Raw genomic sequence first — 60,948 nt, forward strand, 5'->3', positions numbered from 1 at the left:
GATGGCTGTGAAGCGTAGCGGAGTTCACACAGGCCGTGCTTAGAATATGGTGTGGCTGATATTATTACGAGAGATCTGAGATTACTCCCTTAGGCTCCCCAATATTTTCCCTTAGGGAGTTTCTGTCACATTGAGATTTCAGGGCCAGTGCTAGAGACTTTAATTTTCCTCCTAACGAAACATTTGAGGTTGCTGTAACTGACGGTTGCTGAGGTGAGCGCTGGCTTTTTTTTCTCTCTCTGACTCCAGGTGTTTGTTTCAGCTGCGAGCTGGAGAAGAGGTGTTCAATACCTCATTAGCGCCTCCCAACTGCTGGTTGCGGGCACTAATCACTTCAGCTTGCTCCCTCTGGAGTGACTGAGCTGCCTTTGAAAAGCAAGTCATGTGACGGGCCAGAGACTTGCCCCAGCTGGTCCCAATTCTCTCCCTTGGTTGCTCCCTTTACTCAGAAAGTGAAACAATTCACTGGTTAGAGTTTGGCGATACATATGCACACTGGGAAAAAAAATAGGTCAAACCCTTAATCCTCCTGTCGCACCTGAAAGAAAACCCGTAAGCAGCTTTTCCCAGCGTCTTCCTCCTCTTCTTCTTCCTCATCCCGCACCTGCAGACCTGCCCTCCCGCCCTTGCCACCCACAGTCTGGTACAGGAATCAGGGAGAAGGCAAGGACCCAAATCTGAAGCAGATGTGTGGGACGATGAGCGAGGTTGGGGTGGAGACAATAGGAAGGATATGGACCCTGCTAGAACTGCCTGTTGCTCTGACCTACTGCCAAGGCTGAGAAAAATAGAGTGACTGTTCCTGGTTAAATACCCAGCTTTCACTCGTGCCAAACTTTCCTGGGCCTCAACCCTCAGAGTCTCTGGCTCTGCTTCCAAACTTCTCCATATCCTTGTGCCAACCACTATCTTGGCCCCTTTTTCCCACCACACCAAGCCTGTAAGCCTGACCCCCAAAAGTCAGGACTGGGGTTTTGCTTTTCTTATCCCCCCGTACTAATTCACAATGGCATTTTTGGAGCCAAAATTCAAGATATGGTCTGACAAAAGAGTTTTGTGCTGCTTCCGAGTGTGAGAGGCTGGAAGACATAACTTCGATGCCAAAACAATAGCATTTTCAAGGTGTAGGAAAATTAGAAGCCAGAACTGTGGAAACTAGAACCACTGTGGAAGAGGCAGATGCATGGCTGTGGTACCCACACCACCTCCGGACACTTCCAGAGCTGCACAAGTGAGCCTGCCAGGATCTGACAACACGTCTGTCTCCCCTGACTGGGACTGCAAATGTCAGATCTACAGGAAAACACCCAAGTTTAATTCCGTCGCTTTGACTTTTGGAGGAGATAACAGGCTGGCACCATCATGAACAAGGTGTCAGAGGAGAACTCCCTCTGGGAAAGGAAGCCTGACGGTTTTCCTAAAGGTAGTGGCCTGACCCAGGGCCCATCCAGCTGTGATCCAGCTCAGAAGCTTGGGGAATCAACATTAAGATTCGCCCAAACCCCAGAGGAACAAGCATGAGCTGTAACACATGACAAAAAGATGACCAAGGACTCCAATTTCCTGGGTTTGATTAACATCAAGGGAAACTGGAGTGAAGCTGTGTTTCCATCCACAGTGGTCACAGCCAACCAACTTCATGGCCGTCCATGTAGTGGATTTGCCTCTTCATGAATCTGGGTTCACTGGAAATGGCATTACTTTGTCTTTCCTCTGTCACCCCTGGTCATTCTGACCATAGTGCAAACCCTCTGACTGCTGTTACTATTGGAAATATCTTCCTCTCCCCATCCACTCAAGATTTTAATTTCATTCACTGAGCTGCAGGCCGCTGGCCAGTCCCCACTGCCAAAATCAACACCTCATGGCTGCTTTGTCTGGGAGAGTGGGTAACAGGGAGAGTGGGTCCTGAGATCGTGGAGTTCCCTTTCCCAGCCTTTCCCAGGACCTACTCAGTGATGGCATATTTATGCACAATGTGGGGCTGCTCCTTGGGTCTCTTGGTTTGGAATCCATCCTTGCAAGGGTTCTTGCTTCTCTGAAAATCAACCGGGAGAGTAATTTCCTTTGCTTTGTACATGTGTAAGGAGCTAGACAAATTTCACTTGCAGCTGTTACTCTATACTATGGAAAGTCTCCAAATGCATAAACAGAAATGTTCCCCCCCCAAATTAAACAGGAATGAGAGAAACGATGGGGGTGGCTGGTGATGGGGTTGGGTGCTCAAGCCTTGGGGAAAGAAAACTCCAAGAAAATGGATTGTTTATGTGTCTGCCTCCCCTGACAAGACTGGAAGCTGCTCAGAGGCAGGGATCACATTCTATCTAGCTCCCTGGTCGCTGCAGGACCCGATACACAAGTAATGTCTGCTGAAATGCAGAGATGCAAAGAACTAAAGGGAAAAGGGAGGCCACAAACCCAGTGATGGAATAGAAACATCAGATTTTTTGTTGTTGGTGGTGGTGGGGGCGGGGGAGATACATTATAAGAAATGAAATGACAACTTGGAGTAGGATTAGACCTACGAGCACAAAATGATGACACACACATAATTTCCTCTTACACAATAACACAACATTTTGTTTTCAACAAACTTAAAAGCCGTCAAATGCTCTCCAGCTGGCTTGCCAATACTCTGATATCCCTGACTCTGCTAACGGGCAAGCAGAGGAATGTCTTGGCAATTCCTTCGAGTGGGAGTTCTGAGGAGAGAGGGAACATTGTTGGTCTGTAGAAAGAGGATGGGAAGATTCAGAAAGATTCCTTCATGTACAAATCCATAATGCAGGTCAAGCGGGGGTTGTAGAAATGGTGACCTCATCCTAGAGAGGTACAGAACCCCCGACCCTGGAGAAGATGCCATGCTTATAGTTCTAAGAGAATCAGTCTTGTTTGAGGTGCATGTCTCCCTTTAACTATGGCAATCTTGAAAATGTTTGCTTCCTCACTGAGCTAGCCACCAGGACTTCGGCCTTTGCCAAACGGTGCTGTGTGTCATGAAAGGAGAGTTTAGAGACAAAAGATTTATGTAAATCATCCTTTTTTTGCAGACTTAGTTACCAGAGATACACATCAGGGTACTGCGTAGTATGTCTGATCTCATTCTAATTATTTCCCTTGCATGCAACCTATGAATTTTCCACCTCTGTGGGGATATTAATATTTCAGGGTCCCCCCCCAGTTATATCCTCAGCGTGTCTTGTATTCTTTATGCAGAACTCATTTAAACTTAGAAGTTACTCCACTCAAGTCATTAGTTGGTATTCTATGGAACTTTCTACATGCAAAAGATTTTAAAGCTATTAACAATAGCTGTATCTCTTAAAGTAGGGCCTTCGCATAATTCCTCAAGTGACTGACAGGTAAACAAAGGTAACACAGTATCACGCAACGTACGTGAGGCAGAGTCCGTGAGCACTGGCAGCCCAGTGCCTGGGCTATTTCTTAGTCTAAACTAATCTGCCTGAGACAAACCAGCCATGTGGAGAGTTTGGGTTTTGACATGAAACAGACCCAGGTTCAAATACAGCTCTGCTACTTACTGGATACGGAATCTTGGCAGTTATCCTCTCCTAGCCTCAATTGTGTCTTACGTAGAATGGAGAAAACAAAATGTACCTTGTCATTGTCGATATGTGACAATATATATTAAAGTTCCCGGCATAAGGAAAGAGCTCAAAAAATGGCAGCTATTATCATGATTCAGTGATCAGATGAGTTAAAGAAAGTCAGGGGTGTTAGGCTGCGTGTTGTTAGGTTGCCTACCACATGACATAGGCATGCGACGCAGTCCCCTCAGATGCTTCCTCTGGCCTTTGGAGAGTCATATGAAGGAGGTCTCTTTTGACCTGGGGTCTTCTTCACAGGTGTTTGGACTAGGTGTCTCGAATACCCATTCTCTCTGGCCTGCCCGGAAGTGGCATGGTGGAAGAAGAGCCACCAGCCCATACCAGTCCTTCATTCTAGCACACTCTACTGCTCCCGCTATGGAAATTACAAGGGCCCTAAGCCGTAGTCAATATGGTATCACACATACTACGTACTATTATATACATAAAAAACTTTTTTCCAAGAGCTCCCAGTTATTAGCCCATTTTCTTATTTAGTTAATAGCATCATTTTGCAGGTCAGGAAACTGGTATTGAAAGGATGTCTGGCTCATGGTTGAACCAGGGAAGTTAAAGTATGGATGTTCAAGATCTCAATTCATGGCTCTCCATCCTTCGAGGATCCCATCCTGCACACTTCTGCAAAAGTGTCCAAGGACATATTGAGAAAAGTCCAAATGACGGAAGATGCTTCTGCTGCAGGGGAGGCTGGAGGCCCAGAGCCCTGGAGTCAGAAACATGGACATACAAGGAGGTTCCTGTCATCAGGATGGGCCACCCAGTCAAGGACACAGCAAGGTTTATAGAAGAAATCAAAGAAACTTCTCTTCTCACCTAGCTCCTCTGGTCTGAGACGGACTTCTTCCTAGAGTCACCCCTAAGAGATGAAGTTCTAAGACCTCGCTCGATCAGCAAGTTGCCTCGTTTGCCAGGTGAACCTGGTCTAGGGCATTCCTGGCCATCAAAGACGACAAAGGTCACACTGGCCTGCTGATTGGGTACTCAGGGGAAGCAGCAACCACGTCCACAGACTTTATCTTGGATAATTTATCCACCATCTTCCTGAAGGAAAGCTACAAGGGGAATTAGAGAGGGAGTCCCACACTGCTCTTTCGAGGTGACTGAATACTATGATCTTGTGCTGGTGTCTGATCCCTGCGCATAAAAGTACCAACATTGTCACCGCCTTGTGTTTAAGAAGCTGCTGCTGCTGGTATGAACACACCAGGGCTCTGCTGCCAACTTTGTCACAGCCACCTCGGGTATCATGTCAACAACCTATAGCTATCAGTCCTCTGACTCTGAGTAATCAACTGTCTTCCAGGAAGTCACTTGTACAGACTACACCTGAGTTCACTGCCAAGAACTGGTCCCTGCTGTGGTGACCACAAAGTGTTCTTCCACAAGCAAAATGAAAGTGAACTGAATCGGGGGATGAGTTTTCATAGTAAGGCATATCCCAATTCTCGGCAGCACCATTCCCTCATCTACAAACCAAGATCATCACAATACCCCCTGCAAATTTCTAAATCCACTCCCTTTGCACTCCAAATGGGAAAACTAAGCTCTCCAATAACTTGGGGATGGCTTTCTGTTGGACGGTGCAGGTTCAATAGTCTGAGTCAGTCATTCTAGCCTGTTCGACGTTTGAAACAATTTAATGCTGGGTCATTTTCAGTACTACTCTACTTGATACTCAAGAATATGCCCCTGACCACCAGAATCATGATCGTGTTAAGCCAGCCCACCAAACCTGTTCAGGGTATGAAAGCAAAGGAGCATCCAATTTAGAATACCTGGGGGAAAATCTTTGCCGAGAGACCTTGTAGGCTTCAAATATGATTCATCAGATTCAGCATCAGGAATCTGAACTAGTCTCATGAGGCAACGCTGGTCTCAGAAGACTTTTTAAGCTAATTGTGAGATATAGTTCTTTCTATGAAGAATTTGACCTTGCTTAGTGTCTTATCAAGAGATCCCACGGGCTCATTCTTCCCCTTCCCCACTGTGAATTTTAGGCTTTTGAAAAGAGAGTTGGTAAGACAATTACCGTAGAAGTCAGGATAGTAGTTACTGTGAGAGGGATGGGATGAGACCTGCTCTGCAGTGCTGCAATGTTTTATTTCTTGACCTGAATGGCGGTCCATGTGCACTTTCTGTATACTTACTAAATTGTGCATGCTTATCTACATTTTGGGGGTATATATATCTCAAAATAAGCTATTCATTTTTTATATAAAAGTACTACTGGACACCTGGAGCTGGTCTAGTATGCTTGAGGGTCTAAGTGAAATCAAAGTAGAAGGAGCCTCTGGTTCAAGCCACTTGCTGGAGAACCTCTACTGTGTTCCCACGAGAAGTGTGGCTGAGAGCTCTACTTGCAGCAGCGCAGAGGTAACAGTGCACGGAGAGGCTCATGCTATTAGTAGCATTTACTGTGTTTACTGCAGAATAACCCTACCAGCCTTTTGAGTCTTAATAACTTCCTGATGGACTGAAATCACTCAATGTCGCATGTTCAGAGTCACAAGAGCAGCAAGTACAAAAGATGTATAGGGCTGTGACCCTAAAAACGTAAAGTCAGAGAGAGAATTTTGTTTTGTTGTTTTGACATCTCATATCACTCAGGAGCTTGATGAGGTGGGGTAGAATGAATGCACTTTAAAAGAGTAGTTTTCAAGCTAAGATTCCACTTCATTGGGTCCGGGGAGTGGTGGCAAAAATCTGTTTTAAAAGGAACTCCAAAGGGGATTTTGTTTTGATTTTCCTGATTGGTAACCATTGTACAAGACACCATGATAACTTCCCTTAGAAAGCCATGGTCCCTAATAGTTCTCCTTCTAGGTCCAAATCAGGCCTTCTTTTCTTTCTGTCAAACTTAACTGGTTAGAAGAGAACTGGTGCCATCTGCCACCCAAACACTTTTGAGGTGCAGTATTTTTGTTTGCCACACCCAGAGCACTTGTGTGTGTGGGGGGGAGGATGTTGGGAAATAAATCTGTGATTACTTGCAAATCAGAAGGCTATATACATCAAAGTGTTTACAGGGGTTACCTATGGATGGCAGGTGATTTATTTCCCTTGTATTTGATCTCCAAATTTTCTACACTGAGTTTCTTACATAGTGAAACAATCAATTAATGTTTAAAAGACTGTTGAGAACAGACATCCTCTGCTCTTGCCAGATGCACAGGCGCCTGTCCCACCCGTTGGCTGTCTATGCGAATGACCAGTGGTCCTGCTTGGACCAGGGACAGCACTCGGGGAAAGGTGAAAGGGCAAGAGGCCTGGGACAGGGCACTGGGTGTCCATTCTGCACTGAGCTGACTGCTTCTGAAGTAATTCCTCTGGAAATGTAAAAACGTTTCTACTCCTTAGTCCTTTTAAACATTTATTTATTTACTGTACAAAATATTTACACTATCACTGCAATTGTCTGGCCCTTTTGCCTGGCCTGACAAATCTGCAGCAGGGCTTGGTCTCTGCTGAAGTTCTAGAAACACCGATGCTCTCCTTGTTGTTTACTTCATGTCTGGTCTCCTTCGAAGACATGGAAAGGCCAGGTGGCTAGCTGACCCCCCAAGTACCTGGTCTACAAGGGGGTAATTAAAAGAACTGGCCAAAATAAGAAACATGAGTAGAAAATTGCCCAGGGAGTAACAGACACTCTTCCTTCTCTCCAACATATCGTATCTTTTTCCCACACTGGCTATGTAGTACCAAAGCAGGATTAGGAAGAAAGAAAAAGTAAAAGAAAGGCCTAAAAGAGCAAAGACATTTTTGAGTAGAGTTAGGGGGGAGAGAGTAAACTGGAAGAATAGAAAACCACAATAGTACCAAAGGGTTTTGTTCAACAAAGACCCTGGGGCGAAGGACCACCACGGGGACACAGCTGCCCCAGATGGGCTGCAGTGGTGCCCAGGATGCTTTGAAAAGTGCTATGACTAGAGCTTAAAATGACAGCTCTAGCCAAGAAAATCACAGCGAGCTCCAGCATCAGTCTCCAGAGGGCTGCTGGAGGGGAGGATGTAGAGTCCAGAAGAGGAATCCCTGCCAAAGACAGCAGAACCAGCCCACATGCCCGAGTTGGAAACTCCTCTCTGGGCCCGAGGGGCAGCATCGCGCTTCCCAGGGTGATGATGACGCCTGCCTGTACACAGCCCATGGGAAACCACTGGGGCAAGCAGCAGCACCTTGTCCTGGTCCCTGAGGAGAGCAGTGACCATGTGGTATGGAGGACCCTGTGGTGAGAGGCCCTGATGCTGGCTCCTGGACCCCATGAATGAGGAAGGTCAGCACCCGCGCCGAGGACAAATGACAACTGCAGAGCAGTGAGGTCACGCAGGAACAGCAGCAGCTCAGGAGGGCTGCTTCCTCACGGTCCGGGAACAGGAGGGCTCAGACATGCTTCCAGGAGGCCCCGGCAGCGCCACAAGTCCTGCCTCCTCGCTGGACTCCGTGTACTTGCTGGTTTTGGCAATAAAGATGGCTTGTAATATTCGCAGAGTTAAATGCCCCATTGGGAACGGTAGCTTGCAGCAAAGGCTTTTGAAAAACAGAAATTTGGGGGAAGTTGATGACATTTTGAGTCTTGAAAATGTTTTCATTCAAATTATAATGAAAAAGGATGTTGCCATCTTCCAGAGACAGCAGCAGGTTCTTGTCAATCATCACGTAACAGTGAACCTGACCTCTCTTCCTCCCTCCTTAGATCCCCTTGCTGGTAACCGATGGAGTGAAGGGAAGTAACTGGGACGGCTAGGTGTTTACTATCTGATGTACCCTCTCTATCTATGTTCCCAGGTCCTGACTCCAAAGACCTGTGAGAAGCACTTAAACGACTGGTCCCTTTTCCCTTGGCTGCCTCAGTGCTGCCAGAGAACAGCAAGCAGAGAGAGAAGCATGGGTCAGTGTCATGCTGTTCTCTGACTGTCCCAGTCCTTTGCTACAAAACTGTCTTCAGTAGAAAGCTAAAGAATCCCTAGCTCTTAGCAGACTGCGGCACTTGGAGGTAGGTGGCCAGGCCCACCCAGGCACACCTCAGTGCTAAGAACAAACTCGGGGACAAGCGTCAGTAGTCTTCCAGCCAGCCATGTGCCTGGATGCGCCCCAAACCTTACAGGAGAACCTGATGCAGCACTGCAGGCCACGGCCCAGCTATCTTTCACATTTTTAGGTCCGTCTGTTTTTCTCACTGGCTCAAACTCAAGAAAAAGCTTAGAGAGTGCTTCTTTAGGGATTAATGAGCGTTTCCAGAAATGCCTGCAGGGAAAGCTCCTTTTCCAGTCTGACACCACAAAAAAAGATCCTTTTGTGCTCTCAGTCCCCATTAGAGGTAGTCCCATGCCACGGCCTGTGCCTGCCATTGTGCAGAGGGACAAAACCAGACTGCGAATGTGGGCCACTTCCAATCGGTGCTTGTCCTGGCTCCTGAGGAGAAGAGGCAATGGCCCTGTCCACAAGGACGCGCATACCTCAGGCCAAGTCCTGAGGGCCACAGGGGGCACCCTGGAGGAGCCTAGCAGAGGAGGTTGAGCAAGGCGAGGACACCAGCTACCCAAGAGAGCTGAGCCCTTTGTGTCATCTCCTTCAGCCGCTGAGGCAGTGCCCGCTACCGAGATCTAAGAACCACGTGAAATGACTGCAGCAGTCCTCTTCTCGTGCCTGAATGAGCAGCTCAGACTACACACCGCGCCGAAGTGGCCTGTGGGGAAGATGCGCGGGGCGGGGCGAGGGAAGGACGAGGCTTGTAGGTGACCGAATACTCCCGACACGGGCGCATGCACAGCTTCTGGTTGTGGTGATGTGTGCGTTAGGGGCAGTGGCTAGGAAGTGGTTACGACGTCTGTTTTGTGCACCCAGATCCTCCAGAAGCACGGGAGCCGCGAGGACAGCAGGGGCGGTCAGAGCATGCCGAAGCCTTCGCAGCCCTCGCTGATGGCCACCTGCAGCATCCTGTGCACCTCTTCATACGAGTCATACGTCGGGAGGCACAGCTGGTTAAAACTGGAAGGGCAGGGGGACGCAGTTAGCTCAGACCGCCCGCGACACTGGCAAGGCTGGAAAGGGGATCCCCACGGCAGCACGCAGCGGGCAGTCGGGTACCTACCACGTGTGTGCGGTTGGCAGCGTGCTATGGGTCGGAGCGGCAATAATCTGGAACGAGGGACAGAGGGCGGCAAAACCTCCGGGCGGCAGTTGGGAGGAGCCCGTCGTGAACTGAAGGAGGCGGGCAAGCTCCTCCTGCGTCAGACTGGAAACCACGGTCCAAAACCACCGCATGACCTGGCAGGGAGGGCACAGGCTGGGGTCGCACCAGGGTGTCACCTCGGATTTGGCCCCGAGGGGAAGGAACCGGACAGCCTGCAGCGGGGGTGTGCCCCAGTTACCATTCTATGAGGACGCAGGTAGGAATGGGGAGTCGGCAAACTCTAGGAATACCCACTGTCACAGAGTCAGGACGGTAGTCACCGACTGCTTGGTTCTGCTTCTCTGAATTCCCCGTGCACGGCCTGTGGCCGTCAGCACGACAGCCAGCAGGGACCAGGGCTCCCTTTTGCCTAAACAACCACCTGGCTTTCCCACATGTATTACGTTTTCCCAGTGACACGTTTGCTTCTGTGACTCCTTGGCTTTCTTCTTCTGAAACTTTTTCTTTACAACATGGTACAAATCCAACTAAAAGACAGTTGGCCCACTTACCTTTTCTCTGAAATGCCATGAGCCACCAACGACCACTGCATGGGCTTTGAAGTCAGACACACTGATGTCCCCCGTCCCACACATCAGCAGCTGGAGAGACAGTCAGGTGTCACAAAGACAGTCAGAGGGACAAAGACCCAACATGAGGACAATTACCTCTGTTAACATGCAAAAATGTGGAATAAAGAGAATACCAGGAAAAAGACCAAAGGTGAGGTCAGAATGCCAGAATACCGCGTTAGGAAAATCAATTATAATAAGCTAATGGTTCCTAACCAGTGTGGTACAAATCACAGCTTTTAAAAAAACACATAGATGTCTGTGGCCTTACCTTAGACCTATCGAATCAGAATCTCTAGGAGTGAGTTAGGAGCTTGTGTATTTTGAAAAAGTTCCCCAAGTGTTTCTGATGCGCACATCTAATTAAGAACTGCTGCTGTAGATTATTTTGAATTGAAACAAAGGACAAAAAGGAAACCACGTTTACCGACAGTGTGCTCTGGACACAGCCTAGAAATACCAGGGAGCAAAGCAGGCCTTTCCCTTTAACGAAGACCACCAGCCCCATTTATAAATTTGTCAGCTGGCCTTTCCTTTCCCCCAGGATCCATCCTTTTGTGGACTGAACTTTTACTACCTTCCTTCCCTTCAGCCCTGACTACTTGATCAGATAAATTAGAAAGCATGCCAAAAAATGAGAACATTAATGGGATCAGAGCCCCAATAAACATTTTGTTCATGTCCTAATCTGGTTCAGAATCCTGCGTGCTGCTTAGTAGACTGTGAGTACTCATTCAATAATTATAAAGAATGATACAGCCTAATCAAGAGAGAAGAAAAGCCCAAATTAAGCCCGAGGAGTCTTGGCTCCTCCAAAAAGAACTTGCTAAGCTAATGAGTAACTAAGAGCAGGATGTAGAACAACTGTAAGAGACTGTCCTTCCTTCCATTTACAAATTGTTACAAGTGCTCTGCTTCATGATAAAACAAAACATACCAGTAGCTATTCCTCAGCCCCCCGAAATAACAGCACTAGGTGACAGGTCTATCAGAAGCTTCAGGCTGAGACGGAGAGTTTATTTTGTTTAGATTTCATATCCAAAGGTGCAAAATGTGATAAAAATTGCATAAAACTTTGATTCTTGTTTTTGAAGCCAATTCAGTTAGTAAGAATAAATATTGTGTAAGATCACCTGAAACTGCTTTTTTGTTTTTTCATTTTCAAAGAAGCACTTTCTCCTTACAGGAAACAGTTTGCAAAAACACACTCCTCATAAGCCTATGGGAAACTGAAACTAATAATTTGCATTTTATGTATCAGCTGTTAGCATTAGGTAAAAACAAACTGATTTTATTTTTTGCCCATACCTGATATGAACTTCAATTTTGCTCATTGCAGAATGGTATTTACCATCTTAGAGCCATTTTTTGGTTATTTCAGGATCTGAAATAACACTGTATTATTAGGTTGGTATAAAAGTAATTGCGGTTTTTGCAATTATTTTTGACCCCTTAAACCGTAATTACTTTTGCACCAACCTAATATATATCATTGTGGCCCCAAACTTTGAAATACGTCAACATCTGTTGATTTGTCTCCGTCCCTATAATGTAGCTCCACGAGAGCAGGGACTTTGTTTTATTCGCTGCTCTCTCCCCAGTGCTCCAGACAGACATGGCATGTAGGAGGCACTCAATAAACAGTCCCTGAACAAATAAATTCTATTATTGCCTTAGGTCACCTGTAAATGTCACAGATTTACAAAGACTGTACATGATACCAACATTCTTTAGTACTCAACCAGTATCACTAATAATTGGTAAATAAATGAATAGTAATTATTACTCTTCAAAACTAGTTATTTGCTGGTTTCTAATTTTCACATTCTAACTTTGTAAAAGCTGAAGAAAGGGTCAATGCACAGAAGAGTGACAAAAGTGAAATCAACTCTTGCCTAAAGGGCTCTCCTACCACATCTCATAACAGAAGGTGTAATAAGCTGGTTCCTGTGGGCCTACTAAAACACTGAGTCGAGAACGGGGGTTTGCAATTGTAAGCACTTACCTCAAGCTCATTTTCATCAAAAATAGCCAGAAGGTTCTCAGGGACCAACTCATTCAAGCCTGAAACAAAGTAGCCCAGTTAAAGCCACACCCACACCATGGATACAGGTAACTTCATCTGAAAGCCAAGAGTAGACAGAATCTCACCTTTGAGGAAATGTTCCACCTCCTCTTTCACTTGACTGGCCAGCCGATATTGAGCCAGCAAATTTAAATAGAAGATTTTATTCGCATTGGTGACTGGGGTTTGAGCTCCACCTGTCATGAGTTCTACAACCTGAAATAGGAGGCAAAAGACAGACAGAGAGAGGCTGGAGACGGGAGTGTATAAGATGATCTGCCCCACAAACACAGCATGATGGAACTCCATCACCATCACATTTCTGCTGTGCATTCAGCTTCTCAACACACTTGGTTTTTTATGTGTTGTTAAGTTCAGGGTTCCTACCACTATTGCTATATTCTACTAGCTACTATCTCTGAAGTGGGTATTTGAGTGAGTTTTCTCTGACTTGGTCAAATAATGGTGATGCAATAGGAAGATACTATGGTTCCTTGCTAGCAATTTTTTGATGTCTCTATGATCCAAAATTAAACCAGTACTTACCTCTTCTCTTAAGCCCCTGAGCCAATTGAGACTAAATAAAGCCAGATACGTAGTGAAGAAGTCTTTTTAGGTCTCAGACCATCTAAGATGAAAACAGCTGTTTCCTTCCATTCTTCCCTTACAGTCCCACAATGGTCACAAGTGATATGTGATTATCAGCACAAGGTACCAGTGGTCACACTTTTTCAGTCATTGATAGTTTGCTTTCTTTCAATTGTACGTTACTGCACCTTTAGCTTCATCGTTATCATTTGACATTGTTTAACCCCAAAATATAAACAGAATCACATTTGCATCAGAAATACTTTTGGCCAATAGTTTCGTAATGAAAAGTTTAAAAATATTTAGGTACAGTATTACAATAGGAGTCATGTACATCGCCACCACCGAAGCTGAGAGAGGCACTGCCATCCCTTCCAAAGCTCCTTGTGCAGTGACACTTCATTATCACTAAGTTCTTTTTCTACTGGAAGGGAAGAATGGGTGGGCTAGATGGGCTCATGCATCTTTTGTTCCACGCAAATGGGCTAAGATCATAAAGTGTGGGATGCAATGCCCTAAAGCTGTGCTGCCCAATATGGATGCCACTAGCCAGAGGTGGTTATTTACATTTAAACTAATGAAAATAAAATGAGCAATTCAGTTATTTGGTTACATTAGCCACGTTTTGGGTGCTCAAAAAACAGCACAAATAGAGAACATCTGGTCCTCTTTCTCACCTTATCCAGTTGACCTGATTTGTTATATTTCTCTTCAGCAAAGACCAGCTCCATTTCACTCATGTCATTGTTGAGGATGAAACAAACTTTGGATTTGTAGAATTCTGGGTCATCGGTTTCAAAGTACTGAGGAGACAGAGAGACACAGAACAGAACATGACTACTCTTAACCAGAAGTGAAATTTGTCACTGCTCGGAACCACTTATCCCTTCAACCTTAAGAATAACAAGCTCAGAGGCAGAGATTCCAGAGTTAATGGCCAGAGGCCCTAGCAGAAAATGCACACCTCTGACATTACCTTGTAATGCATGCGTAGTCCTATGATTTGGGCCAAGAAAGAACGGGTGAAGCGAGCGCGGACCAACTGCTTGTAGGCTCCTCCTAGTGAGGACTCATAGAGACACTTGCCCACCAGCCGCCCTGCAAACTCATAGATCTTCAAACGCAGATGAGGGGGACGATTAGGGTTGGGATGTACCTGTCAAAGAAAGAGATTAAAGGCTCTGTGCCATTTTTCTTCAAGCCTAGTTTTAGAAAGACCCTCCCTCCTAACTCCCTCTCAAAGGAGCAAGAATTTCAGTATTAGGATCAAAGAGCCCATCCAAATGATACTGGCTTTTTGGTAGCCACCACTGAGAAATTCAGAGTGACTGGAGGATAAGAGCAAAAATGGACTTACATTAAGTTGAAGATGAAACTTACATTAAATTTGTGGCTTAATCTGGCTGAGTATGAAGTTAACTTGATGTGGGGATGATGTGATGTCTTTTCCCTAAACTTCTTGCGTGTACCTCTCTAGTCCTGACACCTCTGCATAGTCAAAGATCTGGTACAGAATTCAATAGCGTCAAGTATGTTTTGAGAAAGTAGCTTAATTCTTAATAGTAGAATAGCCCCTGCATTAGAATGCTTTTTAGTCAAATATTCATCTGTCTGCATTTTCTCTTATCTTACAGATGAAATAATGAAGACAAAGAGGAGGGAGGCAATCTGATTAGTTTATATTGTAAGTATCAGAATTAAGAACAGGGCCCAGGTCGTCAGATTCCCAGGACAGGTTCATAGCCTCAAACCTTTGTTAGTCTATCCATAACATAATCCACGTTTTCCATCCACCCATGGCGAAGTCACAGACTCACTAATGCTTGGTTGTTGTCACTGAATCGGGTGAAGAGCTGATTGGTGGTATCAAACAGTGCTTTGCAGATTAGCTCAAACCATTCCCGACGAGGCCCTCCCCAGTCCAGAGCTGCAAAGTATAATAAAAATAAAAAGTGACTCTGGCCTACAACCTCTTATCATGCTTATTCATTTAGTCATCATTTTACACTCCACATTCTCTCCATTCTGCCACCTTAAGTGTTTCCCCATTCCAACTCACCTAAACTGTGGACTTTTTTTTGAAATCCCACCCTTTTCTGTAAGATTATTCTGATCACTAAGCTAATGGCCTCTAGTGTGAAAACACAGGCAATCAGAGATCTCAGGAAACGGACATTTCTCCTGGTTCTACAAAGGCTACTTGGCCCTCCTGGTTCACACTCTGACAGCTCTCTCCCCAAGTCCCTGTCTGTCTGTGCTCTATGAGCTCCACCACGCCATCCGGCCAGTAAACACCACTCTTTTCATCTTGACTCATGACTTTTTCCCTTGGAAAAAGAAACTGGTGTGTGTGTGTGTGTGTGCGTGTGTGTTAGGGGAGTTTTCTTTTTTGTGGAGAGGGGGTAAGGAGGAGGGTAGGAGTGAGGAGGAGAGTTTAAAAAGATGAATATGAAATTCCAAAACTGACCTTCTTCATCTTGGAAAACCACTTCAAAGTTCTTGCTCCAATCTGAGATGGAAAAATTCCGCGTGGCTTTCAGAGACTGAACAGCAGTGAAAGGGAGAAAAGGATCAGAACAGCGGCATAACTTGGGTGTGAAGGACAGAAGCATAAGAACATTTAACTAACGACTCACAGATAAACTTTAATAATACCATCTCATATTTAAAATGCATGTATTTCCAGAAAAAATTTAAGGTTTTAAAAAATAATCGAATTCATCTTCACACCACCACTTTGTTGGCAAGTTGAAGCTTTATCTTTTCTTTTTTTTAAAATTCTCATTTTATTAATGAGAAAACTCTTAAACAGAGAACTAAAAATAGCTCAAATTAGTAAGCTGTCAGCAAGAGAACCAAAGAGTCCTGGTTTAAAGTAAAATACAGTCTATCCACTAGATGTCTTTATCTGAAGGCTCGGTTCAGACAGGGAGCCATGCCACACAGAGAATGTGGCTGAGAAAAGAGGTTTCCAGTCTCACCTACCAGAGCCAAACATCACAAACACATTTTGGACAGGGACCAAGCCTTCTCATTCTTGGGGAATGTAAGAACTATGCCAGTGTCTGTGAAGTGGAGACAGACACACATCAGGTGTTCCTTTTCCATCAGACCAGAGTGACAGCAAAAATCATTGCCTTTAATCCAACAAGAGCTCTCTATTTCAGGGATTCAGTAACAAAACTTTCTTCTGTGACAACTACTTATACCTGCTGACATAGGAGTTCCATGAGATTATTCAGGAACTGGTTCAGTACAGATTCTAAAGCCAAGCAGCTAGTCAACCAGTCTCTGCCCTCAATAATATACCTCCAACAAGACTGGCCCAAATTTAGTATAATCAAACACACAGAGCAGTCTTTGATATGTTTAAAGAAGAGAAATATGGGTTTCATGAAAAAGATAACCTGCAGAGTATAGCCAAAGAGGTTTCTAAGGTGGAAAAGTTTGATAACTATTGACAGAGATGAAACTTTACGCACCGATTCCAACAAAGCATGTCTGCTGACCTTCAGGGTGACTTTGGAATGTGGTCTTTTCATATGTACCTGCCGAAGCTCTCGCTGGAAAAAGTTCACCTTGTCCTGAAAGGTCTCAGAGCCTCCTGAGGAGCAGCAAGATCCATCATGATTACAGCCTTAGTCATAGCAGACATCTGTGAAGGCCACCTCCACACCCTCAGGCACCCAGGTAGCTGGCGCCACGGCTTCCCCATGAGAAGTCACGTCCAACCTTACCTATGTTCTTATGGAGGGAGCGGATGAAAGTGGCTGCTAGGATGTTCCTCTCCTTACAGCTGAGCTCCACAGGAGGCTGAATGCCATCATCCACCACCAGTGTGAGGAGCTTATGAACAGGGTCAGGGCCCAGGTATGAAAACTAACAAAGGAAGACAAGGGAGTTAATCCATAAAACCCTCAAAGCCAGCAAAAGCCCTCCACATCCCTGCCCTGTACCAACTGACAAAAACAAGCTAAACTTGTTTGCTCCAAGAAAGTACCTCCCAAAAGTACATCTCCTTGTTTTTCACTGCAGTGCTCTACAATTCAAATTTTATTTTAAATTATTTGAGTCGCAGAGACCGCCTTTGGTAAGGATCATAGGCAATAAACACCACAGACCTTTCAACATAAAATGTAAGACAGGTGAAAGTAGTAAGGATACATAAAACAGCAACAATTACCCGAAGAGGCTGAGCAAACTGGATGGAGGAAAGTCATTTGCCTTTAGACTACAAAGCTCAGAAAAGTTAAAACTAAACATTTTTTTAATATATGAGAATACTGATTTAAAGGAGCTTTAGCACACGGGGAGACTAAGCTTGGGACAGAATTACAAACACCCTTGCTGTTAACTTAGTCTTAGGGGCAAAAGATAACTGCTAAATATTCTGACTTGCATCTAAATTCCTGATTCTGGAAGGACATGTCTTTCTAGAATGTCTCTATTCTTCATGCCTTTCATGAGGAGATAATGACAAAAAAGCTGAGACATTCTGGAGTTGCAGTCTGCTCAGCCATGAACCAGATGTCGGGTCCCACTTACTTTGGTTCCTGGGCACACGCGGAAGGTGTAAAGGCGCCAGGGAATGATTTTCAGGTAGAACTCCTTCACTGAGAATTGCTGGAGGACCAACATACAGAAAATGAAGTGAATGATAAATAAAGGGCTCTATCTGGGTATTGTAATTCAAATATCAGAGTCCCTAGGTACATTTCTCATGATAACCTTTTTACTCTGTGGACAAAAAGGATCATTTAAGTCAGTACTGAAATCAAATAAATAACATCACTCTATCTTAAAATGGGCAAATTAGTGCTTGCTTCGGCAGCACATATATTAAAGTGGGCAAATTAAAAATATTACTCTGACAGTAAATTTTCACCCAGAAACATTTCATAATCTTGACACTCCAGTTTTACTACCATTTCTAAATAGCTGAGATCTGGTTTTCTGAGTAGAGAGCAATTCACCTATCAACAAACAAAATCTCCTTCTTCTCAGCTGGGTGCTGCTCTGAGAGACTTCCTCCAAGTCAATGAACAGGGAACACCAGTGGCCATACCCACTGCTTTATCCCTATTTCAATGGTACCAATGGTTTGCTGGGGAAGAGGGGTGGGGTGGTGTCTCATACAAAAAAAAGCTCATAAAAATCCCTTATGTAAGAATGAAGAATGGTCTCTTTATGCCATTTACAAAAAGGGAAAAAACAACGTCATAATTTTTAATATTAAAAAAAAAATGTATCTGAATGTGTAGATCAGATTTTTTCTTGAATTTTAAAAACTCTTCATTAAATTTCACATACATACTAAAGAAAACAGTATGATGAACCCATCACCAGCTTCAACATTCATCAATTCATAACCAACTTTTGTTCATCTATAACCCAGCAGCTCCCTCATTACCATTCCCCCCAGGACAAATTAAGGCTAGATTTTAAAATGATAAATGGTACAGAGCAAAGTGTTCTGAAGAACAGAACCAGAACTCAGTTTGGGTTATGAGATTAAAGGGATGTTTCAAGGGTCTCAGTTTTCTGAGGTTTGAATGAATAAGTAAAATGCAAATGTTAAAAAGAAAATCCCTAAAACAAAGCGCCTCTTAGTTCAGGGGCCTTGAGAAGTTCACCTCCTTGTCTCTGCCAAAACTCCTCTATCCCAATCCTGAAGCCGGTGACATCCATTTACTGTGGTTTCACAAATCCAGAATGAAAGATCAAATTGTTTCGAAATAGCACAAGGAACCAACAGTAATTTTTACACTAGTGAGAAATTTGTAATGGTTAAAGTAGCTTTCTTTAAAACTCTAAAAGCCATGCCTTGAAAAATCTTCTCAGAAGCAATCAAAGGGCAGAATGCCACAGGTGCTCCAAAGCTCCAAGGCACACAGAATCTCTAGACAGAGATTTCATCTAGTCCAAACCAAACATTTGCAGCAGGAGAGATGGCACGGTCTGCCATTCAACTTTAAGTAGCCTCATTTAGTATCCCAGACACCCTACAAGATCTGGCCCTGATTCTCAGACTATTACTTTGTGGGTTTGTTACCAAATACCAATTACAGGCAGGGTCAGGCAGGGGGATTTTAAGGCAAGAATGGGAGTTCCAACCTTTGGTGACACATAGCAGTACACCTTCTTCGGTTTCTTCACCTTCTCAGGGGTTTGACACTCAGAGGGTGAATCTTCTTCTTCCTCCTCAACAGCCGTGGAAGGCCGGCGCTGGGAAGAGCTCATGTGCATGGGTGGAAGGTGCCACGGCGTGCTGGTACAGTTGGTAGCATTATAAAGATAAGCCTCAAAGTAAATGCTCACTCCTGAGGTGGACACATTGCGTTCGACAATATTCTTCTCATTCTCTGAAGTGGAACAAGGAATAAGGTTTAAAGTAGGAGTCGGGAGAAAAAAAAAATCACCTATCATTAGACCTTTAGTCCACAGAACTCTAAACTAAGTTTGGCTCAGACAGCAAATGTTTGTGAGGTTAGTCAGAAGAGGGCAGATATGCAAAGAACGGGGCTTAGGGATAGGACTAAATCACAGCTTTTCTTTCAACTCACCACTTAGGACAATAATGTCAAATTCGCCATTATTGATTGGCTGATTTTGGTATGAAATGCAGGCATGGAAGCAGCCGCGAGAATGCAGGGTGAGTCGCAAGAACACCTGGCAGGTCTGCCTGTTGGATGTCACTGACTTCTCAAATGAGACCCCTGTGCTCTCTTCTTCTTGGGGACCGAGCTGTAAGAGAAAAAAAAGCATCACTAAACATATATCATTTTCCCTATTTGCATAGCACTTTACTCTTTACAAAGAACTTTCCTATCTATAAGCCAATCTAAGTCTCATAATTACTAATGAGATAGGTATTGGGAGATGAAGAAAGGATAGCACAGAAGTCAGGGCGGAGATAAGAGATGGAAGTGAATTAGAAAGGACGAGAATGAGAGAAAGGAGTGCACAGAGAAAGACAGGAGGCTGCTTACCTCATGAATGGACAAACTGTAATTGTGCTCATCTCTCAAGGATGTGGAATTGTTTGTAGGATTGTCGTATTCATCTCGGGGCACTATTTGAAGGGTGTGTGGCTGCCCACAGGTCAACACGAGAGTAGAAAAATGGCACACAATTTTGGTCTTGGAAGGTACCACCATTCCTGCAATAAAGACAATGGAATCTAACATTTAGAGAGGTGCTTTCAGGGCACAAATATTGCTCAATCAGTGAGTCCTAGAGAGCTGGGTCCCAGCCCAACTCCTAGGGGTAAACAATACCATTAAGAGGCAGAGAGCAAGAAAGAAAACAAAGAGATTAAATCAAATAAACTTTGGGGACTCCGTTTTACAAATTCCTAACCACTGTAGGCACTAAACAAAATGAGAAAAGAACGTGGAGAAAACAGAACTGAGAGTTACAGACATAGTAGCTAGAGTCCCACTGGGAATTTACAAGTGAGACAGGTCTTAAAAATAAGTGCTGAACAATCGCAAAACAAACAAACAAACAAAAACCCTAAATACTTAGGTGTAAATCTAACACAACGTATTCAAGACTTACATAGGGAAAACCACAAGATGCTCATAAAAGAAATATAAAAGGTCTAAATAAATGGTGAAATGTACCATGTTTAGGAATTGGAACACTCAACTCAGTAACGATGTCAATTCTCCCCAAATGACATGACGGTTTAACACAATTCTTATCAATATGTCAGCACGATGTTTTGTAGCTTTAGACAATATTATTCTAAAACATATATGGAAAGACAAAGGACCTAGAATGGCTAAAATAACTCTGAAATAGAAAAGTGAGAAGAGTCAGTTTACCCAATTTCAAAACTTACTATATAGCTACATCACCAAGATTCTGTGGTATGGGTGGAGAGACAGACACATCGATCAATGGAACAGAAGAGAGAACCCAGAAACAGAGCCCTATAAATATGCCCAACTCTCCCTGACATAGGTGCAAAGCAATGTAATGGGAAAGATACTTTTTCAACAAATGGTGCTGGAGCAGCTAGATAGTTATATGCCAAAAAAAAAAAAAAAAAAAAAAGAAAAAAAGAGAGAACCTTGATACAAGTCTCACAAGTAAAAATGAACTAAAAACAATCACGACCTTAAATATAAAATGTAAAACTATGTAACTTTTAGGGGGAAAAAATAGGAGAAAATCTTCAAGATCTAGGACTAGTCAAAGGGTTTTCAGACACCAAAAGTATGATCCAAAAAAGAAAAAACTGATACAATGACTTCACCAAAATGAAAAATTTTTGCACTGTGAAGTCCCTGATAAGGAGATGAGAAAATCAGCTGAAGATTGAGAGAAAATATCTGCAAACCACATATTTAACAAAGGACTATAGTATGTAAAGAACTCTCAAAACTAAATAGTAAAAAACCAAAAAATCCAATTACAAAAGGGGCAAAAGACATTTCACCAAAGAGGATACAGAGATGGCAAACAGCACATGAAAAGATGTCCAACATCGTTAACCATTAGGGAAATACAAATTAAAACTACCACACACTTACCAGAATGGCTAAAACGAAAAATAGTGACAATATCAAATGTTGACGAGGATGTGAAGAAACTGGATTATTCATACACTGCTGGTGGGAATGTAAAATGCTACAGGCACTCTGGAAGAGAGTTTGGCAGTTTCTTAAAAATACTAAATATGCAACTACCATATGACCCAGCAATTGCATTCCAGGGCATTTATTTATACCAAAGAAATAAAAACTTATGTTCATATGAAAACCTGTATATGAATGTTCATAGGTTTAGTCATAATAGCACAAAACTGGAAAAAACCAAATGTCCTTCAACTGGTGAATGGTGAAGAAACTATGGTACATTCACACAATGGAATACTACTCAGCAATAAAAAGGAACCAACTATTGATAAACTCAAGAACCTGGATGAATCTCCAGGGAATTCTGCTGAGTGAAAAGAAGTTATGTAACCAAAAGGTTATATACTATATGATTCCCTTTATATAACATTCTTGAAATGACAACATTTATAAAAATGGAGAACAGATTAGTGACTGTGAGGGGTTAGGGGAGAGGTGGGTGTGAGAGGAGAAATGGGTGTGGCTATAGAAAGGCAACAGGAAGTATCCTGGCGGTGGGAAACGCTCAGCATCTCGACTGCGCCAGTGTGAGAAACCTGGCTGTGATACGGTACTACGGTTATGTAAAACGTTATCATTGAGGGAAACTGAGTCAAGGGTACACCAGATTTCTCTGTATTATTTCGTACAACTGCATAGGAAACTATAATTATCTCAAAATAAAGAGTTGTTGCAGAAGCAAGAATCACAGATTACACTTTTAGGCTTAGAAGTCAGTGAGCATCTATCATCTGGCAAGAAGGATGTGAAGGGGGAAAAAGCGGTAGTTATTTCCAGAAACTTGAGTAGACACTCTTCAGTGAGAAGTAAAACACATATCGGCAGCAAGGGTGGGATTAGGGTCAAAGTGTCTTTACTTGAAAAGGTTTCAAAAATCAGAAGAATTTACCTTTTGTCAACAGCAAAACGCAAAGATGAATGGGTGTGGCTGTGTCCCAATAAAACCATATTTACAGAAATAGGAGGTGCACCTGATTTAAACCTTGGGCCATAGTTTGCCAACCTCTGATCTACCAGGCTGATGACCCAGCAATTCCACTCCCAAAGAACTGAAAACATGTGTCCACAAAAAAACTTGTACACAAATGTTCACAGCAGCATTATACGTAGCAGTCAAAAGCAACAACTCCCAAATGTCCATCAACCGATGAACAGAAAAATAAAATGTGGTATATCCATACAGGGGAATATTATTTGGCAATTAAAAAGACATGAAGTACTGATTCATGCTACAGCAGGAATGAACCTTAAAAGTATTATGCTAAGTGAAACAAGCCAGTCATGAGCGGTCAAGTGTGTTCGGATTACACTGATTCGCAATGTAAGTAACAAAGCAGTAGCCAGAGTAGGCAAATCCACAGAGGCAACAGGTTAGTGGTGGCCTAGGGCTGTGGGGTGAGTGACTACGAATGGGTACACGGTGATGGGGTGATAAAAATGCTCTAAAATGAATGTGGTATAAGTTGTACAACTCTATGAATTTTAAAAACCATTATATATTTTAAATGGATCAATTATATGGCATATGAATTAAATCTGAATAAATATGTTGTTTAAAAAAGGGTACGATTGCAAAAAGAAAAAGGAAGGAAAGGAAAGAGGGAGAGAAAGGGAGAGAGAACGTACCTGGCTGAAAAATCTTGTAGTAGGGACTGTAGGCTACATTTAATCCCCCAAGCTTCACTGAGATCTCGTAACGCCCGGCCCTGCGCACAGTGAAAGCCACCTTGACCACGTTGGAACTGGGCTCCTGGAGCACTTCTTGGGTCACCGGAATTTCCACTGCTAGTTCAACATGAGAGATGTGAACTCTTAGTCCCACAGGCCGATGTGCAGGGAAAGGTTGCCCGTTCTTATAGAATAACTACAGTGGGGAGAAGAGAGGAACCCATTAGTGAGCAGGGGGAGAAAATCATTTCCCATCTAACTCAAAAAAGTGTGGAGCGAGAGGAGGTAGCTGGTAAAAGCCAGTAACTACTCGCTCCGACAGTCCTGCAGACACAGGGAGACACAAATTCTCTCAATACTTCAAGGAAAACCATTAAATCATGAACAAATTCTTAACCTGTTTTGAGGGCGGGGTAAGATACATCATTAAATCAATTTCAACTTGACATTTCTGAACGATAAACGCTGCCTCCTCTGTCTTATCAGCCCTTTTTATTATATTATCACTGCTAACCCCAATGGAAAGGTAAGTCAGTGGGTACCACTGGCACCGAGTGAACTAAAGCACCAGGCGAAGCTAGGAGGGCTCAGGCTATCAAGCCAAGCACAACGCTGCACAGGAGACGTCATCACGGGGCAGAACACTATTTCTCTAAAGGGCCAGAGAGTAAATATTTTTGGCTTTATGGGTCATACACAGCTATTCAGTTGTGGTTAACTACTCAAGTGTGAAAGCAGCTATCAGCAAAACGCAAAGATGAATGGGTGTGGCTATGTCCCAATAAAACCATATTTACAGAAATAGGAGGTGCACCTGATTTAACCCTTGGGCCATAGTTTGCCAACCTCTGATCTACGACACCTATTCTTTTCTGTAATATTTTTCTTATTTTGAAAAGGTAACATTAAGCTTTATATTTCTTTAAAGCTAAGCACCCATTAAACCAAAATGATAGAGAAACTTATGACTCTTCAGATATTAACAATCCCCAAGTTCCTGGGAGGGACTGAAAAACAAGGGAAAATGTTAACCTTCCAGGCCAGCACCACCAACGGACTGAACTGGGCTCGGGAAAGCAAGTGACTCAGAAACCCCAATGGGTATGGAGACAGAAACATGCCCTTACATGCACTCGGAAGGCCATGCTGTGGCCCACCTCATAGGGGTCCTTCCAATCCCAGGAGACTTTGCAAGACCGGGGATCCAGGTAATTTCCCCGCACGTAGTCATAAATAGTCCGGTCCCCTCGGCGCTCACGGTCCTCATTCTGGAGAAAGCTGACTACACGTGCGGCGAGCTCAAAGAGGAACTTAATCGTGAAGAAGAATGCAACCACAGACACTGTGATTCCGCCTATGCGAAAGAGAGAACACACAGACACCTGCCAGTTACACATTACAGCTTCTCCTTATGGAACAGGCTAGCCATCTCTCAAAAATTGAAGAAGTCAGGACGAGATAGCAAGACTGCCAAAGAAACACTGCACTGGGTGTACCTCTGTGGGGGAAGAGAGGAACTTCTCTACCACGGCTCAGATACAATAGTCCTTGGGCCAACTCCCACCCACTGCCTGCTTTTGTAAATACAGTTTGATTCATTTACATATTGTCTAGGGCTGCTTTTGAACTAAACAGCAATTGTGACAGAGACTGCAGAGGCTGGGAAGCTGAAAATATTTACTCGTTGGACCTTCATAGAAAAAGTTTGCCAAGCCTTGTTCTATACAATGGACCACATAATCATGCCCACCCCCTGCACGTGCTGCCCCCTTTCAGAAATAGTAAAAAGAATGTGCATTTTATTCCCGCCATTTGGAAGCCTTCCCCTCCCTTGTCCACTTGGCCAAAGCCCTTCCCAACAACCACCAGTTAGGGCTTCCCTCTTCTGGGTTCCCTCAATCTCCTGTACATTTACCTATTATAACTTTTCTCCCCCTTATCCACTTCCCCCTTCATGGTATGAACTTCTTGAAGGCAAATTTTTGCCTTTGACTCTGCAGGAAACAGTGTCTGGCACTGACTATAATTACTCAATAAATATTTCCCAAATGAATGAATTCCACTGCCAACTCTGTGAAGGTACTTTCTGGCATAACTGGAAATATGTCCAAGTCTATTTTCAAAGGGAAAAGGGATAGAAAAGGAAGCAAAAAGGATGTAAGTATCCCCAACAAAAAGATAATAAAGAGAACTCTTTCCAGAACATACCAATAACGTAAAACATCAGGTCCCTTCAATGCCGACAGACAGCCGAGGATCACAGCTGCAACTGCAGAAGAAAACTTGTTCAGTTTTTTTCTCCAACTCTTTCTTACAGCCACCTCAGCTTGACAGGTGCCCCATGACATACTTCAGAGAAACAGAGAGTGCATCATTCCCCCTAAAGACTACTAATCTACTGACCACCCTAGGAATACCACAAACAGCCACTTGCTTTATTGCTAATTACAAAATGTAATAACATGGCTTTCATCTTCTTAGATCCAGGGCCCCGAGACAGTTTCCCTCCCCCATGCAAAGCGGTGCTAATCAACACAAGCAAAGAGGACAATGGAGTCACTTTCCACTTATATTTGCCTTCTGGAAGTAATTCATCTAAGTAGAAATAGTTCTATAAAATGTGGATTTGTAAAAGCAAGTATTATCATCATTTTGGCATTATATAATTAAAACGAACCCTGGCTCATCCCAGTAACAAGCAGTAGGCATGTCAGAGCAGTCCTTTTTGCTGTTACCAATGAGACAAACTAATGGGCCCTGTGGAAGATGAGCTCAGCAGAAAGGCCCAGGAGAAAACAAAAGGAGGAGACTGTACTTCTCATCCTAAGTGATGCCTGCCAAAGTCAGAACAATTCATACAGGGGCCAGAGTTTGAGGGGAAACTTTCACTGTTTATTAAACCTGTTTCCAGAGTAAGACTTCAATTATTACTCATTTGAACCACCCAAGGTACTGTCAAAGAAAAATACAATGTACACTAACATTTGTATCTTATCACTGAGTTTTGACCTTAGTTTATGTTCTCCATTCTACAATGCACTGAGTTCATCCTTTCTTTTAGGGCTAATATATGTTAAAGTCATCGATGTTATCTCAAGCCAGCACCTTTTATCAGCTCTTCTAGCCCCTTGTGTGTTTCACTTTCCATTTCAGAGTGGTAAATAACATGAGGCAAAGAACCAGTCTTAAAAATTCTCTACAGCATCCAACATGATTGCATATAGTAATTGCAATAAGTATGAAGAAAATATCTGCTGAATGGATAAGGTCAAATGTCTATTTGATCCAGAATGTCTAAGAATCGGGAATTTTCCAGATGCGACCTTCCTTTGAGACATACTTTTTAAAGATTTAAACACTTCTTAATTAGCAGGATATTCACTTAAGCCGGGGGTCACAAGCTCTTCAGACCCAAAGGTGTCAATCTACTTCACTTCTACAAGTACGTGTTAAATACCAATGCCTAGAGCCGTAAGTGCTCACGGATGGCGTGGTATCCAGTTTTATGGTCCTATTCTCCTTATCTTGAGCTCTTATTTTTCTACAACAGTTTCCACAGCACCCTCCACTTTCTGCTGCTCACACTTCTCCTTCATAAAATTATTTTGGAACTCTTCCCCAGTCTAATTCAAAGCAAAAAGAAGCAGTATGTTAAGCCTCCATCATACTATTTCATGCAATTCAGCTACATGAGTAGTTTGTTTCTTTTCAAATTCATCTGTTTAGTGTCCTTGCCCTTAACACAATTCAGCAAACTGTGATACCCAAAGCTAGCGGAATAACAGTAGTATGTAGTAGTAAACTAGTACTTACAACCACCTTATTGATCCACTTACCATAAGCCAAACACTGCAATGTTTTACATATTAGCCTAAGTAATTGTCACCATAACAACTTGGTAAAATAAGCATTATTATCCTCATTTCACAGATTTTAAAAAAACAAAACTGGGTTTAGAAAAGTTAACTTGCTGAACATCTTGCAGCTGGTTAAGTGACAGAGCTGAGACTCAGATCCATGTCTAACTCTGAATCTCAGTGACATTAACCTCATAGAACACTGAATCGTGAAAAAGCCTGGAGTCACAGAGACAGTGAAGTATTTGGGAAAAGATTTAAGAAAACAGGTTAAAAAAAAAGGTATGAAAAACATTACCCAATCCTGCTGTAAGAATCTCACCATGAGGCTAAAATTAGAAAGATAAATGCTTATAGCTCTTCTAAAAAATCTTCTGAAATAAAAATAAAGCGTGACAGAAGAAAAAAGAATGCAGTACCAATTATCTAATGCAGAAGTATCACTTGCTTACTAAAGGATCCCAGGCAAGATGCTTAATACTACAGCACTTTGGCTCACATCACCTACAAAAGCAGGGGAGGGGGAAGTACTTGAAAATATCTCTCTCAAGGGAATGTTAGAAAGTTGATTAATATGCATATTCTAAAACGCTTTGCTTTTTTTGGAGTACAAAGACTTATAATTACAACATCAAATAAATTTTAGCCCTAACATTGAAGATCTGTTGTAAAAAAGTCATTTCCCAGAAATGGAGAATTTATTTCTTTTTACTCCAAGATGCCCTTCTGGGAGCAAGGTCAATTCTAACTGCAACCGTGCACTTCAACAGCTTTTCCTTGCTGAAAAGGCACAGGGACTGGCCACTGAGTTCATGTACTGCATCCCAGTAACAAGTGAACCTTAACTAGGCTACTGACTTACCTTTAAACGAGGGCCCATGTTCTGAGAACCGAGTGCAGCACGCCTTCCTATTCACCGAAGCAGGTAACGTGGCCCTCTCACCTTGTCTTCAACTTCCACATGCGAGAAAATAGCCGCAAGAACAACGGAAAGTGTCTGTCCATCAGACCTTCACTGAGGGTGTGTCACAGAAGCAGATGGTCAATGTTTCTGGAATGAACTGGGTGACTTCCAGGGCGGAGAAATATAACCCCAAAATACATCATCCCTGGACTTCTCTCTAGTGCAGGGCACAACCCACTGCCAAAGGAGGCATCTGTTGTGCTGCCTCAGGATCCTACCCTACAAAGAAACAAGGGTCAGTGGAACAGGTTTTTATTTCTGACAGAGCATCCCCAGAAAACAAAAAGAGGAGGTAGAACAGACAGTGGGAACACTGACACACTAAAAACGACCACAGCAGGTAAACGCTGACCAAATTTTCCCAATTAAAACTCCACAAGAAAAGGCAAGCGGCACTGCCACTGCCCTACCCGTGTCACTCCCAGAGGGAAGCTCCAGGACTTCAGTTGAAGCCGACGCTTCAGCAGATGCACAGTAGAGCACAGATTTAGGGGGAGCCTCATCACAACCACATGCCCCGTTTGTCTGACGGGGCTGGAGCAGGGGGTCTGGCAACAAGGTGAAGAGACATGAGAGAGAGGCTGGGTGGTGAGCAGGTTAGAGCGCCTGTCCGTGCATTTCCAAGGCACGGTTAAACAATGCCGAGCTTATCTTTCAACAGTAAAATTTGCTACTATGAGTGAGGGGGGGAAAAGTCTTTGAACTTTCAAGATAAAGTCCCTAAGTAATAAAATTCAATCAAGTCCGTCTGTAACTCAAAGATATTCATGAACTAATGTAGCAGAAAGGGGGTTATGGCAAGGCATACACAAACAGCCACCATAAAACAAATGAGAAGAGACTATTAATCACTAAATGAAGACACAGTCTCTTTCCACATGGCAGGGACTGTTCTCAGTGCTTCATACATATTAATTCACAACCCCAAAACATAGGTGCAATTATCCCTATTTTACAAATGAGGAAACTGAAGCACTTTCTCAAGGTAATTCCTCAAGATTACACACAATAGGTAGCAGACTTGAGTCAAACCCAGACAACCTGGACCCAGAATCCATGCTTTTAATGACTACTCTCTACCATGGGAAATCAAGAAAACACAAAATACTAATAAGAGCACAAGTACAGAATGAGTGAAGGCCAGCAGATCAAACAAGTTGGCAAACTTTTATAATTAAAAATAAATAAGTATATGTATTTATTTTAAAATATGGTGACAGACTTGCCAAATACATGAGCCAAAACCTGGGTCAACTAACAATTGGAACCAGCTTAAAGGATCTGCAAACAAGAGAAGAGTTACATAAACTATAAGAGATCTATTAGAATGCTATATAAGCATTTTAAAAATGACACTCTTAAAGAATAACAACACAAGGAATTGCTCACAAATAAAATGTTAAATGGAAAAGCAAGCAAAAAATTATTTACATTGCATGAGCCCAATTTTTAAAATATTACATTACATAAAGAAGACTGGAAGGAACAACACAAAAATGTTACCAGTGGTCATCTCCTGGTGTATGGAATTATAAATAATTTTTATTTTCTACCTGTACCTTTTAGTGTTTTCTAAGTTCTTAATGATTCAAGACCACATAAAAAGTTTCTATTTCTGAAGAATGATTTTTTTTTCCCTAAAAAAAAGGAAAGAACAGGCAAGTGTTCCTTTTCTCAAATAAGAAAACTGCATTAAAAACTTAGCTAAACATAATAAAATGTACTAAACTTTTACTTCTATTCATTCTGATCTTAGTGGGCCTCCAACCAACTCTGTGATCAGCTATTTAATTACTAAATCAATTAACTCCTGGTTCCATCATGTTTACTGTGCCCCGCCATGAACCACCATGCTTTAACCCCCTCACCCCCACCCCACCTCAATGCTTCAGTGTCTCTAATGAGCTTCAAGACTCAAGTCAAGCACCACCACCTTTCCTGGTCCAACTCCCAGGCCCCTCTGAAGGCTTCCCCCATGCCAGGCAGAACTAACCCCTTCCTCTGTTGTAATACTCCTATGCTGAAGATACCTCTATTCTAGCATTTATTAGTCTGCACTGTAATACAGTTGTCTCTCCCGATGGATTGCGGGCTTCCTGAGGACGCTGACTGGGTCTTCCTCATCTTTGCCTCCCAATGGCTAGTATGGCATTCAGAGTCTATCTCAGAGCCTGTACTTTCACAGGTTCCTGTACTTTCGCACATTCCTGTGCACGTGCAAGTTAGAGAAGCATGGCAGAGCAGTCCACCTGAGAAGGGACCCAATATTCTGCACCTCTAAGAGGCTCACAGGGAAGGCTGATGCTGCAGATCATGCTTTCAAGAGCAAGGGTCTACAGAGAGAGTCGGCAAACTACAACCTGCAGGCCAAATCCAGACAGCCACGTGTTTCGGTTAAAAAAAAAAAAAAAAAAAAAAAAAAAGCTTTGTAAAAAAAGAACGAACACAGCCAAGTTCATTTGTCTGTATGTTATCTGTGACTGCTTTTGTACTACATCGGCGGAGTGCAGTAGTTGTAGCAGAGATATATGGCCTACAAAGTTTTTCTATCTAACCCTTCACAAAAAGTTTACCCATCTGGTGTAGAGGTCTTAGTCTTAAAGCTATATAACTGCCTTGTATAAATGAAATCATTTTTATAAATCAAAAGAGTATACAATCATTTTCTTCCAGTTCTACCATTCCTTTTTTAGGAAAAGAACTATAAAACTTGCAACATTCAAATGTTTCTCCTGGCTAATTTCAACTGCTATTTAAAAGCTTTATGCCTCCCATACCCCAAGTAGGACTTTTATACAATCACTTCCCAAAGTACATGTTTCATAAGCCATGTTTGCATTTCATCAAGGCTGTAATTTCCTAAAACCAGTACCCCAGGAACTAAATACTATATCTGGGTTTCTAAAATTATTACAATACACATCACTGATTCAGTCTCTACTTTTAAAGTGCTATTCTAAAAAGCTATGAAAAAAATGACGTGAAAGTCCACTTATAATTTTTGTAAATAAAGCGGCAGTTACAGCACACACGAGTTCCAAATATCACCCACTGAGCTGCACAAAACAAGATAGGACAAAAGAAAGATGTTGGCTTGGTAAGATGTAGCCTCCAGCATTGTCTACACAGAAGCACCAGCCACGAGTCCAAGGAAATCAAAGGAAAAAAACAAATCATTCAATTAGCCATAGGCCCATCGGTTAGTGGTCTAACTAAGGAGGTTCCAAGAAATAAAGTGTACCATCAGATACTTTAGATTATTCGTTTACATTTTTCCTTTGCTTCATTTCATCCTTGGTTTATTCTCCCCACCCCCACAACCCACCATAAAAGATTGCCCTCCCTCATCAAGTTTATACTCTTGAGATATTTATACAGTTGTGTATTCCTGCTATCTTGGTTCAGCCAAGTTATACAGTTTTCATTTATATTCTTTCCTCATCAGTCAGCCCCTCCAGTCTCTTAATCATTCCTGTGGGTCTTCTGTGAACTCTCTCCAGCTAGTCCCCAGTGAGCTGGTAATGAGGTGCCTCCAACTGACTGCAGCCTTCCAGGAACAGCCGCGTTACTCAGAACAGGATGAGCTCACCCTCTTGGTTCCATGACATAATACTCTTGAGTAGACAATCCCCCAAATCACAGAAAGCTAGAATGCTGCCATATTAGACTATAACCCAATTCCACGCTTCCCAGATTTGGGCGTTGGGGCATGCCAGAATGTGCTAGAAGCCAGAGAATAAATGACACATGTTCCCGTAGCATCTAGTTAATAGAGAATCAGGTGGGTGAGGATAAAAAAATATTTTCATGTTGAAACAAATTCATAGATAATAAAATAGAATGCAAAATATGCATGCATTTCTAAAGATAAAACATGGATATGTTCAAAATATTCAACTATTTTGTACTGGAGGCAGAAAGGTTGCTTGGAGCTCTGCTCCCAGGCCCCAAGGGGTTCAACGCCCAGCCCCAAAGGGGTTCCATACCCACGATCCTCTACCACTAGAGGTACTTGGGCTGAAAAGTTTGAGAAGCACTATAACCCCCGCTCAACTTCTAGTCTATTACCCATTACCACCCATCCCATATACTCCCATTTTGAATAGAATTGTATTTTCTCTATGTTCCCTATCCCTAGAGATCTGTATTTTTCTCTCAGCCTAAAATTCACTGTAATTCACTCACTACCAACATCTTTAGGTTCTTCTGTATCGTTCGTTCTTCATTTCCTATTTCTTGAGCATATGCTGTATGCCAAAAGCTAAAGTCACAAGCATAAAGAAGCCTGGGGGGGAGATGGACAATACAATGTGGCAAGTACTGCAGAAGAGGACTAAACAATGTGTGGTGGGCAAAGGAAGGTGAGGGGTAACTTTGTCCGAGAGAGTGGGGAAGTCTTCCCAGGAGAGACAACAGAGATGTTATTTAAAAATGAGTAAGCATTTACAAGGCAGGGGGGAAAAGACTAGTATCCAAGCAGAAAGAACAGCATAAGCAAAAGTACTGAGTCAAGACAGGGAGTGACGGAAAGCTCAGCATTAAGAATGCACAGTGCTTAGGAAGATCGCCTGGAGCCAAGCCAGGGTGACTGATTCTTAGTACAGTGTAATGGTCAAGAGCATGAATCTTGCTACCGAGTGACAAGCTATTTCAGTTGCCTCAGATATAAAATGGAGATGCACTGAGAAGAGGAAGGAATTCAGCTGCTGTTGGGGAGCAAGACTCCCCAAGTCTCACAGGGAAAGGAGGGCTGGTTGAGACTGGAAACTAGACCCAGGTGTCTTGGCCCTACAGGAGTGCCTCGAGAGACAGGGCTCTTATGTGCAAACCTGGCTGCTGGGTTGCCAGGTGGTGACGGTGGTGTGTGCCCCGTGCTACTGCAGCCCATCCCGCAATAAAGGAGCAAGATGGCATTGAGTACCGGAGGGACTAACTGGTTTTCCAGAGAAATCCCATGTGGAAACAATGACAGCAACAATCCAAAATACTAAGTTTTCCGGTTTTTTCTTTTTTTTTAAGTATGATGATAAAAACAAGAATCCATCTTTATTAAGAACATATTATATGCCAGCACTGTATGAAGTGCTTCATATATTATCTCATTTAACTCTCACATCAACCATACAATCATATTATCTATATTTTATAAATTAGAAAACAGAGACACAGAGAGCTAAAATAACTTGCCTGTAGTTACCCAGTTGACAATTGAAGGAGCAGGTAATGTGATTCCAGAGCCTATACTCTTAACCAGGAATGAGGATGCTTCAGAAAAATCCCCAAAAAGGAAAAAAAACTTAAAAGGAAGAATGAGATAGAGAATGAGAGTTCAGAAATACTTAATTTGGAAATTTAATGGAATATGACTTCATTTTAGACTTTAAGCAATAACAACAACAAAACCAAGAAACGTTTTTTAACTACGGGAGGAAGAGGATCACACATCTTAAAAAAAATAACTCTGGGGACAATGTGAAAGAGACTCTGAAGAGGACAGGCTGATGGCTGAGAGACAAGAAAAGAGGTGAGTGACCTGTGAGATCGAAAAGATAAAGGAGAGCAAGAAGCCAAGGACAAGTTGGGATTTTCTACGCTTGGGAGCCTGGATGAATGGTGGTGGAGAATTAAGGAGACAGAGCAAATGTGGAGGGAAAGATGATGAGTACAGAAATAAACATGTTAAGTCTGAAGGGTCTATAGGATATCCAGGTGAATAATATATCCACAAAATAAAAGGAAATAGGCATAGGAAGCTACAGCAATACCAGCATCCTGAGGGCAGTTAAAAGACATGGAGAATGGAAAAGACTGCCATGGAAAGCAGGAAGACCAAGAAAAAGACTAATTATAGAACCCTACAGGGATCAATCTTAAATGTACCCTCCTCCCCACCCCAAAAAAGAGGAGCTAGCAAAGAAGAATGAAAAGAAACAATCCTAGAAGAGGACAACAATTGTAAAAGTGGTTTATTGAAGGCAAAAGGAAGTGATTATTTCTAGAAATTGGTGGTCAACCGTATTAGACCCAGTAAAAATTTAAGCCAGAGAGGAGATTCAAAATTAGCCCAAGTATTTTTTCCTTATTTAGAATTCCCATTTTCTGATTTAGTGACTTCAAATAAAAATTTTATCTCATTTCCATCTATTTTTATTCATAGTAGTATTAACCTAAATTTGACCCAACACTGATATATGTACTAAGCTCTTTGAAATTCAATTCAGTGATATTGATTATTATTTCAATATTACTTTAGTGCCTATAACAAATTCAGATCCAAACTAATCTGAATCCATTATCTAATCCTGCGTAAGTCACTGGCAAAAAAATTTCCTTGTCAAATTCAGTTTTGAGATACAATTTACACATAGTAAAAGTCACCAATTTAAAGTTAACAATTCAAGTTTTGACAACTGTATATGGTTACGATATAAAAAACACAATCATGATATACAAGTATCAGCAGTTCGTTCCTCTTTATCACTGTGTAGACTGTTATATAGACAAACAACAATGTGTTTATCCAGGCACCAGCTGAAGGACATTGGGGTTCCATCCAGTTTGGGGCTATTATGGATAAAGGTGCAATGAACACTCAAGTACACATCTTTGTGTGAACATATGTTTTCATTTCTCTTGGGTAAATAACTAAGGGTGGGATTGCTGGGTCATATGGTAAGCACATACGTATTTAACTTAAAAGAAACTGCCAAACTTTTTCAGAGTGACTATATCACCTTGCATTTCTACCAGCAATTGGGTGTGCCAAAAATGGTGTAAAGTGGTATCTCATTGTGGTTTTAATATGCATTTCCCTAAGGACTAACAATATTATCTTTCCATGTGGTTTTTGGCTATGTGTGAACCTTCTTTGATAGCCAAATCTTTTACCATTTAAAAAAATTGAGCTGTTTGTCTCCTTACTATTGAGTTGTAAGAGTTCTTCACATATTCTGAATACAAGTACTTTATTAGAAATATTTTTGACAAATATTTCCTGTGGCTTGGTTTTTCATTTTCTTAATAGTGTTGTTTAAAAAGAGTGAAAGTTTTTAATTTGATGAAATCCAACTTATCGATTTTTTTTCTTTTGTTTTTTTTGTGTCCTATTAAAAAAAAAAAATGTTGCCTAACTCAAGGTCACAAAGATTTTTTTGTTTTCTTCTAGAAGTTTTATCTAAAAGTTTCACAACAGAAAATCTCTTCTCAAAAATTTTGGTAAGAGTTTTAAAACTCCAGCATTCCATTTCTCATCATCACTCAGTTTTAGTATCCCTTTGTTTCTTTCCAATTGAACTTCCCACATTACCAAGGATTAGTTAAGTCTATTTCCGAATTTGGAAAGATTTTTATCTTTTAACAGATTTCCCCCTCTTCAACCTAATAAATGGCATTTCTAAATTTAGCCAAGGTTTTAGTCCCTCAGTTCTTCTCAAATTGACATAAAACCTCTGGACCTCTGATGCTGGTTCTTCAGACAACGAAATTCTAAAACCCAGAGTATGTACCTTCAAGTTAAGCCAGGGACAATAAACTACTTACCCTTCTGGTTTTAAAGAGAAGCTTTCATAAGATCATTCTCACCATATTGAGTCACTCTAACCTGGAAGGAGGCTGGAAAAAGTTATCACTCACTGGTTAAAAGAAAATTTAGGCTTATAAAGATTAAGTTCACCAAGATAACAGCACATTTTTAGACTCAAAATGTACATTTCAGACTCAAAATGAAATGAATAGTATATATGAAAGCATAGTTTAGATTCAGCTGCCCTGCTGGAATAGAGTTTGCCATTCTTAGCACAGTTCAGAGAAAGTAGAAAAAAGGATTCAAAGCTAATGTGAATAAAACAGGAAGAAGTGACAGTTTATTACTGCTCATTTTGTGACTTTGTGAGATGTCTGGAGAAAGACAAAATAGAAAACTGGTTCATGTACACCCCTGTCACAGTCTTTAGTCTAAATCAAGAAAATAGTAATTTCACTTTACAGCTCCTTCCTATTCTGATGTTTTTTCTATTTACCAAACTGACTCTACTGTGCCTGATCCACAGAATGAGGACAGACCCCTGTGTTCCCATACCATGGCAGCTTTTATGCTTAGGTGACCCTGGGCCACAATGAATCTTGGCTATAACAGGAAAACTTTAAAACGAATTCTCTGAATCTGACAAGCTGTCTCCCTCAATAAGTCTACGAAGTTGTTATTTCATTACCTGTGCATGAAGTGGCAGGCAAACAGCCAGATCTACAACCCATGGCGGGTGGGGAGTGGAATTAAAGTTGTCACACATATACTCAAAAGCTAACAAATTTCTAAACCTACAACCATCTATTCCTTTCAATTCTACTCTTATTTTTAAGGAAAATAAATTATTTCTATAATCAAAAGAAAGAGCAACCTTAAATGAGCATTTTATAGTTCTTTAAGGTGGCCGGTTAGCTCAGTTGGTTAGAGCATGGTGCTAGTAACACCAAGGTTGCTGGTTCGAAACCCACATGGGCGACTGGGAGCTGAGCCCTCCTTAAAAAAAAAAAAAAAAAAATGTCCAGGAAGACAAACTCAACCAGCCACAGAAATGGCAACCTAAGATGGCTCAATTTGAAGGAGAAATTCAACACTTGTGGTATTCAAAACAAAATTTCCGTTGACCTAATAATCAGTATTACCAAACAAAGGTTAATTTCTTCAAATGTGTATTAACAACCATATGCGAAACAATACGTTAGTCCTGAGGATTCCAAAATGAGTAAGATGGCCCACGACCCTTTAGAAACATGGTTTAGTAAAGATGACAGACATGGTTTAGTAAATAATTGGTGATAGTTTCATGCAGTAAAATCTATGAGGTGAGCACGTGACATTGGTGGAGCCCAGGAAGGGCCCCCGCACTCAGGATCAGCTCTTAGCTTCTCAGGAAATGTCACACTACCCTTATGGGAGGCAAAGCCAACTCTTTCACTGAGTTAAGAGTGCTTTGGGATGCAAAACACTACCGTATGCCATACTGTTTATTCTCACGGTCAATGACTTTCTCTCTTTAGCCCTGGTCAGATTATGTCTTGGAGAAGAAGGAAACCCAGACGAGGCTGGGGATTACTGGACCACATACATGACAGAGAAAAAGTTCATTGGAAATCCCAACCTATTTACCAAAATTATACATGGTCTAAATATAATGTGGTATCCTGGATTGAATCCTGGAACAGAAAAAGCATATTAGTAGGAAAACTTGTGAAATCCAAAAAGCCTGCAGTTCAATTAATAGTAGTTAATTTGTTAGATGTGAGAAATGTACCACCGTTATGTACAACATTAGCATTAGGGGAAAGCTGGGTGAAAGGTATACAGGAGCTCTGTACTATCTTTGCTACTTTTCTCTAAAATCTAAAATTTTTCCAAAATAAAATTTGTTTTTATTTATTTAAAAAATTACATAAGGTTCCCCACTTCCCATTCTCACTCCCCCTTAGGCTTCTGATCACGCCTTCCTAGTCATTGCCCAATTCAGGTAATGCTTGGTTGAAATGTTTTTTTTTTCCCAAATCCTTTTCAATTCCTTTCTATAAACCATTTATGCAGCCTTGCTGGGTTTCCTTCTTCACCAAGACATGAAAAAACGAGATCAAAGTTGGGAGATTTTAACTATTTCCTTTTACTAATAGATTCACCACATACAGGAGGGGGTATCTTTGGAGGTGGAACTTCCCTAAGTGGACAAGAGAGGGGTTAAAACAACCTGGGCTGGATCTCTGGATAGAAGCAAGGGGATACTACACAAAATGTATGTTATTAGATAATCTCTGGCCAAAAAGCATAATGAATAGAAAATACAATGAACAGATGTTGACTATTAGCATCTCAACACCAACAGGCAAACTGCATTGACATGAACGCTTTAGCTACAAGCTCTGAAAACATGGTGCAAATTCTTCAACTATTCAAGGTAACAAAAATTTATATTAAAATCATATGGTACTATTCAATCCAGGCTAAATAACAAAACATATATCCATCATGACTATTTGATTTCTAATAAGTAAAAGAACACTCATCTCCCTCTATTAAAGCATAACTTCTAGAACAGATCTTGAGTCCTACCAGGAAAACATGTGGTGATATAACACTGTATCAAGGTCTAAGGCATACACATGCGCACGCACACAGACAGCAATAAGGTTAAACAACCTCAAAAAATTGAAAACTACTATACAAAAGGTTATTAGTGAAGGCTAAACATGTATGAAACTTTCAAAGAATAAGAAACCAAAGAAAGAGAACTGAAATTTAAACCTAAGCTATTTAATGGCTAAAGTTATTTAAAAGTTAAAATGATATACTAGAATCCATTAAGGTCACACAATTTGATCTGTTATATGTTATGTTATAGTACTAAATAAATGTTATACAACAGTATTGTGACCTGGACCACTTCCAGAAAGATGAACGAGTAAGTCCTCTAAAATATTTTAATTTGCTTACCTCTGTCAACCACCTGTCATAATTTATCTGTTCACAAATCTTTCTCCACTACAGGCCTGAGCTCCAGAAGAGTAACTAGCACACTTCCCAGGGCAGAATGGGCCCTCAGTAAATGCCCTCTGAAGGAATGAATATTCAGCAGCCGTGTACCTCCAAGGCGTCCTTACAAACCTATTCAATATTAAAATCTTAGGAGCATACCATGCTACCACATTTAGGAGGCAGTCAGGTTCACTGAAAACTAACAGCAACTAACATTTGTTGGGGGAAAGACTCATGTCACATGAGACATAAAAATAAGTGTAGAAACTGTAACTTGATAATGAATAAAATATCTGTGAATTGATTTTTTCCCTTCATGGCCACAAAAATGAATCTACCTTTAACCTTCTAACATTGAAATACAAGATGTTCAAGGAATCTTTCACCAGCCATAATTTTATAAAGAAATTTATCAACTTAAATTAGTAAGTTAAACCAATTAGTGAACGGAATGAAGGTTAAGCCCAATTATGTGTTCAAACTGTGGGGCAAATGCCTTGAGCAATTTTTTCTCTGCAGACTGCAGAAAAATAAAAAACAACCCTCTCAACTGCTGAGAAGGGCTAAACTCATTTTTTTGCCCCTCACAGGTATATAATCAAAAACAGTTACTTTCTGCTCCCACCCAACACAAAGCAACACCATCTGCCCCTCCCATCACCATCAAAACATGCTATACACAGTATCTGAGTACTTTAATCTTAGACCACAAGAATCTCAGATTGCAACAAAGTTACACTGAAACAAAAACATATTTTTCTAAGTATGTTCTGTTCCCCTATAGTGTCCCTACACTAATTTAGCTCCCTATCAAGTATTAACAATCAAGGAAATCAGAAAATTCCCAGACTAGATACCACAAACTGCTTGGATTTTTTTTTTTAACTTGTTATTGTTCATGGATTCCAAAATTAAGAGTACAAATTACCAAGAGAGTGTTTTTCTAGTTTTTCAATGCCTAATTGTAAATGCAAATTACTATTTAATTATATGCAATTTCCCTTCTACACCTATATATATAATACTAATCAGTCTCCAAATGATTAATATAAATAAACTGATCATGTTTACTTAAAAAGCTTATTGCCTAATCACCAAAAGAAATTCTAATGTGTCAAAAAAGTGGCCACCGTCAGCTTTACCCATGAATGACAGCTTGGCAGACAAGCTTTTGGAAAAGATCAGGAACTTCTAGTGACCGTAGGAGGCACACACAGTATCTGTATATGCTTCAATAATACATCTATTTCAACATAAAAAATTCAGAGCCTACAAAGTCAGATATGTGATCTTCAAAGTATCTAAGTGAATGCATGCCTAAAAAGAAAGAAGAAGAAAACTGTCTATACTCGAATCAACACGAGAAATCACCCTGCGATTGAGCTTTTCAAGAACTGAAAACTTAATAACGTTCTTCAGGTAATCAACACATTCAAGTTCCAAAACAGAGCAACTATATTAAACTATAATCAACATGGAGCCGGCCCGGTGGCTCAGGCGGTTGGAGCTCCGTACACCTAACTCCGAAGGCTGCCGGTTCGATTCCCACATGGGCCAGTGGGCTCTCAACCACAATGTTGCTAGTTCAATTCCTTGAGTTCCACAAGGGATGGTGGGCAGTGCCCCCTGCAACTAAGATTGAACACAGCACCTTGAGCTGAGCTGTCGCTGAGCTCCCGGATGGCTCAGTTGGTTGGAGCGCGTCCTCTCAACCATAAGGTTGCTGGTTCGACTCCTGCAAGGGACGGTGGGCTGCGCCCCCAGCAACTAGAAACGGCAACTGGACCTGGAGCTGAGCTGCGCCCTCCACAACTAAGACTGAAAGGACAACAACTTGACTTGGAAAAAAGGCCTGGAAGTACACACTGTTCCCCAATAAAGTCCTGTTCTCCTTCCCTAATAAAAATCTTTAAAAAAAAAAAAAATATATATATATATATAATCAACATGAAATTCCAACACCACCACATCCTCTATGTTGGAAGATATACAATGATAATAATAGAAAACACTTTAATAGCATTTACTAGTAGTGGTAGTTCTAGGGATTTCACATTTTAACTCTTTTAGTCCTAACAACACTCCTGTAAGACAGGTACTATTATGATTATCTCCATTTCACAGATGAAGAAAACAGAGGCACAGATAGATTAACTCTCCCAACGCCATACAACTAGTAAGAGGGAGAGGGCATGGATTTCAGCCCCATCACACTTCAAAGTTCATGTCAACCAATTCACTGTTTCATAGTACGGGATGTGTAACGATTGGCTTTATTTTTAACCTAAAAACCTTTCTAGATCTTTGTGCAATAAGAAAAGTACAGGCTTACCTAAAGGATACTATGCTAAGTGAAATAAGTTAGACTGAGAAAGACAAATACCATATGACCTCACTTACATGTGGCATCTAAAGAACAGAATAAACAGACAAACAAAACAGAAACAGACTCATAGATACAGAGAGCAAACTGATGGTTGCTAGATCGGAGGGGGGTTGGGGAGATGGATGAGAAAGGTGAAGGGATTAGGAAATACAAATGGTAATAAAAAAATAGTCATGGGGATGTGAAATATAGTATGAAGAATACAGTCATTGGAGAATATAGTCAATCATGTCAAAAACTATGTACGGTGTCAGATGAGTACTTGACTTATCAGAGGGATCACTTCATAAATTATATAAATGCCTAATCATTATGTTTTTTGGACATCTGAAACTGATAAAAAACATAAAAGGAAAAAATGTACAGGCTTTGCAATAAAAAAGACCCAAACAAACCTCTGAATGAAGTCTGAACCTCAGGTTCCTGTATGTAAAACGAGGGTACTTAAGTTACTGTGAAGGTCAAAGTTGGTAATACAGCCCAAGGGCCAAGTACAGTCTACAAGATAGGGATTCACAACTTTAAGTTTACCGACACCTAGAGGGCCCATGGACGGGCTTCAGAGTCCAAGAGTCTCATAAATTGTATAACAAATAGTATATGTGTACCCATTTTTTAAAGAATCATCCCTGGCTTTCCATAAATTTCAAGAGTTATGTGATTTCCAAAAAGTTAAAACCACCAGAATACATAGTAGCAGGAACTCAAAAACTGAAAGCTATCTTTTCTTTTTTGTTCAAAAACTCTCCCTTTTCCATTAAGGATGGCACACCAAGGCTTCACAATAAATGTCAATTACTGCCCATCATTTTCCTGGCTTGGTAACTAGTAACATATGCAAACTTATGCCCCAATTTTCTAGAGTCTAAAAAGGGCCCTCAAACGCTGCTTCATCCCTTTCTTTACCGAGAAGACTACACAGTATCAACTAGGGGAGAATCTTGAGAATAGTCCACCCGGCTGCAAGAAGCACCAAGCCGGCTAGGAGAGCCAAGTAGGAACCAGAGTAGGAACCGAGTTGCACGATAGAGACCTGACGCCCAGCGCTGAAGGATGAGGAGATTGTGTTTCCCCAAACTAATGGGCATCCCAGAATTCCGTCGCCCCCTCCACCCCTGCCCTCCCTCCCTCTCTCCCTCCCTCTCTGGAACTCTCGTGCCGGCAGGTCATCCCATGAGGAAGTGGTAGCGGAGACAAACTTTACCAGAGCTGGAGAGTGCAACGCAGCGATGTCCCAGATCTGCTGCCCTGAGACGCGGCAACACCCGGCAGAAGACCGGTCCTCAACCCTCCCTTCAAGAGACTCAAGTGCAGACCTCCATCGGGGATGGGAACCGGCTCCGGACTTTTCCGTTTCTCAAAGCGGCTTCCGCTTCCGGGTTATCATTTGCCGGAAGCAGTAGACGGGTGACGTAAAAGTGTCGCGCCGTTGGTGATTCCGGAAGAAACAAGAGTGTGGCGTGAACATGGTGAGAGAGGAGGGTTCGAGAAGGGACAGTGTCGGACCACATTTTGGGTGGAGGTTGAAAGAGCCGGCCTCTGGCGAAATTTCGTCCACATTCCCCCTGCTTATTTTCATTCTGATCTTAGCTCTTAAACTGCTTCTGTCGTGCTCCAGCGAATAGGGAGAGGGTACTCTGCCTGGGTTGCGGCAGAGAGGATAAGAGGAGCTGGGTATTTGAGGGAAGAAGGGAAGGGTATGGACAAAGAAAAGAAAGAACTCAAGAAGATGGGATGTATTTCCAACTCTTTTAACTCTAAAATTTCTGTTTCAAGGGGAAGCAAAAGAAAACAAGGAAGTATGCGACCATGAAGCGAATGCTTAGTCTCAGAGATCAGAGGCTGTGAGTGTCTGGAATCTACTGGGTTCATAGACTGCAGATAAAGCAGTCAGGAGGGGATAAATAGTGAAAGTTTTTGTTTTTATTTCGTGTTTGTTTTTAATATTATTGTGTCTTGGATTTATATAGCTTGAGATAGTAGTCAAATGTATCACAGCTGTTGAGCGAGAACACTGGTGAATGGGATGGGAATTAAACATCTCTTAAGTGGTCACTTTGTTCCACCGTTTTTATATGCTGTGTTTCCCCGAAAACAAGACCTAGCCGGACAGTCAGCTCTAATGTGTCTTTTGGAGCAAAAATTAATACAAAACCAGGTATTATATTGTATTATACTATATTATATAAGACCCGGTCTTATATTAATTTTTGCTCCAAAAGATGCATTACAGCTGATTGTCCAGTTAGGTCTTATTTTCGGGGAAACACGGTGCTTTATCTACCATATCACATTTAAGACTCCTAACGGTTCTGTGAGGTAGGTAGGGTTATCTTTATGTTCTTGTAATTACACTACTACATTCCCCAGGAAAAAAAATGTTTGTTAGAATTGTTGAAAAAAGGTGAGGTCAGTTTGTCATGTGTCTCCAGCACCTGACACTCAAATATTTTTGAAAGAAAGAATGGGAAGACACCTAGATGTCTCCATTTTTTAAGTCTTATAAGAATTCAGTTGGCTGTGGAAGTAGACTGTAGAATTATAGTCCCTGTTGTACGGAAGACCTAAAAACCTTCCCTGCTTCAGTGAAGAATGGACAAAGTTGTTAAATAAGGACTGATGTTCATTGTGTTTAGGAGCCTCAGCACAAAGGAATGGTCATTAGAGTCTTCAAAATTATTAAATTGTATTCTCAGTCTTTAATATGTGTTTATGTAATTTTTAGGAAATTTACCCCACTAATAATATTTCTAGTTAAGGGCTAAATTTTTTATATGTATTATTACATTTTAGCCCTTTGTAAGAGGCATGTGGGGGAATCTTTTCTCCCCTACCATTGAAGCATCTGAGTCTTCAGAAGATAAAAATGTCAGCCTTTTTACCCACTACTTGGAAGTGAATTTTGATCCTAGATATAAGAGCTTCTGACTAAGAAAGAAATTATAACATAACCAACATTTATTTACCCATTAACAATTTTTATGGATTATTGGCTAGATTTTTCAGTTTAATTATGTCTTACAAATTGATTATGTTAATTACAGGCTACTTCCCACAGTTATTTGTGCTCTAAATATGTATATTTATATTGTAAAAATGTGTATGCTTATACCGATGTAAAAAGTCACAAAGTAGGATTTCTTCTGAAGACAAAAAAAAAAATATTTGGTTTTGAATGAGATTATAATTGCTGTTGTTTTTTCCTTCTCCCCTGCATTTAATTTACTTTTTTTTCCTAGTAAAGAAAAGGATAGGTTAAAACCTAAAAAGAAACCAAAGAAAGATCCCAGTGCACTCAAGGAAAGAGAAGTGTGAGTAATCAAAATTTTCAAGTTTTCCTTTAAGACATTCTAAAATCATAGGCCTCTTAGAAATCCAGGCTTTCCCTGAGCTGAGTTGCTCCACCGTTTTTAAATCCAGCACAACTATGCAAATGAAAGTGATATTGAATCTAAGATCAATAATTTTTTTTTTTTTTTTTGCCAAGAATCTTTCAAAAGAAATAATTACTGTTGTTTAACTCACTGGCATTTTATGAAACGGACTATATCGCCACAAATATAGTAAGGACATAGTTTCAGAATCGAAGTCATTCCTTTTAAATAAATACATTTAGCTTTATGAAACCTTATCACATTTTCCTCATTTTGCCTTGGAGTGGTGATGGATATATCATCACAGAATTTATTAGGATTTATTTCCAAGAACAAGGAAAAAGGAACTTAATCTATACCAACCTGTTTCAAACAGAGACTTCTTATTTTTGTTGATACCAGAGTATCAATGTTGACATTATTTTCTGTTTTGTTTCTTTTTCTTTCAGCCCCCAACACCCTTCCTGCTTATTCTTCCAGTATAACACACAGCTGGGCCCACCTTACCACATCCTGGTTGATACCAATTTTATCAACTTTTCCATTAAAGCCAAACTAGACTTAGTTCAGTCAATGATGGACTGTCTGTATGCCAAGTGTGAGTATCATACTTTTACATTTCTTTGACATTTGTATAGAATAATCATTTATTCAAACGTATGAAAAGAGATGAATGGAGTCCTAGTTAACTGAATTGCTGGCCATTTAATTTGTTCACCATACCAATGACCATTTTCTTTTCTTTAATGTATTGGGGTGACATTGATTAATAAAATTATGTAGGTTTCAACTATACAATTCTATCATTTATAGAGGGTGCCAAAAAATGTATACATATTTTAAGAAAGGAAAAACCAAAATACTCAGTATATACTGATAACAAAAGATGAATACAAGACATGTATACATTTTTTTGGCTCCCCCTGTACTGCATTGCATGGTCACTACCGAAAGTCAAATCTCTTTCTGTCACCACATATTTGACCCCCTTTACTCTCGTCTACCTTCCTCCCCTCCCCTTCCCCTCTGGTAACCACTAAACTGTTGTCTGTGTCTATGAGTTTTTGCTTGTTTGTTTGTCTTGTTCATTTGCTCCTTTCAGTTTTATGTCCCACATGAGTGAAATCCTATGGTTCTTGACTTTTTCTGTTTGACTCATTTCACTTAGTATGATCATCTCAGGCTCCTTCCATGTTGTTGCAAATGGCAGTATTTCATCTTTTCTTATGGCTAAGTAATATTACGTTGTATATATATGTACCGTATCTTCTTTATTCAGACATCTGTCGAAGGACACTTGAGTTGTTTTTTAATTTTTTGAGGATCCTCCATACTGTTTTCCATAGTGGCTGTACCAATTTATAATTCCACCAGCAGTATATGAGGCTTCCTTTTTCTCCTCAACCTCTCTAACTGTTGTTATTACTTTTATTGTTGATATAGCCATTCTAACAGGTGTGAGATGGTATCTCATTACAGTTTTGATTTGCATTTCCCTTACAGCTAGTGAGATAGAACATCTTTTCATATATCTGTTGGCTCTTTGTATGTATTGGGAGAAGTGGTCCTCTGGCCATTTTTTAAATTGGATTATTTGGTTTTTTGTTGTTGAGTTGTATGAGTTCTTTATATATTTTTGACATTAGCCCCTTATTAGAGGTGTTGTTTGCAACTTCCTTTCAGTTGGTTGCCTCTTTGTTTTGTTGGTTGTTTCTTTTGCTGTGCAAAAGCTTTTTAGTTTGATATAGACCCATTCATTTATTTTTGCTTTTACTTCCCTTGCCTTTGAAATCAAATTCATAAAGTTCTCTCTAAGACCAAAGTCCATAAGTTTACTACCTATATTTCCTCTATGCAATTTATTGTTTTAGGTCTTAGATTTAGATCTTTGGTCCATTTTGAGTTAATTTTGGTGTATGGTGATAACAATCTGGTTTTATTCTTTTGCATGTGGCGTTCCAATTTTCCCAGCACCATTTATTGAAGATTGTGTGTTTTTGGCTCCTTTGTTGAAAATTACTTGCCCTTATAGATGTGATTTTATTTCTGGGTTCTCAATTCTGTTCCATTGGTCCATGTGCCTGTTTTTCTGCCAATACCATGCTGTTTTGTTTATTGTCTCTGTAGTATAATTTGAAGTCGAGGAGTGTGATACCACCGCCCTTGTTCTTTTTTCACAGGATCACTTTGGCTGTTCAGAGTCTTGTGATTCCATACAAATCTGATTTTTGTTGTTGTTCTATTTCTTTAAAAAAAAATGCCACTGGGATTTTGATGGGGATTGCATTAAATCTGTATATTGCTTTAGGTAATAGGGCCATTTTAACTATGTTGATTCTTCCAGTCCATGATCATGGACTGTCTTTCCATTTCTTTGTGTCTTCTTCAATTTCTTTTAAGAATGTCTTATACTTTTCAGTGTGTAGGTCCTTTACATCCTTTGTTAAGTTTATTCCTAGGTGTTTTATTCTGTTTGTTGCAATTACAAAAGGAATTTTTTTTCATTTCTTTTTCTGAAAATTTCATTGTTAGTATATAGGAATGCAATGAATTTTTGTACATTGATTTTGTATCCTGCACATTTATATTTGTTTCTTGTTTCTAATCGTTTTTTGGTGGATTCTCTAGGGTTTTCTATATAAAGAATCATGTGGTCTGCAAAAAGTGACATTTTGACTTCTTCATTCCTAATTTAGATGCCTTTTATTTCTTTCTTGTGCCTCATTGCTCTTCTGGGACTTGCAATACTATGTTGAATAATTGTGGTGAGGGGAGCATCCTTGTCTTGTTTCTGACCTTAGAGGAAAAGCTTTCAGTTTTTCACCATTAAGTATGATGTTAGCTGAGGGTTTGTTGTATATGGCCTTTATTATGTTCAGGTACTTTCTTTCTATGCATACCTTTTTATTAAGTGTTTTAATCATAAATGGATGTCGTATCTTGTGAAATGTTTTTTCTACATATATTGGTATGATCATCTGATTTTTATCCTTTATTTTGTTTATGTGATGTATCATATTGATTGATTTGCATATGTTGAACCATCCTTGTGACCCTGGAATGAACCCCACTCAATCGTGATGTTTCATCATTTTAATGTATTGTTGTAGTCAATTTGCTAGTATTTTGTTTAGGATTTTTACATCTGTGTTCATCAGATATATTGGTCTGTAGTTTTCTTTTTTGTGTTATCCTTATCAAATTTTAGTATCAGGGTAATGTTGGACTTATAAAAGAAGTTAGGAAGTATTGCCTCTTCTTCAGTTTTTTGGAAGAGTTTGAGACGAATAGGTATTAAATCATCTTTGAATGTTTGGTAGAATTCATTAGTGGAACCATCTGGTCCTGGACTTTTGGTTTTTGGGAGGTTTTTGATGACTGTCTCAATTTCTTTGCTGTTAATTGGCCCGTTTAGATCAGGGGTGTTCAAACTTTTTTCAACGTTTTTCACCAAGGGCCATATGTGGTAAAATACACAAACAGCCGGGCCACTCACTTGAAGTCAAGTACATATTGTCTCACCTGGTTTATTTAAGTAAACTAAATATATTTTTGAAATTTGCTACAAGCCAATAAAAAATGGATTGCGGGTCACAGTTGGACTGTGGGCCGCAGTTTGGACACCCCTGGTTTAGATTTTATAGTACTTTGTGATTCAGTGTAGGAAGGTTCTGTATTTCTAAGAACTTGTCCATTTCTTCTAGATTATTGAATTTGGTGGCATATAGTCTTTCAGAGTATTCTTGTATGAACCTTTGTGTTTCTGTGGTATCTGTTGTAACTTCTCTTTCATTTCTGATTTTGTTTATTTGTGTCTTTTGCCTTTTTTCCTTAGTAAGTCTAGCTAGGGGTTTGTCAATTTTATTTATCTTTTCAAAGAACCAGATCTTTGTTGTGTTGTTTTTTTCTATTGTGTTTTTGTTATCTATTCCATTTAATTCTGCTCTAATTTTTATTATTTCCCTCTTTCTGCTGACTTGGGGTTTTATTTGTTCTTTTTCTAGTTCTTTAAGATGTAACATTATGTTGTTTATTTGGGCTTTTTCTTGTTTTTTGAGATAGGCCTGTAACGATATAAACTTCCCTCTTATTACTGCTTTTGCAGCATCCCAAAAGTTTTGATATGTTGTATTTCTCATTTGTTTCTATATACATTTTGATCTCTCCTTTTATTTCTTTTTTGACATAGTCGTTCTTTAGTAACATGTTAATCTCCACATATTTGTGGTTTTTTCCTGCTTTCTTTTTGCACTTGATCTCCAATTTCAAAGCATTATGGTCAGAGAATATGCTTGGTATGATTTCAATTTTAAATTTGTTGAGGCCAGTTTTGTGTCCCAACATAGGCTTTCTCCTTGAGAATGTTCTGTGTGCACTAGAGAAGATTGTATAATCTGGTGTTCTGGGATGAAAGGCTCTATACATGTCGATTGTGTCCATTGGTCTGTGTCATTTATGGCCGCTATTTCCTTATTGATTTCTGTTTGGATGATCTATCCATAGCTGTCAATGTGATATTTAGGTCCCCTACTATAATTGTATTTTTGTTAGTTTCTCCTTTTAGTTCTGTTAGTAGTTGCTTTATATATTTTGGTGCTCTCTGATTGGGAGCATATATATTGACAGGTGTTACGTCTTCTTGATGTATTGTCCCCTTTATCATTATGAAATGTCTATCTTTGTTTCTCGTTAACTTTTTTATCTTCAAGTCTATTTAGTCAAATATAAGTATGGTCACACCATACTTTTCTCAAAGTATCATTTTCCACCCTGTCACTTTGAGTCTATATTTGTTCGTGCAGCTGAGATGTGTCTTTTGAAGGCAACATATGATTGGGTTTTGTTTTGTTTTTTATCCAACCTGCTACTCTGTGCCTTTTTATTGGTGAGTTCAGTCTATTTACATGTAGAGTGATGCTTGATATATGAGGATTTCCTATAGCCATTGTATCTTTTGTTTTCTGGTAGCTCAGCATCTCCATTGTTTCTTTGCCCTTGTGTTAGCAATGACCATTTTCAGTTAGGTGAAATATAACAAAAACTTGACTGGGAATAATTACACTTTCACAATTCAGAAAACAATTGCTTTGATTGTCATTATAGGTATCGATTTTGAATGTAGGAGGGATGTGTGATGGGTAAGAAAGCTAAATTCTTTAAAAGCTTCAAATTAATAAATATAAAAACTGACTGTGTGAGTTTATTATGTCAAGATATGAAGGTAACCACCAAATGAGTAAAACAGCTAATGAAGTAAAATAATTCATTTCTAAGGATCAAAACTGGTGGGGTGGGAAGGATCAGGGGACAGTTATATTTTCATATAGGCCTCTTTGCATTTCTTTTTAAAACTATGTTTATGTAATACTTTAATTTTCTTTTAAAAAAATCTCTTAGAAATAATAAAGATTAGTCTGAAGTTGGGACACTACCATGCCGGTAAGAGTGGACGAGGGTGGCCCTGTATGAGGGAAGGCATGAAACTTGGTAGGCTTCTTGTGTTCCCATGGTGTTTCTTATGGTTGTCTAGCTGCTTCTCCAGGAATGCTATGACCTATTTATAAATGAAATGGATGGAGAATTCAAACATGGCCCCTTGCAGGTGAATTGTTTACTTGACTCTAGCTCCATCATTATTATCTAGATGATTTTTTAGGATAGCTTTAGTTCTGTAGTTAAGTTTTCTCTAAATATAGCTAAATACTTCCACTGTGTCTTTTCCACAAACAAGCTTATTAAGGAACATACCATTTTCTATAGTCTTCTGTGTAACATAATACTTCAAAGCAAAGGCTAATGAAACATTTAAATGCAAATTCATTTACCTAGGAGATTAAGTTAACTATTTTAATCTTTACTTATTTAATTTTTCTTCACTTTCCTTTATACCTAAAGGAAGGTCTTTATCTTCCTCTTGCCTTGAAGATGCCCCCTTGACCTTTTCTTAGCTCCTGGTCTATTCCATTTCCATCTGATATTCCAACAGGGAAGGACAGTTTGCTTCCCTTCAGTTTTCTTTTCTGTCCATGAGTCTTCTTTCCTGTTACTTTCTGTTTCTTTATAGTGATCTTCCTGGGCCTACTTCCCTGATCAATATGTAAGCCCTTGCTTGCTTCACTGCTACATGGCTCTGCAATTGATTCTCTTAAGGCGTATATTGCCCTCTGATTCCATAATGATCTGATCTTACTGACTTCATACCCCCATTTTACAAGTTCTCTTTTTTTCCCCCTGGGCATTGTATTTTAGTTTAAAATTTCTTAACTTTGCTTTCAAAAGTATTAATATAATTGAAAAAATATATAGCATTAAAAAAAAAAAGAAAAGAAAAAAGTTCCCTGTAATGCCTTTTCTCAGAAGGGCAGTTTTTAAAAATTCATATACAATTTCTGTAGAGTGGAGGTTATTTTTGTTTCTTTTATTAATGAAAATGGATCAAGTGGTCAGCCCCATGGCTCAGGTGGTTGGAGCGCGATGCTCCTAACGCCAGGGTCGCTGGTTCGATTCCCACATGGGCCAGTGAGCTGCGCCCTCTACAGCTAAGATTGTGAACAACGGCTCTCCCTGGAGCTGGGCAGTGGGAGGTCAGCATGGGCTGCCACAGGCTGCTGTGTGCTGTGGGGGGCTACCGTGTACTGCCAGGAGCGGCCGGTGGTCAACATGAGTGGCCAGCAGCTAGCGTGTGCTGCCATGAGCAGCCAGAAGCCAGTGTGGGTGGCCGGCGTCCAGCAGGAGCGGCCGAGTGCTGCTGTGGACTGCCGTGGGCTACGGTGTGCTGCCATGAGTGGCCAGTTGCCTGTGTGAGTGGCTGGTGGCCAGCATGAATGGCTGGCAGCCATCGTCAGTGGCCGGCAGCTGGTGAGGGCTGTCATGAGCTGCTGTGAGCTGCCAGGTGATGACCGGTGACCTACTGCCTTAGCCAGTGGGGGGTGGGGGTGAGCACAAGGCTCATAACACCAGCATGGGCCAGGGAGCTGTGTCCTACACAAGTAGACTGAGAAACAACGGCTTGAACTGGAGTGGGGAGGGGGGGAGGCGGGAAAAGGGGGGGAGGTAGAAAATGGGTCATACGTTATTTAACTGTTTGTGTTTTGTTTTGTTTTCAAATTTATTATTTTTTTTCAATTGGGGAATGTTGGGGAACAGTGTGTTTTTCCAGGCCCATCAGCTCCAAGTCAAGTCGTCCTTCAATCTATTTGTGGAGGGCGCAGCTCAGCTCCAAGTCCAGTTGCCATTTTCAATCTTAGTTGCAGGGGGCACAGCCCACCATCCCATGTGGGAATTGAACCGGCAACCTTGTTGTTGAGAGCTCCCGCTCTAACCAACTGAGCCATCTGGCCACTCCTGTTTGTGCTTTTTTTAAAACAGCTTTGAGATATAATTCACATACCATACAATATACCCGTTTAAAGTATATGATTCAGTGGCTGTTAGTTTATTAACAGTCGATTTTAAAACAGTTTCACTATTAAAAAAAACTGAACCCTTAGCCATCATCCCCCACCCCTTCCCATTCCCACCATCCCTAGACAACCACAAATTTGCTTTCTGTCTATCAATTTTCCTATTCTGGACATTTCATTAAAATAGGATCATATAGTATTTGGTCCTGTTTAATTTAGCATAACGTTTTAAAGGGTTAAAGCATGTATGTACATAAATTGCTTTTTATTACCCAATAATACTCTATTACATGGATAGATTGCATCTTATTTATCCATTTCTCCTTGCTTTTTATATTGAACAAACATCTCTTGAATGTTTTTCTGTTAGTATATAAAGATGTACCTTAATCTTTTTAAAATTATGTAGTATTCTATTGTTTAAATAATTTTTAAAGGCCAATATTCTACTAGACATTTGGATTATTTCCAGTTTTTACCCTGTTATAAACAAGGCTGTAGTGAATATTTTTGTGACTATGTCCCTGTGTTAGCATGGAGTATTTCTTTAAGATACATTTTCTAAAGCTATATTTCCATATTAAGAAGTTAATTATTTTGTTTTAATAGGTATTGCAAAATTACCTTCAAATAGTTATAAGAGTTTATACAGCTACTAACGCAGTGTGAGAATACCTGTTTCCGCAATAATAACCTGACAGTCTCTGTTGAAATCTTGCCTTGACCATTTGTTATCTAGTTACTTTATGCCTCAGGTTCCTCATCTACAAAATGGGTCTGATAATAATAACATTACGTGATAGGAATTGTTTTGAAGATTAAATGAGATAATCTTTGTAAAGTGCTTAGCACAGTGTCTGGTACATAATTCTAAGCTATTATAAGCTCTTTGAGAAATGTGTAGTGATATTTTCCCCAGTTTTATTTGTATTTTACTTTAATGCCTTTTTGTTAGATAGTTGTCAAACAAAAGTTTTATATTTTTACGTGATCAAATTTACATTTTCTGGTTAAGTTTATGGTTTCTTTTGGTTCACATTTAAATTTTTTTTCCATTTAGAATTTATTTTAATATACAAAGAATGACGGGGATCAAGCTGAATTTTTTTCCCCAGATATGTTTATGACAGATACATTATGGAATCTGTAGTGTGGTGTTGGGACAGTTCCCTAGTTTCTTTATACATAGTCTCCTCTAGTTCTTATTGTTCTTTTCAGTGCTTATTCTGCTTCATTCCAGAAGTCTCGTGGGTCTTTCAAAGATTGTCAACAGGGGGCGGCCGGTTACCTCAGTTGGTTAGAGCACAGTGCTCTTAACAACAAGGTTGCTGGTTTGATCCCCACTGGGGCCACTGTAAGCTGTGCCCTCCACAACTAGATTGAAATAACTACTTGACTTGGAGCTGATGGGTCCTGGAAAAACACACTTAAAAAAAAAAAAAAAAAAAAAAAGATTGTCAACAGAATGTAGTTCAGAGAGTTAAATCAGTTTCTTCACATATTCTTTTATTAACTTTTTTTTTTTTTTTTTTTTTTTTTGGCCCTGGCAGGTATCCCTTGTATAACTGACTGTGTAATGGCTGAAATTGAGAAACTGGGGCAAAAGTATCGAGTGGCTCTAAGGTAGGAAGGAGCTGATCTGTCTAAAATTGTTCTAGATTAGTAGACAAGATTCTTTTGACCTTCCTTCATTGGTTTGCTGTCCAAAGATGTATTGGCTGGTTAGATTAAATAAAAATACAAAACTAGTTAACTGTTTATGATTAAGAAAGCAGACATTGAAAGGTTAGAGGTTTTTAACCTGAAGCTCTTTTTTTTTAAATTAAATTTGTTGGGCTACCATTAGTTAATAACATTTTTTAAGTTTCAGATATATGACTTTATAATGCATCATCTATATATTCTATTGTGTGTTCAGCACCCAAAGTCTAGTCTCCTTCTGTCACCATATATTTGACCCCCTTTGCCCCTTTTATTCTCCCCCCACCCCACACCACCTCTGGTAACCACTATACTGTTGTCTGTGCCTATGAGTTTGTTTTGTTTGTTGCTTTTTGTTTTATATCCCACAAATGAGTGAAATCTTATGGTTCTTGTCTTTTTCTGCTCGACTTATTTCACTTAGCATGATACTCTCAAGACACATCCATGTTGTTGGAAATGGCAATATTTCATCTTTTTTATGGCTAAAAGTAGTATTCCTTTGTATATATGCATCACATCTTCTTTATTCAGTCATTGGTCGAAGGACACTTAGGTGGTTTCCATGTGGCTATCGTGAATATTGTAAGCTGAAACTTTTTGCATGAAGGTAATTAGTTGTATTGGGCCTCCTTTTAAGTTCCTCTAAGATTTTCAGTTAGAAAGTGTCTTTCTCTTAGTTTATCTAGGCATCTACTTCAGAATCTCACAGTTAAAGAATTCACATTCTGAGTTCTCAGTTTACTCTAGAATGTACCCTGGAGTTTAGAGTAGCAGTTTCCAAGGTATGGTCTGCACCCCTAGGAGTCCCAGAGAACTTTGCAGGGAGTTTGCAAAACTATTTTCATAATAATAACAAAACATTGCCTTTGTCATTGCTGACATTTGTGCTGATAGCAGCATAGTGAGGTCTTTTTGCTTGATAGCTGTCAAACAGAAGTTTTATATTTTTATATGATCAAATTTACATTTTCTGCTTAATTTCATGGCTTCTTTTGGTTCACATTTAAGTGGTGCCTTCGTACAAAGCCAGGCAGTGGGCCCAAGTAATGCTAATAGTCTTTGTATTCTTCACTGCTGCCCAGTCACTTAACTGATTAAACGGTAAAATTTGTTAACTTTGTTTCATCTCAATCCTGGAGTGCAAATCATTGCTCCTCGTGATCGTACGAAGTGCACATAAAACACGTCTGTGCACCGAAGGATGGAGTTTACCTCCCTGGGAAGCATTTGTGTGCTGGTTTCAGTTGTGAATTGAACCAGTTTCTTTTTCATGGAATATCATTTTTATGCAGAGAACAACTGACAGATACTGATTTTTTTCAGAATTTGATATTTAGCAGATACTGTCTCAAAAAATTCAGTGAACATGTCACTTCGTGGAAAACAACTTACTGCCGTAGTTAAAGTTTAAGTTTTCAAGTGAAAATCAGAGTTTTAAAAAGTCATGAGCTTATCTCATTCCCAATACTCAAGACCTTAGAGACTAATGAAGATATTAATGAATACGATGTTTTTGATATTGTACGATGTTTTTGATATTGTATAATGAAATGTGTCCGTATTTGGAAGAGCTGTGTAACTCAGTGAATCAGTATTTTCCCTGGAGCCTCTTCCCAGTCTACCCTCGACCTGCCTTTCCAACCCTATTTCACTCCCCTCTGTACATACACTCCTCTCACTCTTCCCTGAACACAGCCAAACCTTTGTACAGATGGTTGGTGCCCTGTTTGGAATGTGCCTGCCTTCACTTTGCTTGGAACATTCTTTCATCTTCATTTTATTTTTATCTCAATGTAATTTTTTCTAACTCTATCAAACCCACGTTGACCTGACTCTGAACTACTGCAATGTGGAGTATTTTTGTGGTACTTGGTACCTGTGTGCTGCCTTGTGTTTTTATTCATTTTGTGACTCATCATCGTTGTGTAATAGAAAGAGCATTGCTCTGGGGATCACAGACTTGGGTGTTTCTTTTTCAAATTTGTGTGAAAATGATACATGTTTGATTTGTTAATAGCAAACAATATAAACACATACATACAATAAAAAGTAAAATTCCCTCTCCATATTCACACTTTGTCCATTCTCCTACCCTAAGAGCGACAACTGAGAAGGATTCATATGTAGTTCGTATGTGTTTTTCCAGACAAATGCAAATCTAGAGAAAGAATCAGGGAAAGACATTTGTACTTTTTTTTTCTTTTTTTAAAAAATTTATTGGGGTGACAATTGTTAGTGAAATTACATAGATTTCAGGTATACAATTCTGTATTACATCATCTATAAATCCCATTGTGTGTTCACCACCCAGAGTTAGTTCTCCTTCCATCATCACATATTTGATTCCCCCTTACCCACATCTCCCACCCTCCTCCCCCCTGTACTTTCTTAATTGAATCATATACATATATGTGTACACAAATACACACACACACACACACACACAGTTCAGTGACCTGCTTTGTTTATTCAACAGTTTATTATAGATCCTTCCATGTTGATACACACAGCTGTCTACCTCTTTTTTTAGTAGGATAGGGACACCAAAATGTATTTAACTTTTCCTTGTTCCTGGATATTCAGATTATCTCCAGTTTTTCACTACTATAAACTGCTGTAGGGACCATCCTTGTGCCTATATTCTTGTACATTTGTCTAAAACAACTTCCTCAAAGTGAAATCATTGAGTTAAAATTGATTTGGTTTTGCATCTTGGCTTTTCCCAGCTGGGTAACTTTAAACAAATCAATTCATCCCTCTGAATCTGCTTCCACATCTGTAAAATGGAAATATAATAATTCAGAGTTTTGTGAAGATTCCATGACATAAGGCACACCAGCTGTCAGTCAGGAAGCTTTAATTCCCTTTTCTGTAAGTTGTCTTTACAATTAGAAGGTAAACTTCATGAGGAGAGGGCTGCCTTAAAATCTACGCATAGATCATGTTACCCTTATTTCACTGATTGAGACTCAGAAAGTTCTCCATTTGCTGGAATGTTTTCATGAATCCATTTTGTAACCCTATAGGATCGCCAAGGATCCAAGATTTGAACGATTGCCATGCACTCACAAAGGAACCTATGCAGATGACTGCTTAGTACAGAGAGTAACTCAGGTACCATTAGTTTTTAAAGGTTTATTTTGTGCTTTTAAAAAAGAAAAGGTGAACTATTGTCTCCTGAATGTTCATGGTCAGTAAGTATCAAGGAATATAAATGGTAAAAAAAAAAAAAAAATTATATAGAATCCCTTCATAGGAAGCATAGGTGTCCTCATTTACTTGAGAACGTGGATTGGAAATGTATACTGTAACCATAATGGAAAGATCATGGACTTGGAAGGAGACATGGGTTTCAAATCTTAGCACCTGCGTTTGTTAGGTGTGTGATTTGAGGCACTTACTGATTCTTTATTCCATAAATCTTCTCTATAAAGTGGTTTAAGTGAGTGAGTATAGATATAATAATACAGTTGAACAACGTGGGAGTTAGGGGCACTGAAACCTTGTGCAGTCAAAAATCTGTATCAGATAACTTTTGACTCCCTAAAACTTCAGGTGTCCTTCCATATCCATGGGGGATTGGTTACCCTGTGGGTCCCAAAATATGCAGATGTTCAAGTCCCCCATGTAAAATGGCATGGATCAATACATGCAGTCTGCCCTCCGCATCTGCAGGCTCCCAACCGCAGATCAAAAACAGTACAGGTATTTACTAAAAAAAACCTACGTATCAGTGGATCCACTGATTATATCACTGTTCAAACCTGTGTTGTTCCGGGTCAACTGTATATCAGATTTCACCTCCCTATGAATCTAAAATAAGGATCCATTTCCATTTACTCTCCATGCAGGAATTTGGTTCCTCTCTACCATGCCTAACCCAGAAGTATTTTTCAGTTACATCTGAGTCTCCCAGAGTGCTATATCACAAGTACCCTGGAATAAGTGGGTTTTTGATTGTTACGTTCTGGCTTCCTTGTCAAGCACCACCACAATTTCACCTACTGATTGCCCTTATAAGAGCCTCTCTCTGCTGAGGATAGCCATCTTCATCTAGTGACCATACTGCCAGTCTTTTAGCAATTCTATCCCATGGGTATTGCCAGTATTTCCCATAATTTCCCACAGCACAGCTGACACCAGGCTGCAACTCTTTATAAAACTCAATGGGAGATTTGGGCATGACAGAAGTAAAGTACAACACAAATTAGCTCTCAGCTGGCAGCTAATTGTTGCTTTCAGAGCTACTAGACTCAAACTTGTCCTGCAGATCCTATTCTGGCTTCATGGCAAAGGAGGTAGCATACCTCCACCACTAGGAGACTTCAGAGCTGGCCCTGCTGTCCCAGGAAAGGCAAAAGCTGTGCCCTCTGATCCAAGGTACTTTGCCTTTGCGTAGAGTCCCCCAGGGCATTTCCCCCAAACCAAAGAATTGTCTGCCCCAAATTTGAAAGTCCCTACCACTTAGCAGACAAAAAAACAGTTTGTAGCTTTTAATTTTTCTTTCTTCTTCCCTTCAAGATTCTTGGAGCTACATTCAACCCAGGCATCTTATTATCTATTTTACAAATATGAGCTCCTACATCATAGTAGCTACTCAACAAATTGTTATAGCCTTTCCTTTGCTATTTACTGTGAAAAGGAATGATTCTTCAGACTGGCCAGTGATTGTACCATTATAGTATCATTAAGTAGACTTAATAAGTTCTATTATTAAGTGACTACTCAATCGGTGTCTCTTACAGCACAAGTGTTACATTGTGGCTACGGTTGATCGGGACCTTAAACGAAGAATCAGGAAAATCCCTGGAGTTCCCATCATGTACATTTCTAACCATAGGTGAGAACTTCTTGCGGAAGTGATTAAAGTATATAGCTGATAGCAATTAAAAATGAGGTCAGGTTATAGAAGAATTTGAAAGAGTATCAAATGTTTACATAGTTATATTTGAAGAAATGAGACAAAGTAACAAGAACAAGAGCAAGACATAAAGCTGGGATTTGGGAATGAGGCAGACATTCACATTGTTACAGTAAGATTACCAGAAGAAATAGAGGAATGTGTTGCTTTCAATACAAAGCAGTAACTTAAGCTAATCTTTTTTGGCCAGAATTTTTTTTTTTTTAGTAAGTCTAGTGCATGTGATTAGCACCTCTCTGGGAAACTGAAAACTTATTAAAAAACAAACAAACTGCTTTTTATCCTTCTTGGATGTTATGTCAGTCAGTCTTCAGACTTTATTATTTTCAGCCTGAGGAGAACACAATATAGAGGAAATTATATGGGCTAAAAAGTTGGGCTTCCCTGGACTCAGTGTCTGGCTCCCCCCTTGTTAACTTCTGACTTTGGAGAATAAAGATATTACAGTCAGCATTTTGCTATAAATCGTTCATTATAATGTTCCCATTGACAAAAAGGATTCTCAGTGACCAGTGAGAGTATCGCAGTCAGTAAAGGATGGCTTTTTAGGTGGGTTCTGGACCCACCTTTCTTACCAGTGTTAATTTTTTATCCTGATCAGGTACAACATTGAGCGGATGCCAGATGATTATGGAGCCCCTCGATTCTAATTCTTAAAAGACAAAATTCCTCTGCTTTCCTTCAACCAATTTTCTCTGTTGCCAGTTTATGAAACACGCTACAGCATGAATTATTATTCCACTCACCCATTTGCTCTATTATGAGTTGAATATAGTTAAAGACACTCACTTTTTTATGTTGTTTTGAAAATGATATTTTTGTATCATTTTAAAATTTGTTGCATCTTTTTATAAATCCAATGACTGCTCACAAATTTGATGGTTGTTATTTTATATTGATTTACTCAACAAATATTTATTAAAGTTTCAGTAGGCACTTAATAAGATATGGTCCTACCCTCAAGACACTTATATTATGGTGGGAAAGAGAAACATGCAGGTGAATAAATACAGTAAAATGATGCTAGGATAAAAGTAGGAGGGAGCAGACACATACAGGAGGAAAGAATGATTTCTTTCTATGTGGTTGGGATGGGGAGGGAGGAAAGGCTAGAGGTATTCATGTTTGAGTTAATCTTTTCTTTTAATTTTATTAAATTTATTGGGGTGATAATGGTTAATAAAATCACATAGGTTTCAGATGTACAGTTCTATGATACATCATCTTTGAGTTAATCTTTAAAAATAAATAGGTGCTTGCCCAATAAAGAAAATGAGGCACAGTAAGCATATGAACAAAAGCATGGACACAGATAGTACATGGAATGAATATGCTTGGCCTGTTCAGACAACTGCCAGAAGATTTTTATAACTGGAACATAGGGGAAAGAGGTTTATACCCACATCTGAGACCCCAGAGGTAAGAGGTGGGAGGAAGGGGGCCTTATATGACATACTAGAAGGTTTGGACTTGATCTTGAGATCAGTAGGAAGTTGTTAAAATTTTAATTAGGGTACATAACATGATCAGATTAGATAGTTTAAATGATCACAGGGTAGTATAGGAATAGACAAATAGATCATTGAAACAACAGAAAGTCCATAAACAGGTCTATATGGAAGTTTGGTATATTTTAAAGGTTTAATTTCAAATGTGTGGAAAAAGAAAATGGTTTTAGAAGGCCAAATAGTGTGGGCTCATTCTGCTAGGGTTAGAATCCTGATTTTATCAGTTAATGTCAATGAATTGGACAAACTACATAACCATTTGGTATTTTCCTCATTTCCACCTTAAAATGTTTTATTTAATCCTGAAAACAACCCCAATAAAATGGGATTAAATTGAATAGTACCTGACACAAATGTTGTTCAATAAGTGTTAGTAATTATTATAATGGCAATTGGCTATCCACTTTGAAAAAAACTTTTAGATTCCTACTTCATATCCTTCATGAGAATATATTTCAAGTGGAACAAAGATCTAAATTTTTTTTTTTAAGCTATGAAAGTATTAGGGAAGAAAGACACGAAAAATGTGTATAACCTTTGGGTAGAATTCTTAAATAACATGAAGAATATCAAAGCCATAAAAGAAAAGATTGATAAGTGTGAATATATTAAAATTCTAGAGTTCTGTGCAAAGCAACTCCTTCAATTATTGAGCAGTGACTGACCAGAAGATTTTCCAAGGGTGTGAGGAAATGGTTAGTCATGTAGTGCTGCCAAGTGCAAATGGGTATAACTATTTTAGATAGCAGTGTGTCAAGATCCATTAAAATAAAAATTGCAAATATCCCTTGAGCTCAATTCTATTTTTTGCTTATTTTATCACATAGGTGATTTCCTTTAAAATACATAATCAGTATCATATAAATGCTAATAAGTGTGATACAAATGTATAAAGAAACGTTCACACCTGTACAAGGAAGCATATAAAAGAATGTTTACTGCACCACAGTTAATAATAGAAAAAAATTTAGAGGAA

General features: G+C 40.1%; 2 protein-coding genes across 6 annotated transcripts; one reads left to right on the plus strand and one right to left on the minus strand.

The window, feature by feature from the left end:
• Positions 1-6,986: 6,986 nt before the first annotated feature.
• AREL1 (apoptosis resistant E3 ubiquitin protein ligase 1) lies at positions 6,987-42,421 on the minus strand. Of its 4 annotated transcripts, none has more exons than XM_019733516.3 (20): positions 42,267-42,421; positions 28,056-28,376; positions 25,545-25,605; positions 24,494-24,690; positions 23,295-23,532; positions 20,013-20,182; positions 19,587-19,767; positions 19,138-19,385; positions 17,569-17,646; positions 16,761-16,902; positions 16,506-16,627; positions 15,491-15,566; positions 14,841-14,950; positions 14,000-14,179; positions 13,701-13,826; positions 12,522-12,651; positions 12,376-12,434; positions 10,311-10,400; positions 9,718-9,893; positions 6,987-9,614 (listed from the first exon to the last, which is right to left on the minus strand). In XM_019733516.3, exons 3-20 carry the CDS (start codon positions 25,558-25,560, stop codon positions 9,512-9,514), a joined length of 2,442 nt encoding a protein of 813 aa, XP_019589075.1. In that variant the 5' UTR covers positions 25,561-25,605; positions 28,056-28,376; positions 42,267-42,421; the 3' UTR covers positions 6,987-9,511. The 4 variants fall into 4 exon arrangements, with proteins under 4 accessions (XP_019589075.1, XP_019589072.1, XP_019589074.1 ...); XM_019733513.3 differs by having other exon boundaries at positions 24,464-24,690; positions 42,267-42,416; XM_019733515.3 differs by having other exon boundaries at positions 24,464-24,690; positions 28,056-28,208; positions 42,267-42,412.
• A 27-nt stretch (positions 42,422-42,448) lies between these two features.
• On the plus strand, positions 42,449-59,338 carry FCF1 (FCF1 rRNA-processing protein). 2 transcript variants are annotated; one of them, XM_019733517.3, is made up of 8 exons: positions 42,449-42,531; positions 42,839-42,906; positions 44,302-44,373; positions 44,886-45,034; positions 53,390-53,462; positions 56,570-56,657; positions 58,289-58,383; positions 59,066-59,338. In XM_019733517.3, exons 1-8 carry the CDS (start codon positions 42,529-42,531, stop codon positions 59,112-59,114), a joined length of 597 nt encoding a protein of 198 aa, XP_019589076.1. In that variant the 5' UTR covers positions 42,449-42,528; the 3' UTR covers positions 59,115-59,338. The 2 variants fall into 2 exon arrangements, with proteins under 2 accessions (XP_019589076.1, XP_074183309.1); XM_074327208.2 differs by lacking the exon at positions 42,449-42,531.
• Positions 59,339-60,948: the final 1,610 nt, after the last annotated feature.

The sequence above is a fragment of the Rhinolophus sinicus genome, chromosome 3 (genome assembly GCF_057876585.1).
Source record: "Rhinolophus sinicus isolate RSI-liver-muscle chromosome 3, RSI-T2T, whole genome shotgun sequence".
NCBI classification, from domain to species: domain Eukaryota; kingdom Metazoa; phylum Chordata; class Mammalia; order Chiroptera; family Rhinolophidae; genus Rhinolophus; species Rhinolophus sinicus.

Coding starts and splice junctions, on each gene's coding strand:
- AREL1 (XM_019733513.3), bottom strand. Junction 19,768..20,012: donor ACAGTTTGTCCATTCATGAG/GTAAGCAGCCTC, acceptor TTTCTCTTACAG/CTCGGTCCCCAAGAAGAAGA. Junction 10,401..12,375: donor TTGATGAAAATGAGCTTGAG/GTAAGTGCTTAC, acceptor CTGTCTCTCCAG/CTGCTGATGTGTGGGACGGG.
- FCF1 (XM_019733517.3), top strand. Junction 42,907..44,301: donor AGTCTCAGAGATCAGAGGCT/GTGAGTGTCTGG, acceptor TTTTTTTCCTAG/TAAAGAAAAGGATAGGTTAA. Junction 45,035..53,389: donor GGACTGTCTGTATGCCAAGT/GTGAGTATCATA, acceptor TGGCCCTGGCAG/GTATCCCTTGTATAACTGAC.